General features: G+C 35.5%; 3 long non-coding RNA genes across 9 annotated transcripts; 2 read left to right on the forward strand and 1 right to left on the reverse strand.

The window, feature by feature from the left end:
• The first annotated feature begins 8,472 nt into the window (after positions 1–8,472).
• Positions 8,473–9,212, forward strand: LOC110934798. Its single transcript, XR_002588632.2, has 3 exons — positions 8,473–8,774; positions 8,859–8,930; positions 9,098–9,212. It is a non-coding gene; the product is annotated as an uncharacterized LOC110934798 (long non-coding RNA).
• Positions 9,213–22,690: 13,478 nt separating this feature from the next.
• Positions 22,691–23,484, forward strand: LOC118491354. Its single transcript, XR_004891425.1, has 2 exons — positions 22,691–22,843; positions 23,093–23,484. It is a non-coding gene; the product is annotated as an uncharacterized LOC118491354 (long non-coding RNA).
• A 2,150-nt stretch (positions 23,485–25,634) lies between these two features.
• Positions 25,635–28,909, reverse strand: LOC110936739. Of its 7 annotated transcripts, none has more exons than XR_002590238.2 (12): positions 28,751–28,909; positions 28,530–28,646; positions 28,344–28,425; positions 28,208–28,256; positions 27,977–28,076; positions 27,735–27,864; positions 27,610–27,648; positions 27,313–27,530; positions 26,924–27,211; positions 26,548–26,676; positions 26,140–26,432; positions 25,635–26,008 (listed from the first exon to the last, which is right to left on the reverse strand). It is a non-coding gene; the product is annotated as an uncharacterized LOC110936739 (long non-coding RNA). The 7 variants fall into 7 exon arrangements; XR_002590240.2 differs by having other exon boundaries at positions 26,140–26,282; positions 26,369–26,432; positions 27,610–27,864; XR_004891428.1 differs by adding an exon at positions 26,726–26,850 and having other exon boundaries at positions 26,548–26,642; positions 27,610–27,864.
• Positions 28,910–69,328: the final 40,419 nt, after the last annotated feature.

Consider the following 69,328-nt stretch of genomic DNA (forward strand, 5'->3'; position numbering starts at 1 on the left):
TTGGCGAGCATACAAGTTTGGTGCGTAGTATATCAGTATAAAAATGATAAGGAACAATCCACATGGCAAACCTAGTTATCAAGATTTACGTATTAAACTGGCATGCGATTTACAAGTCAATCCTCTGTTTACGCAAGTATGAATTAATAAACCTAACATGACCTCTCGTTCACGGGTGGTGCATTACTCCTATAGCGCTATACATGTTAAGTAGAGGCTTGTACGAAGCTAATGACAAATTCATAACATAAGAATCATCCAGAAAACACGAATCAAGCATAACAAATAGTAAGTATGTATTGGATTGTTTGTTTATGTATTTGCATAAGAGTATGTATACTAAGTTTGTTATGTATATAAAAACATGTCACACCTAAAAGTGTGAAAACGGTAAAATGGGTCAAGTATACTCACAAAATTGCTAAGTCTTCCGATTATCCAAGCGTTGACGAGTGTATGAGGTTGGGAGGATGAACGTATGAGGGTTAAAGTTCTAGGTATGCTTAGAGTCGAGATTCGGGATTTTAAAAGGAATATGGAAAGTACATATGCGAAAGTAATCATCTTTAACACATATGATGTTTTAGATGATGTAACCAATACTTTAACAAGTGAACATTAGTTCATCATCAAGGTTGATTACTTAGATAATATTTAGGCTATGTAATATGTTAATATATCAAATAGATCAAGCATGAGGTAGGAGGATGAATCCTCCATTTAGGAACCCCTTAAGTGTCATAAAATTCATGTAGGAGGTAGGAAGAAAAGTCTTCCATTTAGGCACCACTAGGTGTTCACCACTGCACTTGATGTTATGAACATTCAAGGAGGGTCAAGAACTTACAAGTAATAATAGAATATGACTAACTAATCTATGAGAAAACATTAAGCAATGTGTGGATTTACAAATAGGATAGCCCAAGCTAATACTAAATCACACAACCATCAAGTCTTGAACTTGAACATCACTTGTGGGTTAAACCCTTGAACAAAATAGAAAGTTTGTGAGATTTATACCTCTGATTTTGAATGTCTCAACTTTTTTTTAAGCCTAACCAACCATAGAAGTGGTTATAAGCACAAGGACATAGGTTTAAGATGAGTTTCCTCAAGTTTAATCAAGTTTATCAAAGTTTGAAACAAGAACAGAAAAATCAGTCAACTTTGGAGCCCTTTTGGTGACGTTCCAGGGCCTGGTTCTCTGTGGAAAATCAATGGAAACGAAGCTAAGGTTAATCCAAACATGTAGGAAAAAGAATCGAGTGAATCGGACAAGAAATGAGGAAGTTATGCTTGTTTTAGTGAAGCAAGGTAATTCTGCTCGAACTCTGATTTCGCAGCTGATTATGGACGATTTTGAGAGAGTTTAGGGAGTGCAAAGAAAGTGAAAAATGCTTGGATAGCACTTGAGTTTTATAGGGGAAGGTTGTGGTTGGGTTAGGTGAGCATTTATGATGTTTAGTTGGGAGTTAGCATTAAAAAAAAGACAACTAACCACAACTTAAAATTTTTTGGTCAGCTTTGTTACTTTTATTATTATTTCTTTTATTTCATTAGTTGGGTATTTTTTTGTTTATTAATGTGTTACATGTTGTTTAATATGTATCCAACATGTAACAAGGTCTAAAATGTATAGCATACATATTTTTAAGTAAGAAAAAGAAGGAAACATGTGACTATGTAGAAATCAAGTATGTATAATATATGTTTAGGTATCAAATAAGTGAAAAATATATATGTTGTTTGTCTTGTAATTGAATAATCAAGCGTTTGTATGTATGGTCGATTTGAAATTACTAATACACGATCGTTGTTTGTGAGTTAAAATTACGTTTATGCGAATCACGAATCATGTATTAAACGAATGTATATTTCATATAGAAGATCAATTTTGTTACGATCAAAGTCTCGGTTTTAAAATAATTCAAAATAGGATACGATTACAAGAGAAACAACTTTATGAAAATAGAAATACAAGACACACTTTCTAAATAAAGGAGGTTACAAAAAAGCAGGGCGTTACAGTCTCCCCTTCTTTAGGAAATTTCGTCCCGAAATTTATTCAAAAGGAAGACCTTTGAAAAAGCGTTTTGGTTAAAATGATGGACTAAATTCGAGATTTGAAGTTTGATGCGTGTTGGAAAGTATGAAGTTTCGAGGAACGAAAAGATAGGTTTGTAAAAAGGGTTCGTTTGTCTAAAATGATTCGAGGCATTGAGCATATGTAAAACGTGCATGTGTGTGTATAGACAATCGAGTTTAAACAAATTTGAATAACTCAATGATGAGGTATTTTAAAATGTGTTAGCTAAGAAGGAAGCTTTCGTATAAAATGGTATGTATTTTGATGAAAAGTGTGGTCGCACTGTTGGTTGTAAGAAAAATGTTTCGTTGGATTTAAAGAGCATTGACAATCTCAGTTTTGTAGAGAATTCTTTATCGGTGAAAAATGAGAAAGTTAGGTATTTTAAATAAAAAAATGGTTTTGGGAGGTAACGGCCAACTAAGTATGTTTGCGCATAAATAAAGAATGGAATTAGTTCTAACCAAGAAAGTATTTTAGGATTCGAACGTGCAAACAGACTTGATAGTAAATGAGGTTTGTATATAAGACAAAGAATAACGGAGAGTAATAGGAGTATAGAAGTGAATGACTGACTCTTAATGAACGCAAGTATAAGAATGGCATAAGTATTGGATAGACGAAAGTAGCGTGTTAAAAATGGAGTATCGTCGTGGATAATCGGTTATAATGCGTTTGTGAGTTGTCTAAAGTTTGTAAGAGTAGTACGAGTATAATACGTATAAGCATAAAACGTATAAGTATAAGTGTAGATGCGAATAAGGAAAATTACGTACATAGTGTATGTTGGAGCATAACGAATTTGGGCATATAAAACGTTTGAGAAATTCGTATACGTAAAACGAATGACATAAGCGATTTCATCGCGTTGTATCGATTAAAACGTGTATGGTGATATATATGTATAGTTGTTTAAGTGAAATGTTGAGTTTATTGAATCAAAATAGATCGAGTTTGAATTTGGAAGGTAGAATATAGTTTGTAGATGTAGGACAATTTAAAGTATTCATTGGTTATGCATAACGTGTTTTGTAACGAATGGAAATGCTATTTTTGTTTTAAAAGAATTTACGTATGTTGAAGGTTATCGGTCCCCATGAAGTCTTCTTGCCCACGTGTTTTGAAATTTGAATGACGAATTAAGCGGTGTAGAAAATTTTTCGAAAATAATAAGTTCGCGTCATTTGCACCAAAACAAGAAATTTTTGAAATTTTGGAGGTTCTTGTGAAAACGTCGATCCTTAAAAAAATTCTAACAAATGATTTGTTGATGTTGAAAAGAGTCCTTGGTAAAACGATCATATAACATCTATAAGATCTTATAAGTGTATGAGAAAGGTTGGTTTGATTTCCGATTGAGAATGAAAGTTTTTAATATGGTGATATAACGTGAGTGTGTCTTAGTGATTAAGTCGAGTATGAAGTTCATGGGCAAGAGATTCATTGGACCGATTAAATTGATAGGTAGCAATTCGTAAGGTTTTGAAATTTGGGTAGTAAAACGTTTTAAGACATGATTAAGAATCTCGTGCATATGAGTTAAGTGAAAATAGATTGTAGGATAAAAAGTACATTTGATAAAACAATGTATTTTGAAATTGATATAAGTAGGCATGTTGATAAATGATAAATTATCTAGGTATAAAACATGATCGGGTTTGCATAATAAAATATTTGAAGGAAAGTTTTGGTAACAATCACCTAGGTAAGGGAATCACCCCTAACTCGTTGCTGAGGTCGTTTTGAGAAAAGAAGGAGTGGAGTTAATCGTCAAGGTAAGGAAATCACTCCTATCTCGATGATACGTCTCCATTTTGGGGCTACAAGGAATGTAAATCAAAGCGAATGGCGTTTTTGAAATCATGCATGTGAATGAGGTATAGATGTAAGAAATATTTAGTATGATGTGTATATAAGAAAATAATCTCGAAAGAAATTTGAATTTGAAAAGGGAGAATTGTATCATATAAGATTGATAATAGTAAAATGTAGGTTCGATTAAAACTGGGGTTGTTCCAAAACGGAACTTTGACTAAACCAAAGTGGTCGAAAATTCTTTTGAATTTGAGAAACATGCTTTGGCCTAATAGGTGGAATACTCTCGCCGATATTTCGGTTAACGGTATTCACCCTTCCAGTTACTACATGTTCCAAATCAATCGAATATTCGAGACTTGGCGGGATTTTTTTTTGAAAATCAAGGAGTTGGACTAGTTGACAAGATGCGGGTTTCACCCCTAACTTGACGATTTCGTACCCTAAGTGTGGTTGGTACTCGTCGGGTCAAAAATTTAATTTTGACATTTTGACGAGGGTCCACTAGAATTCGAAATGGAAACTCTTCATCAAGGTGAGGATGTCACTCCTAACTTGATGGCGAATCTCGTGTAAAAAGAATAGGTGGGTTGAGAGTTGATCACCAAATTGTGGGTTTCACGCCTATTTTGGTGAAGTCGTCTCGTTTATGTAATACGAGTGGTTTCGATTTTTGTATAAATGAGTAAAATGACGTATGTTCAAAAAAATAATAATAAGTATAAGCACATAAAGCATTTCAAGAAAATAATACGTAAAAGACATTTCAAGAATAGCACATAAAGATGTTTCATAAAAATAGCATGTGAAGCAAGTATGGTCGAATTTGGTGCTTAACTATAGACTAGGTCAAAAGCATGGCAATTTTTCCTAATTCTCTATAGTTATGGCTCTGATACCAATCTGTCACACCTCAACCGATGGCGGAAACATCCGAGTGAGACGAAATAGATTGCAAGAGACTTCATAACACTATTTGTGACAAGTATCTAAGTAATAAATTTCATTCCATTTCTAAAGAGTCAATTACAAGGGTTTAAAACAAATACAACATGAATAATGAAATACAATACAATAAGAATACAAATTTAAAGTGTGTATCTAAGCATCCTACTAGATTCCATGCATCACCAATATCATCGCTAAACCTGCAACATGTTTTAAAAGTGTAGTTCAATACAAAAAGTATTGGCGAGCATACAAGTTTGGTGCGTAATATATAAGTATAAAAATGATAAGGAACAATCCACATGACAAACCTAGTTATCAAGATTTACGTATTAAACTGGCATGCGATTTACAAGTCAACCCTCTGTTTACGGAAGTATGAATGAATAAACCTAACATGACCTCTTGTTCACGGGTGGTGCATTACTCCTATAGCGCTATACATGTTAAGTGGAGCCTTGTACGAAGCAAATGACAAGTTCATCACATAAGAATCACCCAGAAAACATGAATCAAGCATAACAAAATAGTAAGCATGTATTGGATTGTTTGTTTATGTATTTGCATAAGAGTATGTATACTAAGTGTGTTTTGTATATAAAACATGTTACACCCAAAAGTGTGAAAACGGTAAAATGGGTCAAGTGTACTCACAAAATTGCTAAGTCTTCCGATTATCCAAGTGTTGACGAGTGTATAGGGTTGGGAGGATGAATGTATTAGGGTTAAAGTTCTAGGTATGTTTAAAGTCGAGATTCGGGATTTAAAAAGGAATATGGAAAGTACATATGCGAAAGTAATAATCTTTAACACATATGATGTTTTAGATGATGTAACCAATACTTTAACAAGTGAGCATTAGTTCATCATCAAGGTTGATTACTTAAATAATATTTAGGCTATGTAATATGTTAATATATCAAATAGATCAAGCATGAGGTAGGAGGATGAATCCTCCATTTAGGAACCTCTTAAGTGTCATAGCATTCATGTAGGAGGTAGGAAGAAAAGTCTTCCATTTAGGCACCTCTAAGTGTTCACCACTACACTTGATGTTATAAACATTCAAGGAGGGTCATGAACTTACAAGTAATAATAGAATATGACTAACTAATCTATGATAAAAAAAAAAAAAACATCAAGCAATGTGTGGATTTACAAATAGGATAGCCCAAGCTAATCCTAAATCACACAACCATCAAGTCTTGAACTTGAACATCACTTGTGGGTTAAACCTTTGAACAAAACAGAAAGTTTGTGAGATTTATACCTCTGATTTTGAATGTCTCAACCTTTTTATTAAGCCTAACTAACCATAGAAGTTTGTGAGATTTATACCTCTGATTTACAAGTGAGATTTATACCTCTGATTTTGAATGTCTCAACCTTTTTATTCAACCGTTAATATAATACTGGTTCACGGCTCCCGCTCCTAGGGTGGGGTCGAGGGCTGTGACAGAAGGTGGTATCAGAGCCACTGGTTTAAGCCATTTAGGTGTTTTTTAATACCTAAAACTTAAACATTATGTTAGGAAATTAATGTAACAATTTATGTGTTATTCTATGTAGATAAATTTTAATATTCATATTTTGATTTCTATGTTTTGAGCTCACAGTATGAGTGACCAATATGATTAAATGTACCTATATGATACCTAGGCAGATGTATTATATTATATATAACGAGTTGATACCAACCCGTGCATTGCATCGGGTAGTTGATTGTGTATGTCTTCAATAGGGGGTGTCCGGTTTCGACGATTTTTAGGTCAAACTATCAGCCTAACGGTTTCTACCATCGAAAACGGAACTAAACCGTTCAAAATTAAAACCAAAGCAAACAAAACTGTTACTAACGGTTCGACTTTGATTTGGTTACACGGTTATGCATCTCTCCGACAACACTTCTAGTTTTCACTTATAATAGTTTCATCATGTATACAAAAACATGAACACGGAAAGCATACAAAGTTTTAAACTATGACATAAAGTGCTAATAAAATCCCAAACATAAATATATCGTATGGATAAGAATATGCACCCATTAGATTATTACAAAAGGTGTGTTGCTTTTCTTCTCATATGGGTTATCCTAAACTAATATGTATATGGACAGAGAATTTTATCAAATTCAAAAGGGGTGGAGGCGTAACTTGTTGCCCGACTATATGCCATTACTTTGTAATTGCCTTTTTTATGTGGAATGATATTGATATACTTTAGCAATAAACAGATAAAAAATTTCGGTAATATAAATCATTCCTCATTATAATTAACAGATGCTGAAGAAACACGGAATCACCGCCGGGATGATTGGACCGCTTTCTACATGAGGGTGAAGAATCACACCTTGTTCTTCCTCTTGAACCTAGATCTGCAATGGAGAAGAGAAGAAAGTGGAGTTGTAGAGATTGCCGGTAGGAGAAGACTCTCCTGTTTCCAGCTACAAAAAGTGTGGCGGCTCCATTTCATCTACCCTAATAATGAGATGAACACCTCTTTATATAGGGGGATATGGGCCTCCCCTAACCTCAATGGGCCAGGCCCAGTTAGGGGTTATCTCTACAAGCTCCGGCCCAAAGTAGTGTAAACTACATCGCGTTGGGCCTCGCGGTTGGGTTAGTAGCAACAATAATAAATAGTTAATATAAAAGCAATAAGTAACGGGAAGCCCGACCGCTCGGGTCGGGTCTAGTACCGTACCCCATCAGATGCATAATTATATATTATAAAAATCCAATAAAAAAATCCATGATATATATTCATATTTATATTCTTTATTTACAAAACTAATTTTAATAATGACTAATACCCACGGTCATATATAGATACCATTTAAGTCATGCCATTTGTTGATGAATATGCGATATTATATATATAAAGTGAAAATTCGACATTTGTATAATATTGCATATAAATGCAAAAATTTGCTATACAACTAGTGCCTTTGGAAATTATAAATAATTAATTAATGTATTTAACATATGAATACATCTATATATATATTAAAACATATCTATTATCTATTATATATAATAAACAAGAAGATTTGGGCTGATGTGGCATTAGATTAGAGCTTCTTGGATGCCTTTTTGGCGGGAAAATACCATGGATATTTACATTGCTCGCGGATCCCATTTTGAGCTACGCGACCCGATCCATCTATGCAATCTGGATTCCATATATAAACCCTAAACAAGTTTTTTTGGAACAGAAAACCCTAATTTCCCACTCTTCTTCGCCGCTTCATCCAATTGGAACTTATAGAAAACCTAATCTCCTACTCTTCTTCGCCGTTTCATCTAAATAATCACAACGAATCCCTCCCAGGTATGATGTATCACCTCTGTTCTTCAATCGATTATACGATTTCTTGATTTTTTTCTTTTGTGCGCCGATCTATATTGCGGGTATACAATCAGATCTATTACATATGATTTGGGATAAAACGCTTCTTATATGAACCCTGGAATCCCTTCATCGATCTAAATTTGTGTGTTTTTTAGTTTTGTTCTTCATCTTTCTTATCAATTCAAGATTATGATTAACCATCCTTTTCTTTAGCGATTATTGTTCTATCAGTTCTGATCTGTTTTTTTGGTTTGTTAGATTACGATTAATAGATTATTACATCTGTAACTTTCTAAAGCTTGTATCTTTAATATAAATATTACATGTTTAACAAGTCTGACCAAAATATATGATTTTGTAACTAGAGGATTGAGGGGTAACAAATTGGAAGGAGAGCTCTCGCCCAACATCTGTCAGCTAACGAGCCTGTGGTATTTGTAAGTAGTGTTGTATATAGCTTTGACTTTTGTATATAGATCTTTTGGTTTTGGGCATATCTTAGATCTCTCCAAGGAAATCAATTCTCGGGTGAAATTCCGTCTGTGATTGGACTCGTGCAGGCACTTACGGTTTTGTAAGTGATTTCATCCTATTTTATTGTAGTTGAAACCCATTATTTAAATAATTTTTTCAAGTTGGTTGTTTCGCGGTATTGCAGGGACCTGAGTTGCAATAATTTGACCGGTCAAATTCCTCCGATCCTTGGAAACTTGACTTATACCGAAAAATTGTGAGAACGTTATTTTGTTATTTTTGTGTTGTGCTGATGTTGTAATAGTTAGTTTATAAGATGTTTGACTATTTAGCAATTTGATTATATAAACACTTAATGGTATTCTCCATAAGAAAATTTTATATATTAACTTCCTGAAACTGCGTTCTTCGGTTTTGTTGTAGGTATCTCCATAACACAAGTTGACAGGATCGATTCCTCCTGAGCTCGGGAATATGTCAAAGCTCCATTACCTGTATACGCGCTTACGTGCTTATTGTCAGTCTTAGAATATTATATATATGTTACGAATCTTTAACGCGTGCATTTCTGTTATATAGGGAACTGAATGATAATCAGCTTACGGGTCATATTCCACCGGATCTTGGAAAACTCACCGACCTGTTTGACCTGTAAATTCTGCAATTCCCAATTATTTAACCGGAAGTTAATTATGGTGTGTGATTGTAGTAATTGTCACGACCCCCGACCCCATCCTGGCCGGAATCGGTGTCGTGAGCAGTCCAGTGGTACCGGTGGTTATTTTTTAAAAATGTTGCAGCGGAATTTTCATCAGGACCGTGAGTTAGGAAAAATATCAGAGTTTATAAAACACCGGATTTGATTTAAATGGGATAAACCCCTGTTTAACGATGGTAGCTTTAATAAAGATAAATTTTATTTTATACAACAATATTTCTTAATTTGATTAAAATAAACCACTTCTTGATGCCTTTCAGTGCCGTATCTAGCCTTTATTCCAATCTATGGTAATTACCTGAAACATGTTTGAAAAAGGTTTTGTCAGTGGAAAATACTGAGTGAGATCATTCCATTTTTATAAAATATATTGTTATACCTTACAGTCTTAAGGTTTTTATATTTATTTGTATTTACCCCACTCAATCAGTATTTTGTCACATGATGGCAGTTCCAATATAACAGCAATAATATCACTCATTGGCTTACTTTCGTCCAATAGTGAATTTACCAAATAACTATACTTTACTATTATTCAATTTATCTGTCATTAGGCGATTCCTGTGACGGGGTCATATCACTGTTGATCATTCTTTCAACTAGTGACTCTGGTTATATCACTGTTGATCATTCTTTCAACTAGTGATTCTAATTATAACACTGTTGATCATTCTTTCAACTAGTGTCTTTGGTCATATCACTGTTGATCATTCTTTCAACTAGTGACGCTGGACATGATGATGTCCTATGACATTACTTTGTCAAATATATTATTTATGGCACAAAATCATGTAATCCAGAATAATGACATTTTATGTCAACTATTATAACTTATCCAATATGTCAATTCACTAATTGTAATATCATGATATAGTAACCTGACTACAAATAGAATACATTATACTTGACTTTATTATGGTATCCACCATTTAGATTTATTCTTAAACATACATTAAATTTATTAACAATTTAATGTTAAGATAATATTAGCTATAATTGTGGTCATGCTATTATTAGCTAACTTTCTGGCTAATCGTAAAGAGGATCAAATAATGTATAAAACTTCCCATACCAGCAGTTATTATAAAATATAATAATTTAATCACTGTAAGTATAACTGGTAACCATTTAGGATTTTTAGAAAGCATTTGTAATATAATTGTATCACAAAAAGGTGATAAAAATGTGATAAAAGAGTATGGACTCACAAACGGTGAGAAAAGAGAAATGAACTCACATTGCAGATTTCTACGGGCAAAGTTTAGTCTATAGGTAAGCCTTGATATATTGCAGATTTAATTTGAGCAGAGTCTGGCCTACTGAATTGCCTTGATTAACCTAATAACAATTCACACAAACGGGGTTGTAACTAATACAGCAGTTACGACAATTCACGAGATTAAACCTTCACAACGATTAACAAGTGCAATACTTAACAATTCAATCGGATTCGCAATGAATAACAGAGCATAGTCCGAATTCGAACAACACTCAAATATTCAAGTCGAAATCATGATGAATAACAAAGTATAAGCTCAATTTGAGCATCACCCGGACAATCGTTGGATAGTTACAATCGATCGGACGTTGAATCGTAATAGCGATCGAGTTATTACCCTGATTGCGGCAGCGTTTCGAGGTGTGTGTGTTTGGGTAGTAGAAAAAGTATAACTCGACGTCAATTTGGAATTTGAGCGTCGTTTTTGTGCCCAGAAGCAAGTCCCGAAGTCTGTTATTTATACACGAATTTTCTCCTGCTTACGGACCGTAAGCCTGAGCCCTTACGGTCCGTAAGGGACACCTATAATTCTTTGGCTTGCCCCCCACGGGACTAGCCCTGATGAGTCAGAAATTTGGTCCAATTAAATTTCAACAATGTTTTAAGTAGATAATCGTCAACTAGGTTTTACCCTCCTTGAGTTTTAGGGGCCCTGATTCTGATTTCAATTGCTCTGAAACTTTCAGGGTTTGTGCAGAATTACTTGGGTGTCTTAATTAGGTTTTCCTATTGAATAAAATAATATAATAAATAGTGGTTTTGACGAGGGTTGTTACATCCTCCCCACCTAAATAAAAAAATCTAGTCCTCGAGATTTGGGTTATGATATTTCTATTAGATTTATGTCATAATTTAGTCAATAGAACTAGATTCTTAAGGTAAATGACACAGAATCAAATTTTGTGAATACTAGTTGTATAAGTAGGGTTCAAAAAGTTCAACTGAAATAGTTCAAGAAATCGATGACAACCGAATGAGATGAAATGATATAGTTTCGAATGGGACTAGGTTCAAGCCAACAGATATATGATCAAATAGATATCTGTTTACAATTAGTGAATGTCTTTTTAGAATAAAATGCATGGTCAAAAGAAAACTTACTTTGATTGGCAACTGGGGAAGACTCAGAATCAATAAGCTCAGAATGGAATAATAGCACGAAGATGATTGTTAATTCTCGAATCATATCAAGAGAAAAATCAGTGTGTTGACATTATTGAATTTGCAAGGATACACCGAAATACAACAGAGTTTAGTGTATCATTGTCTTAATACACAATTGTATCAAGACTACTTTCAAATGATGAGTCAAACGAAAGATATACGTGGGTTTTGAATGATTCGTATGTTTATGATAAGCTACAAGTTTATAACGACTCCGCAAGGTGTCGTAATGATTGGAATAATTTCAATATTTACGGTGCTCGAACAATTTCACCGTATAATCAACTGAAAGTTTAAATGAAGAAAACTTGGATATTCATTTCAAATAGGAGTTTCAATTTATAATGAAAAGACCAAATGAAATATTATAGAATTTTCGATAAATGATGAAAGAAACGTTTAGGAAGTACACCGGAATATGATACGAATTTGTGTACTGTTATCTTAACACATAGTTGTATTAAGACTGGTTAAGAATATGAACCAAAAATTAAAATTCGTATATTAGGAGTGTTTTTGGAAATAGCTCAAGCTTCAAGGTAAAGAAAATGCCACCACAAGGTGTTGTAGTAATTGAAATAGTAGCGGTGAATGAGAATGAGTTTCACCATCAAATGAAGTAAATCCGAATGTTTCAAATAAATCTAGTAGGATTTTTTTGAATTGAAATGTAAATAATGAAATAATATTTTTCGATCAAAGATGATAAAGCAATAAAGATTACGAAACGCTCGATTGCTGATATAAAAATCATTAAGAGATACACTGAAATATGAAATGAATTTGTGTATCATTATCTTAGCACACGATTGTGTTAAGATTTCTTTTGATAAGATAAACTATCAAAGCGGATTTAATATAAATAATAATTAAACCCGTATGTAAGAGGTGCAACGAGATTAGCACAAGCTTCGAATTTGTGAAAACGTCACCATGAGGTGATCGTAACCAAATAAATGATTCAGTGGAAGTGAAAACCAAACAAGTTTGTTATGGATCTGAAATGGATGAAATATTTGACAGAATGTATTTATTTATGAACTTTTATTTGTACTAGGGTCAAATAATAACTTAACTTAGATATTATATATCAGTGACTATGTCTGGAATCATCTCTGCTTCTTGTGTAGTAAGTACGTATGCTCGCGCGTTCTTCTTAGCTCCGTCTGTTGTTCTAGCCTTGTTGTCAGATGCTTTGGTTAGTTTCGGGCAATATGGTTTGATGTGTCCGGTTTCTCCGCAATTGTAACAGACGTTAGTTTTCCTTCTACACTTTTCCTCTATATGCCCAGTCATCTTGCAGAAGTCACAGTAAGGTGTTTTCCTAAAACGACATCGTCCTGAATGCGTTTTGTTACAGTTTCTGCAGATAGGTTGCTCCAATGACGGTTCAGTTTCTTTCTTCTTGAATTCTTGGAAAATTTTCTGGGCTAACTCTTTTTTCTTGTTTTCTTCTCTTGTGCGGATTAGTCCACCTTTCAGCATGTTAGCTAGTTCAACTGCTTCCTCAATAGTCTGTGGTCTAACGGCTTTGACTATGTCTCGGATTTCGCTAACTAATCCCCAAATATAACGAGAAATTAGTACGGGTTCTGGCGAAGCCAGAGTTGGTACCATTCTTGCATATTCGAAGAATGTTGTCGTATATTCACGACAATTCACATCTATCATTTTATGATTTAAGAACTTGTTAGTTATTCTTTCCTTTTCATAAGGAGGACAAAATTTTCTTTCTACCATTTCCTTGAATTTTTCCCAGTTTATGGCATAAGCCATGGCCCTTCCTTTTGCCTGAAGAATTGTATTCCACCATTCTAAGGCTTCTTCCTTAAAGAGATTAGATGCATACATCACCTTATCTTCTTTGGCACACTTGCTGATTGTAAGAACAGCTTCTGTCTTTTCCAACCATCGTAGAGCAGCCGTGGCACTTTCACTGCCCGCGAACTCGGTTGGTTTACAGGCTAGAAATTCTTTGTAGGTACATCCGAGAGTCATGGCCTTCTTTCTCTTGGGGAATGGGGTTTTGGTAATATCATTATTACCACTATTGTCACTATGGTTAAAACTATCGTCACGGGTATCCTTGCTACTCGTAACTTTGGTGGGTTCTACGGGATTTTTAACAGCTTTAATTATTAAAGGTAAAGCATTAGTTATTCCTTGAGCTATTAGATTTTCTATAGCATTTTTATCCAAAGGATTTTCATTATTAGTATGAGCTTCTGGATTATGTGATACTTCATTCGACATCTGAATTGCAAATATTTTCACTTATTAATATCACAGAATAATTAAAACAAAATAATACCTCCAGGATATTATATGTGCATATTGACATATACATATTTATGTACAACACATAAGTTAATTTGTATTAGTTTCCTAACTTTATTGTTTAGGTATTAAAGAACACCTAAATAGCTTAAACAAGTGGCTTAACTTATACTAAGGCATCTTTTCTTATTCAACCTTTGAATGTTATCAGATGTGCTACCAGTTAATAGCAATCTCCTAACTCTTATATTTAAGTTTAAATATTATTATCACAACACTTATAGGCTCAAAGTAGTGGCTTAGCTCTGATACCACCTTTACTGTCACGACCCCCGACCCCATCCTGGCCGGAATCGGTGCCGTGAGCAGTCCAGTGGTACCGGTGGTTATTTTTGAAAAACGTTGCAGCGGAATTTTCATCAGGACCGTGAGTTAGGAAAAATATCAGAGTTTATAAAACACCGGATATGATTTAAATGGGATAAACCCCTGTTTTACGATGGTAGCTTTAATAAAGATAAATTTTATTTTATAAAACAATATTTCTTAATTTGATTAAAATAAACCACTTCTTGATGCCTTTCAGTGTCGTATCTAGCCTTTATTCCAATCTATGGTAATTACCTGAAACATCGAAAAAGGTTTTGTCAGTGAAAAATACTGAGTGAGATCATTCCATTTTTATAAAATATATTGTTATACCTTACAGTCTTAAGGTTTTTATATTTATTTGTAGTTACCCCACTCAATCAGTATTTTGTCACATGATGGCAGTTCCAATATAACAGCAATAATATCACTCATTGGTTTACTTTCGTCCAATAGTGAATTTACCAAATAACTATACTTTACTATTATTCAATTTATCTGTCATTAGGCGATTCCTGTGACGGGGTCATATCACTGTTGATCATTCTTTCAACTAGTGACTCTGGTTATATCACTGTTGATCATTCTTTCAACTAGTGATTCTAATTATAACACTGTTGATCATTCTTTCAACTAGTGTCTTTGGTCATATCACTGTTGATCATTCTTTCAACTAGTGACGCTGGACATGATGATGTCCTATGACATTACTTTGTCAAATATATTATTTATGGCACAAAATCATGTAATCCAGAATAATGACATTTTATGTCAACTATTATAACTTATCCAATATGTCAATTCACTAATTGTAATATCATGATATAGTAACCTGACTACAAATAGAATACATTATACTTGACTTTATTATGGTATCCACCATTTAGATTTATTCTTAAACATACATTAAATTTATTAAAAATTTAATGTTAAGATAATATTAGTTATAATGTGGTCATGCTATTATTAGCTAACTTTCTGGCTAATCGTAAAGAGGATCAAATAATGTATAAAACTTCCCATACCAGCAGTTATTATAAAATATAATAATTTAATCACTGTAAGTATAACTGGTAACCATTTAGGATTTTTAGAAAGCATTTGTAATATAATTGTATCACAAAAAGGTGATAAAAATGTGATAAAAGAGTATGGACTCACAAACGGTGAGAAAAGAGAAATGAACTCACATTGCAGATTTCTACGGGCAAAGTTTAGTCTATAGGTAAGCCTTGATATATTGCAGATTTAATTTGAGCAGAGTCTGGCCTACTGAATTGCCTTGATTAACCTAATAACAATTCACACAAACGGGGTTGTAACTAATACAGCAGTTACGACAATTCACGAGATTAAACCTTCACAACGATTAACAAGTGCAATACTTAACAATTCAATCGGATTCGCAACGAATAACAGAGCATAGTCCGAATTCGAACAACACTCAAATATTCAAGTCGAAATCATGATGAATAACAAAGTATAAGCTCAATTTGAGCATCACCCGGACAATCGTTGGATAGTTACAATCGGTCGGACGTTGAATCGTAATAGCGATCGAGTTATTACCCTGATTGCGGCAGCGTTTCGAGGTGTGTGTGTTTGGGTAGTAGAAAAAGTATAACTCGACGTCAATTTGGAATTTGAGCGTCGTTTTTGTGCCCAGAAGCAAGTCCCGAAGTCTGCTATTTATACACGAATTTGCTCCTGCTTACGGACCGTAAGCCTGAGCCCTTACGGTCCGTAAGGGACACCTATAATTCTTTGGCTTGCCCCCCACGGGACTAGCCCTGATGAGTCAGAAATTTGGTCCAATTAAATTTCAACAACATTTTAAGTAGATAATCGTCAACTAGGTTTTACCCCCCTTGAGTTTTAGGGGCCCTGATTCTGATTTCAATTGCTCTGAAACTTTCAGGGTTTGTGCAGAATTACTTGGGTGTCTTAATTAGGTTTTCCTATTGAATAAAATAATATAATAAATAGTGGTTTTGACGAGGGTTGTTACAGTAATGTTGCCGGGAACAAACTCAAGGGGCACATACCTCAGAATCTGAGCTCTTGCACTTATCTCAACAGCCTGTAAGTTTTTTACATTTTTAAACCTGTTTCTGTAAATTTTATACGGTCGATATTAATCGAGTTTTAACTTTTTAGCAACGTGCACGGAGGAGAAAAGCATTGTAAGGTGTGCATTGGTGGTTGTGTATGCTTGATATTGTATGATTGATCTTCAATTAATAAGCAGTGCATGCTCTACTTTTCATGTTGCTGATGATTCTAGGTGGAATTTTGTTGCCTAGACCTAAAGTTTGACGCACATAAAGATCCGATGATGTCAGAGCAACATGTATCGAAGGTATTGATGTAAATTATTGATGTAAATTTATTTGTTTTCGATGACAGCCGTCTGTTCTCCTGGTTTAAAAGTACTATACTAATCTGTTTTCGATTTTTTTGTATGTTTTTTGCATATCTACATTTGTAAATTGTAATCTATAGGTTGCCCCAAAGTCGAGCTTGCTTAGGAATTTGACCTTCAGTAGGAAAAAAAACTTTAACTTTACTAGACTTAAGGTTTTTATCAATTTAGATAAGTTTTTGTTGCAAAATAGATACGTGAAATTGTTTACGCTTTTGTTCAGTTTGTTAGGTTCTAGCGTACTAGAATTTAGGGCTGCATGGTACATGATATTGAATAATGTGGAGTGGGAAAACCATTACGTTCTAATAAGATTTTCAAATATTTGACTTTTAAGATTACAAAGTTCATTCCTGATGTAAGAGAGAATATCCAAGGTTAGTGCAGCTGACTAAGAAGCGAAGATACATGATAAGCGACTGGATGTGATTGTGCGGTTGGTTGAGACGTACTAAAACTAATAAACACTGGTCTCCTTTTAATTGACTCATACTATCTTTCTTTTATTTTATTTATTGTTTGATTTTATGTGTTGGGAACATTGTTGAGTAGGTTATAGTGAAATGGGTCAACTCGAGTGACTTGTAGAGTAATCATAATTGTCTTAATCATGCCTTTTATTAGTCGTTCTTTGAATCCGAGTGAATCTGGTGGTTGTATATATATTATACTCACTTTTTATATATTATACTCACTTTTGATTGTGCTCAGATGCTAAACGAAACACAAATACCAAACACTCCACCATTATGCCAAACTACATCAGGCATTGCACACCTGCATCACCACTCACAACGTTTTTTCAGATGATCGTTTGAGGCAACTCTTGATTCTTCAAACCGTCAAAAGGTGGGGGCTGAGGTAATGTTTCCTTTCTTGATTTGTCATTTGGCATGCTTATAGGTCTTCTATATTGATTGTAACTCAAGTGTGTGTTAGTTCTTTGAATTGGCAGTGGACATCATTCGTCGATGGTGATTTTCGTCACCTCGGTATTCCATTGTTAATTTCTATTTCTATGTTGGTTTATTTTGTTTTGAAAATTGTTGGAATTTGCATTAGTTTGACTTAAAAATTCAATTTTTATGTTAAGCCTCTGATTTGTGCATTTCGGGTTGATAATCTTCATTTCTTAGTAATATCCAAAGAGTTATATGCAGGGGTCAATTAAATAATATAGTATTTTGTCCGACGAGTTTATTTGGATGCAAATGGTCTCAAAATTTTGGTGGTTTTTTATATCTCTTTGTTTGCTTTTGGACTTTTTCTTTATTATTATTTTTAAGTTAAGCATGTTTTTGGCACCATGATTAAATTTTGATACATGTTTATGGGATTAAAAAAAAAGATGAATTCATGTTTTTTTTTTTTTTTTTGGAAATTTGAATTAGTTAATTATAATGTTAGCCAATGATAGATCAAGTGGTGGAAGGCTTGTATTTCTCTTAGGAGATACAGGTTCAACTCCCACTTGGTGCAGAGTGAAGCACTCATGAGTAATGATAGGAGACCCAGGGAAACCAGGGTTCGGTCCTTGAGCCAAACGGGTTTACCGGTAATTTCACCATCGTGCCTACGGGCGGGTGGGTTACCGGGTTTTCCCCGAAATTGGTGGTGGACTCGGGTTACTCTTTGAGTACCCCGTTTGGTCCAGTGGGTGCCCCGAGAGTGCTCGGGATTGATTATGTTGACCGTTCAAAAAAATAATTATAATATTGAAAAAAGAGTTTTGTTTACTTTAATGTTTCTGAAGTGGAAGTTGTTTAAATGTTATTTTAATTTATCATATGATCATGCTTTGTTTGGTTAATCATCTTCACGTAGTGTGGATTGTAACAAAATAGACAATCACTGTTAATTTGAAGTTTTTTTTTGTTTCTTACATGTTTTCTTTATTATAAACATAAAACACATATACCATTACTTTGTACACTATTTATAAATTTAGAATACGTGCATTTATCAACTTTATATATTTTATCACATGTGTAATTACCTTATTTAACTTTTTATTCCATGCCTAAAGAGCTTATTATAATGCATATAATGAATTTATGAGTTTACAATCGTTTTCCTCACTCGAAAGCAAAAATCCTTTGGGTTATATATGTCGATTAAGATGCTTGGGTTAAATTTTTGCCAAAATTTTAAATGTATTGGATGGCATGGGTATTAGTCTAGAATGACTACTGGCTCATCCACTGTTCATTGCGTGTTTACTTTCCAGCGATGTATCCCCAAAACAAGTAAAGAAGGCAATTGTTGCAGAACGGGTCAAAATGGTTAATGGGATTCTCACAACAGGTTTTAGATGGAACCCGACACAGACTGGTGCAAGTGAATTCAGCGAATTGGAGAAACTTTCAAGGAATCTAAACCGGGCAAAAACTTTATTTATTGCATGTGGTGTTTTATTTTACTTTGAAGTTTGCTTTATTTAAAAGCTTTATTTGTGGTAATTTGCTGTATTTTAGAAATTATGGTTCTAATTTGGGGTTTTTCATTACATGTAGTGTTTTCATAGTGCTCTGCAGTCAACTGTCTTCTATCAGGTACAAGATCTCTGTTTTAAAATTGCTGATGAAAATTGTTGATAATTTAAATTGCGTACAGTTTAGGTCTTGAAATTAGGTATTTAGGTAATTCAAAGATCCTTTCTATTTGCTGAAACTAATTGATGTCTCTTGCGTAGGTATATTGCATCTGATGTAAGACTGTTCACCACTTCGATTTCATCTTAAAGGTATCAACCATCAAATTCAAAACATTAAATATTATTAATCTTGTGTTTCTTGATTTTGACCATATTTTCCCTTTGAATCTAGCAATGGATGTAGAAGACAGTTGTGTTATTACTCATGTTCAAGATAAGCTCTTTCGTGTTCATGTGAGCAAGGAGAGAGGAAGACACAAAGGAGGTGTGAAACATAGTTCAGATGATACATGTTCAGGTGTCAAATCTGTATCATGTGAACCGTGTTTGACACATCCTTTGTGTCTTTCTCTCTTCTTGCTCACATGAACACGAAAAAGGTTATCTTGAACATGATGTTATCTATTAAAGGAGCTTAGATGAGGACATAGAATTGGCTACGTGTCAATCTCTCAGGTATGCTATGTAGTCCTCCCTGATGTGATAATTACGAAACGGTATCCTTTAGTGTTGTTTTCGCTCAAGTTTGAAATGGTATCGTTTAGTGTTACTCTACCTTCAAGGTAAGTCCAAGGAGCAGTTATCTATATATAAAAATTTTGCTTTCAAATTCTTTATAACAAAACAATAGAAACGTTGTTGATTAATTGATTTGTTTTTCATTTTTTGTAGCTATGACAAGGTTTAAAGCTATTGAATGGCTTGAAAGTGTAGGTAGGCCATTGGAGATACCAAAACAACCATCAAACTTTTTGATAGGTCAAAGCTTCATGTTTCCAACAACTAATGGTTGTTCTATCATAATGACTTCTGGTATGTATCTTAAGCATAAACTTTATATTGTCATTCATGGTGTTAAACAATGTGATTAGAGTAGAAGTTCAACATTGCTATGTTGTAACTTAGTTTCAGTTTGAATCTGTTTCTGTGTTTCCGAGGCCTTTTTTAAGCAAGCCGCATAGTATAAACTCTAACTTTTGGGTGTTGTAGACTGTTTTAGGTTGATTTCTAGGATTATCTAGGTTGAAGGTATTAGGGTTTTTATTGTCATCTTTTTGCTGTAAATTAGGACGAAAATCATGTTAAATGACTACACGGTTGTTTTTCTCATTTTACCTCAACATGGTTTCATAAAATTACTTTCTTGCCTGTTATACGTCTTTTTCTAATCTCGGTGCTATAAAATTATTTTCGTGTTCACCTTCGTTTGTTATCAAAATATGTTGTTAAATAAATGAACATATATTAAAAGATATAAACTTGGCTCTATAAGACTAGCATATTGAGTGCTGCTGTCACTGTTTGGCTTCGAGGATTATTAAAGACTTAAAGGAGAAAATTAAATAAAGATTAAACACTGTTAAATCGAAAAGTTTAAAAAGAAGTAAAAATAATACGATTATCCATATAAAGTATTTAAAAAGTAACAATTACATATAAAAACAAAACTAATCAGACACTTAAACTCTAATAGCAAGAATCAAGAAACTTTAACTTCAACTCCATGGAGCACTGAACTTCACGATGTATGTCATTGATCTTTCTCATGAACTCTAGGTCTCTATCTCCACACTCTATATTACTCGCAATACATAGGTCACGAACGGAAGTAGTTGGCATCGCCCTCAGGTTTCTCGAAACATCGTCTCTTGTCAGGAGACCAAGTTGTAGTCCGTTAAAACACCTCTTCAACTCTTGAAGAGTAGACCTATCAGCCAAAACTTGCTCTTCGATTTGTTTAATAAAGCGTTGCTTGAAATCGAAAGAATATGACTCCATTTTAATGTATTTATAAGAACTAAAGCAAACAATAACACTTGATCTTTGGCTTTCAGTGAATGAATCTGTGTATGATGAAACAACATTCGAATTGTCAATGGTATTATATAGAATCTGTAACAGCCCAAAGGTCAGATTTAAATGCAACCATTAAATAAAAATTTATATTTAAAAACCATGTACATTTAATGATTTAATGGGAAAACGTGTATAAATTTATATTTAAAAAACATGTACATTTAATGATTTAATGGGAAAGCAAGTAAAATTAAATATCTAGAAAACCAAAGAACAAAATTTAAACCTTCAAAAAGGTTATCATAATTAGGTAATGTCTGTTCATTTACCACATCAAACATTTTACACACTATAAAGGTTCATGATTAGTTTACTTGAAAACATCAACACTTCATTTTTAAAAACCCTTCACCCTAAAACAAACTGTCCAAAAAACACTAACACTCTTTCTAAATGGCCAGCAAAAGCTTCTACCACTGGTCTGAAACTGCCGATCTTAAAATTGAATTTTCAAGATGGTCACTTGAAGAACAGAGAAAAGATGAAGAAATCAACAAAAAAGTTGCTATGTTGAGTGATAAATATTATAAGCAAACCTGGAATAGCATTGCACTGCTGGATTGAGTCGTCTGTTCTCCTTCATCAGAGTTTAAAGAAAAAGCAGAAGAGTTTATCACACTTCTGCTGAAACAAGATCAAAAGACCTGTGATATGCTTGCTGATCTGCAAATTAAAACAAACAATGAAATTGTATGGAAGAAGGCGAGAGAACGAGGTATCTTATTAAGTGTTAATTGTAATGTATAATTTTTAATTTTTACATTTTTTTCAAAATTAGAATTTTGTAATACTATATAATATCGAATGAGTTGTATCGTTTTTCTTTGTATTTGTTTTATTTATACATTTAAGTATGTATTAATCATAATTCATAAATAGTTTTTAATATATGGAACATGTAGTTATGTATGCGTATATTATAATTCTGATCCATCTAATATGTAATTTTTTAGTAAATAGATGCGTTAATTTCGACTGAGTTACTTGTCAATAGGCAGGTCAGGTTGATTTGGGTTTCTAGACTACAATTTGATTTGGCATTATTAATTGGATTTGGAAGTGGATCCGAAATCCTACCAGTCAACAGGAGAAAGGTGGGGTGGACCGACTAGGGATATATTTGGAATATGTCAAATCTGGCTGGTGTCTACAAGTCTGGTCCGCAAGGAGATACCAGTGGCTAAAGATTTGAAGGTAAAAGTTATAGCTTATATTAGAACATAGCTAGGAAATATGGGTCATTTATACAAGTTTTACATATTGATATTTTTCGTTCAGGAAGGTGAAGATGGCTTCTGGTGGTCAAGATTTGATATGGCCTCTTTCTATGTTTCCACTCTCAAAACCCTAGAGCCGCACCATATTCTTCAAAAATGAGGGTGGGATGCGACATAGATGATGAGAATCCGAGTCTAGATTCGACTTGCTAGGTTTGTATTCATCTTTTAATCATTATATATGTTTATAAGGTTCTTACGTGTGCTTTTAATTCAGCGAGTTTATTCATATTAGAAGAAATAATGAAGAAATTGTTCTTGATTGATTTTTGGGAGCCGAAATTCAGTGTCAATTTAGGGTTTGTTCTTGTGTAGAATCAACTTTGTTAATCGATCAATCATTTTGTTTTGAAATTAGTTGAAATAAGGGATTGTTTATGTGATAAACCAATGTGTGTGTAGAATATTTTGTGCAGTTGCGTGTTTCAAAAACGAAGATGAAGGAGCAGAGGTGAAAGAGAACACAAACAAGATTGAGCCGTCTTTTTTGTTGAATTTGGTATCACAAGTGATGCAGCATTGAAGGTTGGTACGTTCGAGTTGGGTCGCATCGGGTCATTTGTTTATTAAATGTATACCGTGTGGGAATTGAATTTGGTTAGGATGATAAGTAGTGGAGTTCTGTTTTTCTTTAATTTCTTGATCACTCAAATGAAGCTGGGTAAATTTTTCGCATTTTTATGTCATTGAATGACACTATTTACTTAAGTTGTTATTGTTAACATCTATGAAGACATTTTTTAATTTATTATTGTATTAACAATTAATCAATGTTGTGTAAAAGTTTAATGAAATAATATGTTACATTTTAACAAAAAAAAAAACATGTTTATTAACTAATAAAAATAAATAACCCGGGAAGCATTCCCGGGTAATAACCTAGTAAGGTGATAAACGTATTAGTTATACAAATATGTAAATTTTATAGTATATACTTAAATATATAAATGTAAGTTTATATATACAGTCTTTTATATATGTTACGTATATAATATTTATATTAAATTATATACACTTTTATTATATAACTATAACATATATATTAAATAACGTTTTTATATATTCTTATATAATTTAATATAGTTATAATTTTATACAAATATAAAATGAAAAAAAAAGACCCATATATGTAACCGTCATTTTTGAAAAAAAAAAGAAAGAGAAAAGATTGGTATGATGATTTGTACAATCGATATATATAAAAGAGAGTAAATAATTAATTTTTAGAAGTAAAAGATATTACAAAATGAAAACCTCTTTTCTTACCCGACTTAAATCAATAAGTTAGTATTTATTTATTTATTTTTCCTGGCACGTTATAATTATTGTTTCATTTTCAAACTAAAACTACAATGGATGCCCCACATAAAAATAATTGACTCAAATGTGTGTTTAACTAGGTTATAACCCGTGAATACTCACGGGTTGTTAATCTGTCCTTCTAAACAAATAAATATATACATATATATTAACTAGTCGTTTACCCGCGCGATGCGGCGGGAAACATATCACTTAGGTTGGTGAGTTTAGGGCTATGTACGGGGCGGTTCGGTTTTGAGCCATAACCAAAAACAAATTCGTGAAGCAACAGAAAACACAAAAACTGCACCTTAAGGACTCCATATTCACATTTCTTCTATACTTTCCATCATAGCTTTTGGATACATTCGACTCATACATGAAAGGCCTTATTTCCAATTTAGCTTAACTTTTGATCTATCTATGCCTTGGATGTTTTTGGAATTTTTGAAGTGAGTACGAAGAAAATTTAAGGTTGTTAGATACGTTTATTCAATCTAATTTAAAAGAACATAAGGAATGATAAGGAACAAACATCAAACAACATACTAAATAAGAAAGATTTTAGTTTCCAGGTTTGCTACATTAAAAGATTTTATTAAACTAAAAGCTTTAATAGATTAAAAAAAATTGTGCCTCAGAAATCATGCTCAATAAAATTACAATTCTTGACATGCAAATTTAATTTCACCATGCATGATCAAATCACTCATGTTAATAAACATCTAATATAGTATCTAATATAAGGATTCATTTAAGTATACAGTCGAATTATATCAAAGAGAGTGATTAACACAGACATTGGAAAAATGAATCTACATGTATTTTTAAAGGTCTCCTAATTTGATACTCACTTCCTTTCAAATGAAAACGCTTTGTTTTATAAATAATACTAACAATGTTATTAGCTGTTAAATTCCTCCACTAATCCCCACTAAACTACCTCTAATCCTACTTCAACTCCAACACTTATACAAGCTATTAAACCTATCTTTCTCTGCACTCACCGAAATGGAAAGTGTCGAGCTAGCTAGTATAGCCTTCAACAGTACTGGAACCATGGCTCAGGAGTTTGGTGTCGCACCAGAGACTTCCTCATCAATGGATAGCGATGGAACGGTGTTGCGGGTACCTGCTTTACTTGCAGCCGTTGTGTCTTTCGTTGCTTACCTCTTCTAAAGCTGGATCAGCAGCCTTTTCGATCTATTAACTTTTGACACAATCTGAAACAAGACTTAAAACAATACAAACAAATAATTTAAATTTTGGGTTATTGTGTCTAATCCATTTAATAAACCAGTCATGTTCGAATTCGTCTATTTAACAAGTTTAATTAATTATACAGTGTTCTATTATGACATTTTAACTCATTTCATTTCACAAATCAACTCATCATCAATCCATTTACAATTAAAATCGTATATAATATATATAATAAGTTCAACCTGCTAACCAGTTTGGCTTTCGGGTTAATTAGAAGCACTTTATACAACCCTCCCCCCCCCCTCCCCAAACTTGGTTAATATGAATGGGTTACACGCATCGTGTTTAAGCTACGTAATTAATAAAGATATTTTTTGACACAAATAAATACCTGTGTTCGTTTTCTTCAGTTCAACAATTGTAACCCCTACCTCAAAACAAGTATATATGCACCTCAAATCTGCTTTAAGTTCAACTCCCATTCCACATCTTCAACAAATGTGGAACCATTATAAGTGCTATTACAAAGTATTATATGAACACACTATCTGACTATCATCAACATGATGCCAACAATAACCAGCAACTAAAACACTCAAACTCCCAACATTCTGATCAGTGATTTACATGATCATCATAAGCACGAAAAAGATCCCAAACATTATAAGAATCGTGTTCAGAAGGTTATTCTCTTGATGTCATCGCCTCGAATGGAAATACTCATGAAATGGGTCAAAAATCGGATCAATAGCCACTGTGGCTGTAAGAACCACAGACAAATTAACACCATGTAGTTCACTTGAGACTTCATAACCACTACTGGCCCCACCAAATGGTCCACCAACATGCAAAACCGGCATAGTTAGATGTAAAGTTAGAAAGCAAGCCAACTAATCACATCATTAATTCGATTAAGTCCAATAACTAAACATGCACAGAAAAAGCACCTTATGACTGTCAAGGCTTTGGTGTTCTGCAGATGATCAAGAAGTCTACCAGGGGAAGCCACCAACAAATTCACTCCCTTAACAAGTCGCTCCGCTTCGCCTCTTCGAGCCGCACCACCAACGTGGTAGATATTTTCAGCCATCTGCCATATTTGAAGTATATTATCTTCAGCAACGCTAGCAATGACCCAGTCATCACATGGATTCCATGAGAAATCCGAAATTTTACTTGTATGCCCGCCATGGACAAAAGAGCAATTCGGGTGGCCCATCTACAGCATCATCGTTTGTTGCTGGCCCATAAAAAAGATGAAAGTAAACACCATTATCTAGAAGCAATTTAATTAATTTACTCTTAAAATTAACATAAAATACAACTGCTATATAATGAACATTTCAAATGCGTACATGTTAAGATACCACACCAGGAGTCTCCTACTAGCACAACAAGAAGATAAAATCGACTCATTCTGTGGATTCCATCCAACTTGACACACCTCCTCCTTATGGTAACACAATATAACAATTCAGCTGACGCTGTAGGATAAAAAAAAGACGCTTCAAATAAAATGTATTAAAGAACTACTTGTGAAAACCAAAACTATGGAGATGCGTCTGGAACTTTCGCAAGTCAAACAACTTCACGGTCTTGTCTGTTGACCCGGTTGCTACAACCCATTCATTAAAAGGGTTGAAAGCTAAGCAGTTAACCTACCTAAAATAATTCAAAAAAAAGATAAATTGATATTGCATAATCACTTTCATAATGATGAGTTGTGCCTACCTCACTTTGGTGGGCTTCTACACTTTGGACAGGTTTCGTAACTGACGGAGACCGGAGATCCAATATGTGCAAGTATCGGTCATGCATTCACATACACAAAATCATGCATTAGTGGTCAACTAACACGACCTGTTTCAAACAGCTCATTTCATCAACGCGGACACATTAGTGGCATAGAGTCTCTCCATTGGTTATCCAGCGTAGAAAACTATCTGAATATCCCTCTTGAATATCAAATTCTAGGTCATCATCCGTTGCAGTAGTAAGTTTGTTGCCGCTCCCGCTCCCCTAATATACAAAAACCACATTACAGCTCATAAAGAAGGAAAAAAACGTGATTAACAATATTAACATGGAGTTGTCAAGTTAAATGATTATCCTAAACTGACCTTGATACTGGATTCGCTGGTGGATGAAGTCGTCTCTTCTACAATCATATTAAGACTTCATATAATCGGATTTCAACTACCCAGATCAGATGACTCATTTGTAAATAACCCAAATCGAATTACTCTGTCTCCGGTTTCCCTTGTAAGATGGCATCCATCCGCAACCACCTGCTACAGTGGATCCAAAGTGCGTTGTATAACTTTAGGAAATGTACCATCTGATCCAACAAAATAGAATCGATTACTTTTGCAGTTTTGAAATAGTAAGTTAATCAGTAGATTCAGTTTAGTTAGTACCTTGGGCAGCTACATGTTGCACAAATATGTAAACCCCACCTGGTTTAATAACATATTGATGGAGATTAGAAAGAATCATATACCAGGGGTCACCCAGATTCATTCATAACACGGTAACGACTCACTTATAAGACATCAAGATTATGTGGAGCCTGAAGGGTCAGCAGTAAGTCAGCAGGACTTACTGCTAGCCACACTGAGCCATTATATCCAGTTTGTGGGAAGGATTTCCAGCCAACCATCTAAACGCATCCCCTAATAAAACAACACTTGCATCACTTGTAATTATAAATCAAATATTGGCGTCTAGAAACCAAAGTAAACTGTTTAAATAAAGGTCAAAAACCGCATCTCAAACATAATCTACCTTATCTGGTGCAAACTTCAACTTGCTTTAAGTCCTGTCAAAGAAGTCATCTTCACTTCTACCCTCAAAATATGGAGGTCGAGTAAACATGGATTTGATTCTTCCAAAAAAAAACATAAATAAATCAACTAAAATTCGTAATATATTAACATTAATCATCAAATAATCAAAATATAAATCAACTAAAACGCAAAGTACTTAGGGTGAGGGTCAATAGATATCTGAAATTACCAAGGCTTGTGTCATCGTCTTCCACCCACAACCACTATCTTTGAGGAACCTAACACATATTTGAAAGTATTACACACAAACAAAAAAGGTAGATCGACTCAAATAACAAAAAAAAATAGGTAGACATGATTGTTACCCTTTTTGACAGATATGGCAGTCCAGCACGCCGGAACCGTAATCGTCTTACCGGAAGTCATTTAAAGAGGATCTTTGTGTTTCTACAAAACAAAATTAAAGTAAAAAACATTAAAAAATAACCAAAACTGAAGAAACAAAATACATACAATCTCAACAATGGGGTCAAATTTATGCAAAAGATTACCGCTGGTACACGCAGCAGAGTTCATCAAACCTTCATAAACCCTAGAGCATCCATTATCTCGGCTCGGATTCCGACTGGAATCTCTGAAGAAACGTGACACATTCCTTAAACCATGACCTACAAAAAAAAAAACGATCCATGTCACAACACAAACAAATGTAAGTGAAATCCATTGAATGAATGAGAAATAGTGTTCAAAATCAAAACACAGCGTCACTTACCCTTGACGAAGGTAGCAATAACACCAAAAATACCCTAAATCAGAACTGAGAGGTCAGAATCTTCATAGATCTGGTGAAATTTTCATGGAGGAAAACCCTAGATCCAGATCCAGATCTGGAATCGCCAGAGAGAGAGAGAGAGAGGAGCAGGGAAGCGGGCGATTTTGAAATGTTTTGAAATGGTGAAACCCTAATGTATATCTCGTGTTTTTTATTAGAAGGGTATAAGTGGAAAGTGAAGTTTTCTGGTGCTTAAAAGACTTGTACATTATGCTTTAGGGGTGTTTTAAGGAAATTTCAATGACTTTAAAAAGTCCTTTGGATATGTATATTTTATATAGTATAGATAAACGAAAAATTCTATGATGAATAAGGTGTATGAATAAATGATAAAACGGTATGTGGCTGATTAACCTACAAACACATGTAACGTAGACAAAACAATTAAGAATATATATATTATAAATTATCAAATTAATTTTTAATTTCAGTCATAATATATGCTGATTACTTGAAAAACATATATGAAATAAAATCAATTGTAATAATATATGCTTATCAACCATGTGCAGGGGCGGATCTTAGTGGAGCCGTGGGAGGGCCACGGCCCTGGCAAGTTTTTCGGCCGTAGTGCTAATTTTCCGCATTTCGATCGAAATTTTGTATATATACTATGTTCGGCCCTGGCAAGTTTTTTGGCCGTAGTGCTAATTTTAGTGTCCGTGTCTTTCGGCCCTGGCAGGTTCAACGGGCAAGATCCGCTACTGACCATGTGATAATATATGATTACTTTAAAAACATAAATGAAAACACATACCGAAAACTTATCAACCATGTGATAATATATGATTATTAGTTTAAAAACATGTTACATAATCCATGCTGATTAGTTACATAAACAACAATGTGATGGAGAATATATATATAGATTGGTGACATATAGTAAAATAGAACAAATAAATGTTATTACAAATCTTTTAAAAATTTATATAATAATTAACGATATATATTTCAAAATATGTATTGACAGAAATCAATTTTAATTGTTTCCTTATAATTTGTTACAATTATGTGGAACATTCCAAAAATATCATATCAATACGAAAATAAAACGTCATAATAAAAGTCAAATGTTAAGGAATTTGAAAAAAAAAACATATTTCTTCATAATCAACAATATATTTAGGTTTTATTTATTTATTTTCTATTATATAGGTTATATGGTAACAAAAAATGAATTTCACACTAACCACATCATAAGCATATCAACAACAAATACATATGACCAATAGCCTTGTCTAACAAACCATCAATACTATCCCCAAGTATCAAAACAAACCAACCATAAAACGACAGTTAATATTCATGCTTAACCATCTAACATAAACATAATAACCAACATTCACGAACGGCGTCTTTTCTTTGTGATCTTGGGTACGACTTTGGTCAACATCAAACGCTGAGAAGACTTCACGTACGTAAAGAAAAGAGTAGAGCCGAAGTCGATGTAATTCAATTTCAAGAAAGCTGACCACTTTTTAAAACCATACCTGAAACCCTTCCCAGACTTCTCGCCTCTTGTGCCCAACTTAAGGAGTTCACATTTTTGGTTCTAAACTGTAACATGGTGCAAGTTGTCAAGAGAAAGACACAGATGGCTTGAAACATCAGTCGGTAAACGCTGAGAAAAAAATAAAAGGATTAATTACCCTTATTGATTAATAAGTTATGTGTCTTGTATTATGTGCTATTAGAAGGAAAAAAATATTATAAAGTATACCAGTCTTCTTTCGGCTTTCTTGGTGAATTTAATTACATCGGTTTTTTTTAACTTTTTTGATGTAGAGCATTTAAGGCCAACTTGAAGGGCGGTTGATGTCGTGGATCTGAATGACTTAGACTTTGGTTTAGCCTACATAATTGAATAAGACACAATAAGTGTAAAAATCATATACATAAAATTGAACAACAATAAGATACACGGTCCTTTACATAATAAAAGTAACCATTCATGGTTATGGTACCTTACTTGAGAGACAACGTGAGAAGACAGATTTTGCTCAGAAACAAAATCAGTTGATTTTCCTTTTCGTTCAACCTAAAGAAAATAAAACAATTAACATACTAATATAGAATGAAATAATTAAATGAATTATATACTAATTAAGCATGTTTTTATACATGTAATGTGTTGTTTGGTATGAAAAAAGTATTCAAAACAACATCAAACTGGGTTTTCACATTAACAAAAATGAATCTTCAAAATATTAATTATTTTTATAGAAAAAAAACATCAAACTATATTATCGAATCATAAACAACCTTTGTCGAAAGCCCTTTATCTCCAACATAAAACTTTGATTTGACCTTAGGATGAACCTACAAAACCATAAAAGATTTAACATATTACAATTAAAAAAAATTATTCATTAAAAGGATTACATAATGGAAAAGAAAAAACCGAATAGAATAAAAAGTTTATTATATGTATTGAAAATAAGTATTAAATTAAATTAGTGTATAATAAACAACCTTTGGAGATACAGTCTCGTGACCAAATACAATCTTTGACTTTCCTTTTGGGTCATTCTACATAATAATGAATGATAAACATATAAGTATAGAAGAAAGTAATTAGAAGCATTGTATAATATATATAAGGCACATTGTGAAACACTTACATGATACTGATAGGCATCAAAGGAAGATGAAAGGCGGGTAGATTTACCAACTATATAACCACCCAGATCTTCATCAACATCACTTTCGTTGGTAATCACCTTCTCTTTGTGTTCCGACTAAAAAAACATAATATTCAAAAACACCGACAATGTTAACTTCAAGATTAACTAATTAGCTCGTATTATGAAAAAAATATATTATAAGGATAATAACACTAACCGCAAGCAGTAAATCAAATCCATCATCTCCGTAAATAGGATCATCCAACACAACAACGTCAACCTTCTTGAAATACATTTGAGTACCAGTTTCATGATTAAAAACGGACAACTCAAATGTCTCATATCCAGCCATTGTAAAAATAAAAGTAGTCCGGGAATCTAATGCAAGATCCCTAATCAAATTAGACCATCCATCAGTGAAAGCACATTTGTCGGACAACGCCTCCATCTTCACATTCCAAAACCTATCACCGACATAAAGACTTGCTGATCCACCTTTATAACTGCTGCCGTAAAACTGTCCCCAGAATTTGTCCGCCATGAGCTGTAAATTTGTTAACAATTATGTTAAACAAAATATGCACACAAAAAAAATTTGACATAAAAAAGTAATTATTTTATAAATAGTACTTACCATGAAATCATCATCAACTCTAATGAAAGTGATAAAAGAGTTATCCAAAACACATGACTTAAAGACATCAAGATACCATGTAGATGGTCCAAGACTGTTGAACAACAGATAATCATTTTTTTGTAAACCACTGTCCGTAACGACTTTACCAAACCCATCACCTAAAACAGGACCAAACCCATATTTTTCAGTTTCAACAATCCATAAGTTGTCAGCAGCAAAAATTTTAATACGATCACCATATGGGAATTGTTCTCCCCACAGTAATGTGACAAAATCATACGGTATTTCCTATAATTTGAAACAATAGACATATAAGTATCAACATAATTTTGAGTAAACATAATAAAAAAAATACATACCACTTTTGTAGGATGATGAACATCGACTAACTTCAAGAAAGAACAACTACTTCTTTTTGGATCCATATCTATAAAATTATTATCAACATTTTTTAGAGCAAAAAATAAATTGATAACATTACAAAATAAACACATTCAAAACAAAGAAAATATTTTATTCTTCCAATTAACAATGACTAAAGTTGGAAAATTATTACTGATAAAAAAAGAAAGTATACATATAAATAAAAAGTACAAACAACAACCAAATTTCACTAACTTATTATCTGTGAACATAAATTTTAATCACATTGTTATCCAATAATTACGGTTTAACATGAAAAAGGAAATTAAAAAACATAAATAAGTGGGAAAATCTTGTAAAGATAACATCAAAATCGGAATCGGATTGTTATTAAAGAAAAATGTGTATAACAGTTGATTGAACATAAGAACATTGGATATTCATTTGTATTGCAAAACAATAAGAAGAAAACTTCTCAATATCCGGATTCAAGATCAACAACATACCTTCTTCGGTTGATTGTAGTGTAGAAGATGAGAATAATGAAGATTGAAACCCTATAACAATGGCGGTGAGGAAGCGAGAACCGAGAGAAGAGGTGAAAGATTTCTTGATGGGTAATGTGACACCTGTGTCACTTCAATCATCAAACAAATACCAAATCAATGAAACATTGTGTTTCATACTTGAGATTTGTAAAAATATGTGTATCGTTTGCACATATCAATTCTTGTCCAATTTCAAGCTCTAAATCGCTTTCTGGAAGGTTATACACGCACTGATGCGTACATATAACCAGTTCAATGCAACAAATACTCCAGAATAGTGAAATAGGCTTAACATACCTTAAATAACCTTTACATAACTTAGAAACAAGTTTTGGAGGGTTTGGTATGTTGAAATCAGGTTTGTTCGATCGCAGGGACTAATTGTGTCAAACTGCGAAACTATACCGATTTGTATAGTAACGAACCTTCCGGAACTTGATCATAAGTTAAATATGCCCTAAATATCCCTTACATAGCTTAGAAATAGGCTTTAAGGTGTTTGGTGCGCAAAAATAAACTTTTGGTCATTCAGGGACTAAAAGCGTCAAAAAGTGCACAAGTTTGCATTTTCGCTCATATCTTACGTTCTGAATACATCCGGACATCCAAAAATTTATGTAATCTTTAAAATACTTTATTTTAGTGATTGGCATGATAAAATTCCATTCGTCGCTTAATTTGGATCGTTTTTGCGTTCGTTACGACTTCCCTCGTAAATTACCGAACAACGCAACCGTACGACCAAACGAGCCGACATCCGGGATATTTTTGAGCACATTTCAAGTTCCCTATACTTTAACTTCATTTTAGAGCCTTGAAATGAGGTTAACGGGGCTTAAACGTGTCAGAAATGAGCCGAAATGCAAGATTCTGAAGTTCAGGGACCAAAATTGACATTCTGCCATAGTTATCTTAGGAAGGGACCAAAATGAAAAATCTAAATACCAGCTTTTTCCAGATGTTCCCCTCATTTGCACATGGTTTTAATGAAACTATGGGCTCCCATGGTTTCACAAAACCATGGGCACATGTGTACGGATGAGATCGAAGCTCGTTTTACGATGAACGATCCTAACGGTTCTAGATTTCCTATAAATAACCACCATGTTTTCATTCATTCCTCACATTTGAATCTGATTCAAGCTCTCTAAGTGGAAGTATATGCTTCCTACCTGAGAGAGAATCGGGTTCAAATCTTGCGGGGACCTTCTGTAAGTATTCTTTCGTGTTTTTCATTCGTCTTAGTCAAACTGCGTTTGACTTTCTGCATTGACCAGTTTATGGTCAATGCGAAGTTCGTTTGAACTTCATAACGTGAGCGTAATCACGATGGTTATAGTCCCTAGTGACTATACCTACTGATTACCACGTTATCTAGGCTCAGTGACGAGTCGTAGTTTCGGCCAAAATGCGTTTTCTCGCGTATTTTGTAACCAAACTACTCTAGGGTATTAAAACCATTTGTTTTAATACCAAACTTGTTTTCTAACTTAACTAAACATTTTCTAGCATGTTTAGCTCGTCACTTTTTAGATTAGTGCTTATGTAGGGTCGTAAGGTAAGCGATCTAAACAATCGCTTATACTTTCGAACTCGACCCGTTTGGTCGATCATTAGGATCCGACCAAACATGTTTAGTGACCATAGTTGTATAGGGAATAACCTTCCGAGGTTATACCTTATGGTCACTTCGTTTAAGTAGTTGTATGATAAGTAGTTTATATGCCTTAGGTAAATTACCAAAATGCCCTTTTCATACATAATTGGTAATTAAGCATATGTAACCTAAATTTTTGTCTCATAACTGATTATGTAACATATTTAAACATGTTTTAGCATATAATGCTTGTTATAGGGCTAGTTAGACGTCTCGAACGCGTTTTACGCAAACGACGCGTTAAAGTAGCGCAAGCTACCTAAACGGGTCGTGATGGGTCGTAAGCACTTAGGATAGGTTTCATTTTAGTATGTAGGCCTTGTTAAACCATATCATATGAGTTCCCACACTCATTCGGTTTACGAGACCTCATACTATCCGATCTCCCGATTTAGGTCCGGTTTATTTACGTAGTTATCTATACTAGGTGCCGTTTGATTCCGGGACTCCTCTAGCTTGCTTGGTAGTTGCTCAAGACTTCTAAGCACTCTCAAGTGAGTACATAGTCCCCTCTTTTACTGTTTTCAACTGTTTTGGGGTGAAGCATGTGTACCTATCTGTTATTTTCATGATTTCAAAGTATAATTGATTATACATGTTAGTACTTATCTTTTGGCAAACTAAATGACTATCTATGGTTTAAACACTGATTTTTCAAAGATTATGAAATTAATTGTTGGAATAGTACTTATTTTTGTTCACCAGACCGGTTGGTAGTATGATATAGCGCTATAGGATTTGACGCCCCATTCCTGTTGTCATGGAATGTCTGAAACCAATTTGTTGCTCCATCCAAATAGGGATTGCCTTTGTGGTATTTCTATAGTCTCAAAGGTGTATTTTGATACACTAGGTCTGAATGAATTCTTAAATCACATTATTTTTGTATATTAAGTTATACTCCCAAAAGTATAGTTTGATATGCTCTCATATGTGATATTGTACAAAAACCAACATATATTTTGTTAATCATTAAAACATAGTTTGATATGTTATCTTCATAATCCAAAACATAGTTTTAATATCTTATTTTCAAACCAAAACATAGTTTAATATGTTATTTATAAATCCAAAGTATACTTTTGATATACTACTGAAAACTTATTTATGTTACCAACTAAAGTATGGTTAATATACTATTTACTTAATGACTGGTTTTTGGTTAGTGTTTAGATAACGGGACGGGTGTAATGTGATGAAAACATGGTAGATACGCCGGTGGTACTTCTTATATATAAGTGTTTTCATCGCATTACATACCGTGGCGTTATTTAGTACACTTGGGTTAATGGTTTTGGAACTAAAATATATTTTAATATATAACTTATTCAACTTTCTTAAAACCGAAGTATATTTTTATATATACTATAAATCTTTTTATCAAGATGTTGTTTATCAAACAATATATTTTATGCAAACTCATTTTACTTAATTATTTAATTACCTATGTATTATTATTTTGTATCATCTAATTTCTTATAAATTTTGGTATGATTTTTAAAAGAAAACCTTTTTCAAGGATCATGACTACTTTTATTAAAACCTTTTCTTTAAACTTATAAATCATGAATCCTACATCAATAAAACCTATGTATCTCACAGGCATTTTTATGCTGACGTACCTATTTTTACACATGTTTCAGGTACTGCTATGTGATGATTGATGATATATGCTAGATGGACTCGTGCCTTAGCGACTTTAAAACTTGAAAGATAATAGTTGTATTATTTGATTGTATTAAAACAATGAGTTCATTTATTCAATAACACAACATTTCAATTTTCCATGTGTTATGAAACGATGATTCTGTTACAACACTCCCCGACGTTTCCGCCACGTTTTGTTGTTTTACGTGGTCGGGGTGTGACAGGTAATGATGTTGCAGGTGATATGATGGTTTTGTTTTGAGTTGCATCAATTTTGAAGTAAATAGAATACAATTACATATTCACCCCTTATAGATTTTTAACTGTTATAAAAGTTTATAAATACTTACACTAACAACTTAATATAAAATAATAGTTTATCAAAAGTTTATAAATTGTAATATTTATATTTCAAAAATATTTTACAAATTCTTTAAACGAATAAAAAATATGGTAGGTATACTTAAATAATTTAATTTAAAAGTAAATTACAATTATAATAAATCAAGATGTAAAATCAAATCAACACTTTATATATAAAAATAAACTTCAAAACTTACAATTTGAAAATAAACTTTAAATTTTCAACTATAATTTTCCAAATATTTCTTTGTAAACAACATTTGTAGTTGTATTCGTTGGCCTTCCATCTTTGTCAAATATTAAAAGCTTCACGCCATCTCTGGTCTTTAGTCTCGACAACGCAACATAAAGCTGACCATGTGAGAAAACGGGGTCTCTTAGGTACACCGTCAACAAAACATGAAAGTTCAAACACATCATGTCGAATAGGTTTGAAAAGCAACAGTGAATCCTTTGACAATTGAAGGCCTTTAACAACTGCTGCCCAACCATCAGCCAAAGTCGGTCTAGACTCTAATGTTTTCATCGTTATGGTCCAAGACTTACCACATTCATGACGGATCTGGAGATCAATACGTGGCCATGGTCGACCCCAATGGTTATAAACAAAAGTGAGAGGTAACTCCTGAATACAAAGATAGTACTATTAAGTATATAATGAAGTTAAATAAATATTATATGAATTAGGCTATTAAACATCAGATTATTCAGTCAAACATAAATAAAATCGTACCAGCTTTAAAGATTTTGGGTCTTCTAGAATCTTCACAAACGATAAATTCATGATTTCACCTAAATTAATAACATAGATATATTAGATCTTACATTAAATAACATACCCAATTGAACTGAAAGGTTAAGAATCAAAAAAATTATAGATTCTTGAATTATCATTCATATATCAAACAAATAACACATCTACAAATCAAAAAATAATTTCAGCTTCATGGTGGAAAATAATATTAAATATATTTATAAACTATAATGGATATCAAAATCGGCCAAAAACACCAACGAAATTCCATGTGGAAGTACACAAACTCTTATTGAACATAGAAACTACACAAACTCTTCAAAGAAAGAAACATGGAATTATACAACATTCATACTTGTGTAAGTAAAATTAAAGATAAATATGGTTCATTTACTTTGTCTATCTACTACAGCTTACAGTTAGTATATATACATATTGATTTATAAATGTAATATGGCAATAAGGATAGAATTATTAATTATTATCAAATTTGGGTAAAAATATATATCATAAATAACATAAGATGATGGGTAATAAAAGTGATAGTAAATAAAAATGTTACATATTAAATCACAATAAATTTGATACGAAAAACATATTAATGCTAAACTGTAGGTGACACAACGGTCTCTTCAAAAGATGCTACGTTATATAGTCCTTGAAAGGTCTCCGCATCTTGTAAGTATTGAAAATCTTTGGTGCCAATTTTTATTTCAATCATACTACCCCAGTCGGACATAAAAGACCAAGTTTCTCCTCCTTTCTCAACTAACTTCGTAAGCCATAACCCAAATGAAATTGATTTTAGCTTTGTAAAAGAAGACACTTCTGACCATCCTTGATCTTGAAATTTAAATAGCTTCACATTTATAGCATGGGTCTTTACGACAACAAACATATGAAGTGTGTTGCGGATTTTGAAAAACCTGCTTTGGCGAGCAACAACATGAGTACATTGTGGTATTGAAACCTTTGAGAAAGTTTCATAAACCACATCAAAAGCAATCATATAACTTTTAGCAGGCGCCCAATAGTGTGGAGATGCAAAATATAAAACATTTTTGCATAAAGTGCCGGGACACCACAAATATAACCTTGAAGCGTAATCTGGTCCTTTGAAAAAAGTTAAAGTTTTCCATTGATGTGTGTTCCGAGAATACACACGAGGTACCACATCATCCATACGACGTTGGAGATGTAATATTTTAACATCCTTAAATGAGTCTAGATAAATCCCAACTGCATCTGCCTTGATATCGAAATAACTTTTAGGTTTATTATGACACAAATTCAAAAATTTATTGGTGGTTGGATTCCACAGAATCAATTGGTCTGAAGGACCTTGGATGCACATCAGTAAAAGACCATATTGAGAAGCAAGAATCGTTAGATTGGAAATAGGGGTATCAACGAGGAAGGAAATAAACTTCCTTTCAGAAATGTCTACCTTTCCTCCAATCAAGTTGTCAATATAAATCGATGACATACTCAACGTGATTAGCTTACGATGTTCACAATTAGACATACGGCGAGAATGAATAATAAAAAACATAGGTGAAGACAATTCATAACGCCATTGCTTGCAAACTGATTTAAATCGTCCAACACATTTACTTGGTAGCCTTGATAGAATTTCATGAGCAAACATTTCAAACTCAATAGGTTCCATCCTAAAAAAATCATATGAAACAATTAATGATATGATTTATGTATATGAAGTTGTGAAGCAAGCAACCAAGAAACATTAATGATCTACAAACATATAACAGAGAAATAATGAATCGTATAAAAATGAATGACAATTTAAACAAAAATACCACAATAATAGATACAAAAGCAAACCGAAATTCCGAGTTGGAGATAATAACCTCTTGTGTAAACACATCTAATCTGACCCACTAACAAATGCTTTATTTATAATTCCATTTGAAGGTAAATATTTATAATTAATGAAGATATTTTATTTTAAGCATGAGATGTCAAGGATTATATAAAATTTAATTAAAATGTTGACTCCATAATTAGATAAAGCGGCCATACATCTATTTCATTTTATAATAATTTATAAGTAATTAGGATACTCTATTTTTAGCATGGGATGTAAAAGATTATATAATTTTTTTATAAAAATAGTGACACGAAATTTGAATTTTGAAATATTTATAATTAATGAGAATATTTTATTTTAAGCATCATATGTAACTGATTATATAAATTTGAATGACAATATTCAATCCATAATTAGATAAACTGAACATAAATTTATTTCAATTTGATATTATTGATAATTGATAATATTGATAATAATAAATATAAATAATAAATAATAAAGAATAATGAATAAAAACGGTCAACAGTGTGCTTGATTAAAGGAAACAAATAAGAAGGTTGATAATTGATTTATTATTCGTAAACTTAAAAAACAGTCAATCATAGCAAAATACAAAATAGATGAAGAAAATGAACGCCCATGCAGGTTCTCAAATGTCAAACGGATCTGGAAACATGCTTTGTTCCAATAGTTCATCCTGTAACAGATATGAGAAAGAATTTGACAATTAATATGAATGCTGTATAAAGAAATATTAATTTTTTAATCATTAAAATTATCTAATGACATTAACATCTTACCACTGTATTACTAACGCGATTCGTATGCCTCTGTAAAAATTCAAAACTTGAAAGATCTTCATACCATTTTTTACATACACTACTAAACCGACATAGTGATTTGTGAGGGAGCCTAACAAAAATTTCCATGATTACAACATCAAACGGAATTTGATCCATTATACGAAACACCTAGTAAAATGGAAACGTATAATAAAACATAAATGACATTAGTTTGTATTGATACATGAAAAAGAGATTGTGTATTACTTAAGAATTTTGCATAGTACCTGGTTGAAGGAACCAAAGAATAGGTTGAAGTTGATATGTAATGGAGATGTATGGTGTAATTTATATAAAATGATATTATAAATGGAATGTTCTTTTATGAAGGGAAATTTAAATTAATTTTAGTAAACCGGTTGGGATTCACATATGATAAGCACATTCTTGTATAAATGTAAAGAATTGTTAAAAATTAATACATATAATACTATCTGTAAGTATACACTCACTGGTGATTTAATTATTTATTTAAAAAAACCCAAAAAAAAAGTTGACTAAAATAATTTATATACTAAGAATGTTATTATAATGTTAGGTTTATAATGTTATATTTGGATTGTACATTGTTAATAGTTATCTATAATAATATGTATATATTCTATGAATAAATAAATAACACAATTAAAAACATTTGTACATAAAATTTAAAATATGCAAAGAATAATTAATAATAAGTCTTTATTTATATTCAATATCAAGAAGTACAATAACTATAAACATAATTACATACAAGAAATGCAAAGCCTGATCAATACTATCATCTTCTATGGATATTAGATCACAAACCACAATAAAGTGATTAACAATAATTTCATGCTATTGATATAACAATGCAAAACCACAATAAAAATAAAACAACATTGATGTTGGGTAACAAACTAACATGACGTCAACGCATTAAAGTATTGAATTTCAATGTAATAAAAATAAAAGTTTTTAATGCTAATGTAATTAAAAAACGACGTATAATAAATATAACTTGACGTACAAAAAAAATACAAATGCTAATTAATAATAGCATCTCTCATTGATATAACGATAATAAACGAAAATCAAGATAAATCACAACAAACATTGAGTAAAAAGCAACATCAAGTACTGACACAAATGTTCTGAATACGGTTGAACGAAAAAAACATTGAAAAGTTGTTTGAAGACACTGAGATGACTATTAGATTCTGAGACTACTTTTCCAGCTTTGGATTCAAAAGACCCACCTTCACATTCAAACCTTCATTGTTCTCAAAATCACCCTTACGCGGTTAATTGAAGACTGAGATGAACATAAATCCGCATCATAACCGGCATCCAAATTAAGCTTAAGTTCATTCTCCAACATCTTCGAAAAACAACAATTATCCGCTCTGGAGAGTGTAGTAAACATGCTATTATTCAAATTGGACATCGGCGTGTCGTCATCACCGGTACGGGAAACAGAATTCTGTAAAATAAAATTAAAAAGGTAAAAAAACAGTTTAAAAATAAGGTGAATGACAAAATATTGAAGCATTAGAGGACTAAAGAATTTGTTTCACAGACCCGGATTTGGATGTTAACAGTTGGATTTGAATCAAAAGGAACAACATTTAAAGGTTCATCATGAGCAGGCTGTATTTATTTCATATGTTTCAATAAATATTGTAAAGTACTCTAAGTTTTTTATAATAAAAAGTAAAGCTAATGTATAGAATAATTTTCGAACCTGGAAAGCATCAAAAATATGTCTTTTATAAAAAGTAATGAATCTTCTAATACCAAACCATGTCAATAGTTAGGTAAGATAATTGATTAACAACTGAACCGATGAACTTGTAACCCAAATCTGCAACAAACAACGAATAAAGGGAACAATTGCCAAATGTTAACTTACTTCGACAAAAAAACACACAAAGAATGAGAATATCATATTACCGATGAAAGAAAATCAATGATTCAGAGCATACCTTAGAAACCCTAACAACACAGGCAACCACAACCAGAACCATTGCTAATATGATATTCTCATTCTTTCACACAAACCCAATTCCATCAATCCATTCAAAACTATGCAACATCACATAACAATAATGAAACTCGAAAACCCAAATGTGCAGAAATAAACAAAAAATAGAGCAAAGATTATAACTGAAAATACAAAAGAATGTATGAAACAGTATATAAATAAAATAATAAGTAAACTGGTCAGTAGAAAGAGACCTGATTTGCATAATAATCCTTTAGAAGAGATCCTAACTGGAGTTTTGTATAATAAAACCTACACTGATAATCAAAATTCTTTTTTATTCATTGGATGTTCACACAAAACTTGAATGAATAAAAATACAAAATATCAAAATCAAAAACTAAATTTAAACTCCAATAGAACCTACAGAACATTTGAACAATAACAAAGCTTACCTTAATGCATCGCATTAAATACCATATTCAGCTTCATACACCGTTGATAAAAGCCATATTATGAAACACAAAAAAAAAACACAAAAAAAGGCAAAAGGGGTACACATTTCTATAAAAAAAACAAACGGAAACCAAAATAAAAAATCAATTAGGAATAATGAAATGAGGAGATATAGCATAAAACCATTAATAAGCATCGTGTTATTTTGTTAGGTAGCCTAATTAGGAAATAGGGTTACCAAAGCTCTAAGGTAATAAATTTGTCCAGTCATTCAGTCTCTTCTTTGTTTTTGATACCTTCATCAAATCCAGTAAGCAATAAGTGAAGATAAACAAAATGCCAAATATACCTCTTTGGTCCTCTCGTGACTTACAACATGACCTCTAGGACGTCTACATGATCAAACAAAGCAACATATAGTTCAAATAAACAAAAAGATCTATCAACAAAGAATATTTTCAGATCCAATTTAATGCTAATGTGAGAACGAATAGAGGAAGTTCATGAAATAGACTTATATCAAGAAAATAATCGACAGTGTCTCCGATACTATGTACTAAAACTTGAAAAGACAAAAGTCAAAAAAAAACATATTGACTCATGAGGCTTTAATCCATATCAAGAGAAAGTAGTGCGGACCACTGGACCACACTAATTCAAGCAACAAACACTGACAATTATCTCAAAAAATCATGATTTGATACTTTAAAGAACCTAAAAACGTATTAGCTCTTTAGTTAGAAGAATGAACTTTAACCCTTACTTTATCTCAAGTCAAGCACATATCTAACATAATCGAACACTTTTACGACTATTCATTTAACATAATCAAATAGTCTTAGAAAAAAGCGTAAGCTTAACCATTGCATAATGATCAGTTACCGGGATCTGCAGAATTGATCAGTAGAAGAACGAAAATTGAGGAGCAGCGTGTAATATGTCACAAATTCGAATAGCTTGGAGAATCTTTAAACTTCTATTGCAATCTGTAAAAATATGTGCCATTACTAATAGTAAAATGATATAAAGTATTGTATTTCTATACTGTGATAACCCGGGATTTCAAGGCCTCTCATTTATAAATTATTGATCTACGGTCCTGTTTCTATAATTGGTTTTGTGTTCTTCTGTATGGTTATGCATTAATTAACTCACAACTTACTAGTTTATATTTATCATACTAAGGCTAAACTCTCAAACTCGACAAACATTGATCAACACTCGACGAATAATGATCATCACTCGACGAAACTTGTTGATAAAAAAATATATATAGACTTTCGTCAGCCTAGGCCTTTCGCCGGCCCATGTTCTCTTGAAGCCCAAACCGAGTCCCAAGCCCATGAACCTCTTTTTGTTTACGTAAACACATATAGTGGCTGCAAACCCTAGATCCTTCCCACATTGGATGACGACCCCAACCTTCTCTCTTGGCGTCAATGGCAGTGCTTGTCTCGAAGCTCTCTCTCTCCCTCTCGGCCCTCGACACCCCCACTCACATCATCTGAAATCGGTAAGTTATTATCACAATTTGATTCTTGATTCGCATGACTGCGATTACTAGTGAGACATTGTGTGAATTGCATGATAGAATTAGGGTTCCATGATCTTGAGAATGGAGTTAAAACATGTATGCTTGAGTAAATCAATTTAACTAAATATTGATTATGTGTAGCATGATATTAATACTTTGTCGATTAATTCTGTGATAATTATTGATACAATGATCAGTGAAAACTGAAACATATTAGAGTTAGGAATTGTGAATTGAAACTGCACGATTAGGATCCGTAGAAAACCACCATTCGTTGTGTATGTGCAGCGACGAAAACCCAGTCCCTCGTTGGCTGACATTGACGAAGCATAGGATTAGTAATATAGCTATTGGACCTCTTCTATATATTCAGATGATGCACATGGGATATCAGATATCACATGTGATGACAACAATTGATTTTAATTGAATCAAGAATAGGAATGGCCGACAACTTTTCCAATTCACTGCACATGCAAATCTTGCTATTGGAAAAGATACAATTAATGCATTCAATGTTAACTAAAGATCACTTAAACACATCTGATTTGGCTGCACTACATCGAACAGTGTAAACAATTCAATATTTGACTTAATTTTGAATGGGCCGCTGTTTTTTATGCACTTTATTTGGGCCGTAACCTTTTTATGTATATTGCTTGGTCGTTGAGTTTATGTGATGGACTGTTCGAATTTAGAAGGAAACTTGGGGTCCGGCTTTGATTCAGTTATGGGTCCGAGTTACTTGAGTTTAAGGTTTGACTCCGAGTTTATCTACAAGGATCCTAGTTTATTAGTTTCCTTTTCATATGGTCAGAATTTAGATGGTTATTTATCATCAGAACTTAATAGGTTAAGTTGGTCCAAACATAAATTGTCAACCTATGGGGTCAGAACTTAGTTGCTTCTTTCGTACTGATCAGAACTTGGGATGTTTGAGAACTTAAAATCCATGTTGCATGTTGGCCGCACATGTGGAATTGTTGTCGTTTAGAACATTAAATCCAAAAGTTTTGTGTAACTTTTTAAGAAAGTTAATAATTTATGTATTTATTAATTCATGGTGGATGAATTATGATTGGTAGTTGGGAAATAAGGTGGTACGAACATGCATATGTTTTTTTTTTGGAACATGCAAATCCTAATTCACATTGAAACTTGCTGAAGTGAAGTGGGCCGCCAAGGACATGTGGGCTGAGATAATGTTTTGGATGAAACGACTTTTTTATGTAAATGAGAGCTGACATTTCTGATAGGTTAGAATGATATATACTAACTATCATAAATATATATATTTAATTGATGATAACTTGACTAATTGTTTGATGTAATGTGTGATTTAATGTGGGCCTAGTATCTTGAAACATGAAATAAGAGAAATTCACTGTGTGTTGTGTGATACTGTGTGTTAACCTGCTAACTTGAGCACATGAAAGTCGAGTTGTTTGGACACTACGATATTGTAAAACTCTACTCGTATACTCATTTATATGACATTATACCTTAGGTTGCGTGTAATGGGCCTAACAGTTAACGAACACTAGAAGTACATTACCAAACCGAGCAAACAAAGGTGAGTTCACTGCTCTTTTCCAAGCATGCATCCCGGGGAGGGATATCGGGTAACGTTCCGGGGAGGAACGTCAGGTTAATGGGATGTTGGTTATTACGCTCATTTTCTATCATATAAGACCCCTTACATCTACCGACAGTTGCCGGGGAGGCAACGAGGTTATTAGTTGATAGCGCTATTAGGTTTGGCACCCTCACACCGTACCGGGGAGGACGGGCGTGAACTAATTACCTTAAAGCATGACCAATGTTTTGATAGAGACATTGGGGTTGGGCAAACACATCTTGTAGCCATCTACGGTAATCGAGTTAATAACAACATCAAATCAAATCGTTGAACTGTTTTATACACATATTCGGTAACTAAACGCGTTAAAAAAACTTTGAATTCATCAGCGTTGTCTGACACGCTTGTTTGCATGCTTGTAGGATGTTAGATGTCTTGCATTGGAACTTGCTGTCTGGAGTAGCAGGAGTGGTCATGGGTCGACTGGAAGGATTCATGTGATTGATTACTGACAATGTACATTGGTTTTGAACAATTTAACTTTGGTTTACTATTTGCTTCCGCTGAACATGTTGGTTTTCATTTAAACTGGTTGATGTTATTTTTATTAATTGAGAACTTTATTTTGAAACTTGTATGGGTTCAATGTAATTAGTGGCTCGTTGTTGGTACGTCACACGCCTAGCAGGGACACTCTCTAGGTGGTATTTTGGGGGTGTGACAGTTTGGTATCAGAGCCACTGGTTATAGTGAACTTGGTTTTAAAACGTTTTCATAAAACCAGACTATGACCGAACAAGTTCTGAATACGACCATGACACTCAGCTCCAGACTGCAAGGTTCGTCTCTTGTATGCTCATTGCACTGCACAACCAGTGAACACTTACATATGATGTTACACGTGATTGCACGTCTAGCACAACAGTATGAAATCATGTATTACTTGCATGTGTTATGTGACTGATAGGGTGGTATCTCCCTAAACGTTGATGACTAACTTTTTGTGATGCTCTTTGTTTGCTTCTCGAGTTTGAGGAACCATTTGACATGAGTTAGGAGGAGCTGAGATGAGCATGCAAATCAAAATATTATTGTGGGTGCACACATAATAATAACGTGGGGTGCATACGAGTCCCAGCGAGGCTTAACAAATGAAAAAACGGGTTCCGTTCCGTTGTTTCACCCATGCGAAACACAATAGTCTATAGGAGTCATAGCAATGATTGTCTCATACTCGAACACGATCTTTTCACTCCTTTCTGAATCCCTGCGAATCTCGATGCTATCGAGTATTACCTTAGTACACATCTGAACACCTAGCAAACTGTGTAGAATGTTAGGTGCTTGTACGAACGTCCCTGACTTGGATGTTGCAACATCAATGATTGGTTTATACCTCTCACACTCCTCTTTGTTTGCTGGAACCCAGTGTACTAACGACTTAGACCCCGATGTGCGACCACTTCTGCAACGCTCTGGAACATACCGTGTATTACTCAGTCAACACGCAAGAACGATGGACAAGAGGATGAGCGTGGTGCTTTACCAACCTCAGTACTAGAACAACCCTGATTACCGGCATCGAACACCAGCAAAACGACTTATGGGAGTCAACTCTTACGAATTAATCGGGACACAATCGATGACAATTGATTAAAGTGAGGAATGTGTAACTGCCAGCACATTGAGGGCGCGACTCGGAATGTGAAAAGAAGGACCCTGATAGTGAAAGGTTGTAGGACTCCGATTTAAGAAACGACTGTAAAGGCAACAGCCATGACAACATCAAGGAACTCGAAATCGTAGCTTGCAGTATGGAAACAAAGGTGATCTCGACAAGGATTGACTGTGTTAAGTCAAAAGTGTCAACAACCAAGGAAGCAAAGACAGTACTAGGGATTCTCGTAACAAAAACAACAACACTGGAAATGATGCTCAAGGAAGGGTATTTAGGATTGGCGTAGGCGACGCCATGCATAATAGCAGCATCATAGCTTGTATAAGCAGTCTTGTTTTGGTTAACCCTGACGCTTCTTGAAACCGAACCCGTTGTGGAAGCAACAGATGACTAGTTAAAAGAACCCTCATATGTCCGTGGAATGTAAACTCGACCTTGTGGGACAAGTGTTCGACGTCAATCTTCCTTCCACTATCCTTGATGGTTTTGATGCAGTAGTTAGTGTGGATTGGTTGTCCAGATATCGCACAGATATACTCAGTGAGGAGAAAATTTTACGTATCTCTCTCCCTAGTGGAGGCTCGACATCTGTTCCAAAGTATCAGAGATGTGTAAAGGTGAGCAACAATTCTACAATAAAGGTCCAGAAGAGACCACGGAGGGATTACCCCGCCATTGTTAGCAACCGTCGCTGATGTAAGGCTAAGGAAGAGAGGATCGAGGATCCACCAGTTGTTTGTGATTTCTTTCGACAAGCTACTTGAAGAACTTCCAGGATTACTTCCACAAACTGTTAGGCAGAATCTCAGTTTGATCTCACGCTAGATGCAGCTCCGAATACTCGTACTCTTACCATCTGGCACCAGGAGGGTTGCAAGAGCTGTCTATTCAACTGCAGAAATTGTTGAACAGGAGTCTTGGCAGACCTAGCTTTCCGCTTTGGGGAGCCCCAGTCGTACCCGTGAAGATAAGCCTTTGTGTATGTGTACTAAATTTTCGAGAACCCAACAGAGTGGCAGTCAAGGACCGTGTGGCTTGACCATGTATTGACAACCTGTCGACTAGTTGCGAGGGGCAAGCTCCCATTCGAGGATCGACTAACGAGCGAGCAATCACCAGATGGAAGTCCAAGGGGAGAATGTTTCTAAAACGGCATATCGAACGCAATGCTGCCGTTGCAACCTTGTATTCCGTTACCTTTGGGCTAATCAACACACCCACAGCTTTATGGATCATATGAACCGACCGAGTTTATTGTTGTTGTTTTGAATAATTTCCAGGAGAAAGGAACATCATGGACGACATTTGCATCTTATTCTGGAGCTCCTGAGAGAGGAGCCACTCCACGCGAAGCCTTGTTAAAAGTAACTTCTGGATTCGAGAGGTACAATTTTCCGTCATAAAAACAATGAAGTAGGAATACACGTGGATCTCGCTAAGACTCATGTTGGTAGGAACTGATTGAAAATTCCCGCGGGGATACAACAATTCCTTGGTTTCGCTAGATACTATCGCATATTTATCGCGGGATTTTCGAAGATTGCGCAGTTTTAACCTCTTTAGCACAGCAGGGTCCTGTGTACTTGTGAGTGACAGAACAGACGGGCATCTTATCAACTTTTGGGAAACCCGACTCAACAATGCGCTGAGCGTCATCTCTACCTGAGGGTACGGGTGATTTAGTGATATATTATGATGGTTCGAGTCAGAGTCCCAGTTACACACTGATGCAACACGAAAAGGCGATAGCTTACGTAGTAGACTTACAAGAAAATTTTCACGAGTCACAACCAGCGGTGGAAGCCATAGTCTTTAGGTTTAAACTGGAGGCATTACTTGGACGATACCAAATGCACTACCTAGATCGATCACAAGAGCCTCCCGTGTACCTTTGTTTCGGAAGAGCTAAAACGTGTAATGACATCACTGGATGGAACTTTTGAAGGATTTCGATTGTGAAACCTGAGCGTGCACGAGCTTGACAACTCACTATCGACTCTAACCTACCTGATCAGACTCGCTCTGTTCAAACTGGAGAACTGGAAGGAGAGTAGTTTCAAGTGAACCCATGCGGGGCATTGAGAAGCAACCTTTGGCAGGTCAGACGATATGTGCTACCTCCTGGAACGGATGTGGATTTTATTATACGGCAACTGTAGGGAACTCATGTCGAACAAGCACACCAACCTCGATATTCTAGTCGTTTGGGTTTTGACAAGAGATATTAGGATCTATAGGATCTTGCATTGGTGATCGGGCATGAAGGCCCGCCTAGCTATGTATGTGAATAATGTTGGACTTGTGGGAAAGTCAAAGGGAAGAATCAGCAACCAGAAACACACATATGGAAATGAAGATAGGCCGCCATGGATTCTGTCACTAGTCTATTTACAACTCGAGATGGAAACAATATCACCTGGGTGATCGCTGATTGTCCTACGCTACCAGCACACTTCCTGGCAATCAAGGAAACTGACGAGTCTTCACAGCTATGAATGTTCCTTTGAGAGAGGCGACCTTTAGGCACGAGGTGCCAACTTTTGTTACCTCTGATTTTGATCCATGCTAGATTTATGACAGACATTACGCAACACTCTTGGCTCACGTCTAGACATGAGCGTTTCTTATCATCATAGGACGAACGGTTAGAGTAAACGCACCATCCTTACACTTGAAGACATACTGCGAGCATGTTTGGATTGACTTAGCAAATTTGGAAGACACCTACCTTTGTTTGAGTTTACTACAACAGTTACCATTCTAGCATTCGAAGAACTATGCTTGAGGCATTGCATGGACAGTAACGCTAATCTCTTGTTGAATTAGGGTGGGTGACAACGTAATCGCAGGTCCAGGACTTGTACTTGAAACTCTGGGGAAGATTGTTTAGATCGGAAATTGTTTGGCGGCAACGCGAGACCGTTGGGAAAGTTGATAAGTTTAGGAAACATTGGGAGTTTGCTGTAGGCGAACATGTTATAATCGAAAGTCTCAACCTGGGAGGGTGCGGTACACCATGGGAAAACGTGGCAAGCCTAGTTTATGATACGTTGGAACATTTGGATTTCTGGAACGAATCGGTGACAGGGCTCACAAACTCGAGTTACCTGATGAATTAGGTAGCGTTCACGACATACTTTATGTCACGAACCTAAAAGAAGCATTTGTTCGATGAAACACTTGTGACACCCTCGTTGAGGAACCCATTGTTAACACAGTTGAATTTCAATCGTGAGAGTTCGTTGGAACTCAAGACATGGACCGAAGTTCACGCAGGAGTGCAAAGATTTGACCAAGCGCTAGTATCCCCAATTGTTCTGATGGTTGAACCAACTTTTGCTGTCATCGGTGAATTCCGGGACGAAATTCCCTTTCAAGTTGGGGATGATGTGGTACCCGCAAAAGATCCACAGTCACCATGAGTTAACATCTGGATATTTTGGATCACTCGTTAAATTTCTGGACGAAATTTCCTTCAAGTTGGGGATGATGTGATAACCCGGGATTTCAAGGCCTCTCATTTATAAATTACTGATCTACGGTCCTGTTTCTATAATTGGTTTTATGTTCTTCTGTATGGTTATGCATTAATTAACTCACAACTTACTAGTTTATATTTATCATGCTAAGGCTAAACTCTCAAACTCGACAAACATTGAACAACACTCGACGAATAATGATCATCACTCGACGAAACTTGTTGATAAAAAAATATATATAGACTTTCGTCAGCCTAGGCCTTTCGCCGGCCCATGTTCTCTTGAAGCCCAAACCGAGTCCCAAGCCCATGAACCTCCTTTTGTTTACGTAAACACATATAGTGGCTGCAAACCCTAGATCCTTCCCACATTGGATGACGACCCCAACCTTCTCTCTTGGCGTCAATGGCAGTGCTTGTCTCGAAGCTCTCTCTCTCCCTCTCGGCCCTCGACACCCCCACTCACATCATCTGAAATCGGTAAGTTATTATCACAATTTGATTCTTGATTCGCATGACTGCGATTACTAGTGAGACATTGTGTGAATTGCATGATAGAATTAGGGTTCCATGATCATGAGAATGGAGTTAAAACATGTATGCTTGAGTAAATCGATTTAACTGAATATTGATTATGTGTAGCATGATATTAATACTTTGTCGATTAATTCTGTGATAATTATTGATAAAATGATCAGCGAAAACTGAAACATATTAGATTTAGGAATTGTGAATTGAAACTTCACGATTAGGATCCGTAGAGAACCACCATTCGTTGTGTATGTGCAGCGACGAAAACCCAGTCCCTCGTTGGCTGACATTGACGAAACATAGGATCAGTAATATAGCTATTGGACCTCTTCTATATGTTCAGATGATGCACATGGGATATTGTAACACCTCGTAAAATCACGTCCAATGATGTATTGACACGTGTAATAAACCCTGATGAAGTCAAACAGCGAAGTTGAGGGACTAATTTTTCGAAAAATCGAAAACTTTGATTTTGAAAGGACTGGAAGTGTTAGCATACCAAAAATAAGTTATAAATAACCTCTCACGATGGTGATGTTCACAAATGTGCCACTTGATGATAAAGTGTAGCCGTTTGCGTAATTAATTGAAAGTTTGCGCAATGAAGGGTTAAAAGCGTCAACATGTTAATTCTTACCTCTGAGTGACCTTTTAACAAACCGGGAGCTTCATGATATTGAATTATACTCTCGGTAATGCCAAGTAATGGCCAACTAAGATTTTTATGCCTATAAGTAAAGTTACGCGCAACTTTGCAAGTTAGAGGGACTAAAAGCGTCAATATGTTTAATTATACCTCTGAATGGCCTTTTAGCGAACCCGAAGCATCGTGATGTTTAATAATACTATCAAGGATGCCTAATATGGTTTAGATGAGGCTTCAATGCTAATAAATGATGAAATGCGCAAGTTTGCGCAATAGAGGGGCCTAAAGCGTCAACTTTTGAATCTACGCCATTCGGTGACCATTTAAGCAAGCGGGAGCGTAGTAATATTTAAATATATGCTGGAGAATGATTATTATGGGCTATGGAAGGCTTAGATATCATTAATCGGCATTTCACGCTACTTTGCGCAATTAAGGGACTAATTGCGTCAAACTGCAAAAGGAGGTCGAATCGTATGGTAACGGACCTTCCGGAATATGTTAATAAGTTAATCATACCATATTTATCCTTTATATAGCTTAGATATAGGCCTAGAGGTGTTTCGTGCGCAAAAATAAACTTTTATGTCATGCAGGGACTAAAAGTGTCAAAAAGTGCACAAGTTTGCACTTTTGCGCATATCTCGAATTCTGAATATCCCCGGACACCCAAAAATTTATGTAAGCACTAAAATATTTTATTTTAGTGTGTGGGATGATAAAATTCCACTCGTCGCGTAATTTGGACCGTTTTTAGCGTCCGTCCGTGTTTCGTCGTAATTCGACGCACAACGTGACCGTACGGCCAAACGAACCGACATCCGGCATGTTTTTGAGCATGTTTCATGTTCCCTATGTTTAGGCATCTTAGTGGAGCCTTGAAATGAGATTAACGGGCCTCATCCGCATCAGAAAAGCCTTGTTACATGTTCAGGGACTAAAACTGCCACATCTGAAAGTCTTTCTGCTGAACTGGGCTGCTAGGCGGGCCGCGAAGCCTCCTTGGGCTTCCTACGCAGGCCGCGAGGCCTGAACAGTTGCAGAAACTTTGTTTTTGCTGCTGTTTTGTTTAAAACCAGGTTCTACACTCTCAAACACAATACTAGGGGTGCCCATTGGATTGCAAGACCACTTAACACTTGTCATGATCTGAGTATAGCTCCCCAACACTTGTTGCGATCCTACGAGGCCCCGAAAAGTATAAATAGAGGTGGGTTTCTCACTTGTTCACTCACACCTTCATTCAAATCTGCTATTCTCTGAACTTGGAGGATCTTGAACCCTTTTAAGAACCTCCCTCAGTCCCTTGGACCATTCGTAAGTGTTCCTTCGTGCTTAGTTTGATTATTTAAACCGAAAAGTCAAGCGTTTTCGATAAACGCTTTGACTTTTAAACGGCTGAGCCATGGTTCGTAACGAACCTGGCTACGTGACCGTAATTAGGTAGGTAATTAACCCTTAAAAGGGCGCCTCCTAATTACCACGTTTACTTAGTTTAATTGTCGGGTCAACTTAAAGTCAAGCGGGTTAGTTTTAAATAAAATGCATAACTATTAAATTAGAAGTTATAAAATCAGTTTTGCCACATTAATAACTTGGTAAATATTAGTTGAACATGTCTAAGCATGATTCAACCCGACAATTCTAAGTATAGGCCCGGTTCGGAGCCGAAAGTCGTGAAAGTTGACTTTTGCTTTGACTTTCAGTTCTGACCCGAATTAGACTTATTTAGATATGCCTTAGGATTCCTTTAGGATCATGTTATAGGTTAGTATAACCCTCTGAGGTTATACGACCTGAATCCTTAGTTATCCTATTCATTTGCAAGTTTCCGTTATATGCCGAATTGTTGACCGTTATGCCCTTTTGACCTTAAAACGACATTTTTGAAAATGTGAAAGGATAGAAACCTTCACTACTGAATTATAAACTTGTCCCTAAAATTTGACATCAGTTTGAGGTCTAGATTAGGAGTTATGCTCAATAGCGTAATTAGAAGCTTCTTTAGTAATTAAATAGCGTAAATTGCATATAGCCTATCTAAACCCAAATTTTTATACAAAACTTTGTACCTACTGTATTAAAATAATATTTTGGGATTTTTAGAAATTTTTATTTAATTTTAGGCTGAGCATAACTTAGTGTTCTAAGCTTAAGTCGGCTAATGCCGGTTTTGCCCTTTTGGGCTATAAAATGAGTTTTATAAATCCGATTGACCCCAAACTTTTTTCTACTGATCTAATATGTTAAATAAATTATTTTGAGCCTTCTAGAATATTAAAAATATCAGCTTTCTAAATAAAACCCGGAAATGGCTCCAAATCGCCTTTTTAAGCGTTTTTAACGCATAAGTATGTACTAGAACCTAATTAAGCATATGAGGTTGAAACCTACTGATGTATTCAGTAAAATTTTATATTTTAATCAGTAGAAGAATATCTTAAGATCAGAATTCCAGTTTTGACCTTTTAAGCATATGTGAAATTACCAAAACGCCCCTACGGAGTCTGGAATGGTTAAGATTGATAAATTTCACATAGGACTTATACCCTACTGTTATAACTTAATAAAATGAGTAGGTTTACTAATTTATTCAGACCTGTAACTCAGAATATCATTTAAACACTTTTACACCCTTTAAAATGACCAAAATGCCCTTATGAGGCATAGTTTGGGTTTAAAAACCATTTGGGGCATAATGGAAGGTATCATTCTGATATCACAACATGTTTAAGGCATATTAACTTAGGAAACCTGTATATGACTCTTATGGTTACTCGTTACGCACTTTATGCGTTCGGATCGGCGTAGTACCCATTTTAGTCGAAACGGGTCAAACCATATCATTTCAATCTCAAAATCCAGAATGTGATTAAGTTACCCATATTAAACAAGTATGCAAGCTTGTTGGGTCAAAACCACATTCTAAAACGGTCTTCGCCTTATCGTGCGTTTAAACCGTAATCTTTATTTAAGAACTAACCGGTCTAGGCTTAGGCCAAATTAAAGACCCGTTAGAAATCTAATAGGTTATTAAAAACCTTCGTTCCAGATTTAGGAGCCCAGTAAAAGCTATCTGTACTTGCTTGGTGGTATACGGCTGGGATTAAATTTATATTTAGCTCAGGCAAATACGTTTAACTTATTTTCCCTATACGGGCTTGGGGTACGGTATATAAAATACCGCTTGGTCGGGGAATTGACCTTAACCGGTCTTGGTTATGTGCAGTCAAATTAACCCGTTTGAAAATGCTGTTTTTTTGTTAAACGCCTTTGGGGGCTTAATGACCATGTCCCAGATATCCTTGGCATCATTCAAAGAATGGCCACGACCTTAGCACTCGTGTGTAGGCGTACACCCGTAGTGCTGTACAACATGTATAATCGTCGGTACGAGAGAAGTCTTGCGGCGGAATTATATTAAGTGGTGTGTCTATTAATCTTTAACCCGGCACGATCCGGGCTACTGAACGCAGAACGAACATGTAATTCTTTTACAAGATTATTAAGCAAAATAATTGATGTGCGTGTAGTGTAATATAATTTTAGATATATATTTAAGCCCTTTTTACACTTTTAGCCAAGTTTTAAATTTATAAAACACGATATTTACTAACACTAAACACACATATGGGCAAGTGCACCCATCGTGGACGTAGTATAGTGTTGGTAAGATACCGAGGTCGTCCAAGGACACAAGAGCTTTTAATACCGGTTTATCCTCAACGTCTAATCAAATCAAAAAGTTAGAAAAATGTTTTAAACTAAGAAAAATAAAAACTAACTAAATGCTGAAAAATAAAATAAAATAAAAACAGATAGACAAGATGAATCACTTGGATCCGACACGTGTATTAGTATAACCTTTGATTATTTTCGCACTTTTGCACTTGTTTAAGAGATTATCTTAGTTATTGTAGTAGGCCCCTTTTTCGGAGGTGACGTTACCCTCAACCCAGTAGTTTGAGTCAGCAAGGATACAATCCTAAAGGGTTGGATTATTGAAAGATAATGAATTAAGTTATTAATGCAAATTATGGTAGGCCCCGCTTTTGGCGGTGACGTTACCCTCGGCTAAGTAGTCTGAGTCAGCAGGGATACAGTCCTAAATAGCCGGGTTATAGTATTAATAGTAGTTAGCTTATGAGGGGGTCAAAGAGTTTGGATCCCCGCCATCCAATACCTATGGGCATTGAAGGAGATCCTACTAAATTTGACCCAGGTCCCAAGCAGGACCTCTAAACGCTGAACAAGGGCAAGACCTTTACCAAACCGTTCCCTTAACCCCCGACCAGGTAGCCAACATACCTCCATATAGACCGTGGAGATATGAATGGTGAAAATCTTTTATTTTATATAGACAGTAAAATAATGCCAAGACACCACGGACAAACGATAAGGAAAGATCACCTTCAACATAAGTAACTAGTTATTAAAGTCATTAATACAAAACCAAATAAAAAGTGCAAAAGATTAAAAATAAAAAGTATTATACTAAACACTTGTCTTCACCAAGTGATGTAAGAGACTTAGGCAAACATGGCCTTGATTGTCAAGAACTCTTACGATCAATCTTGGATCCCGAGACGACTCACACACTCTATGATGGACAATGGATGATGGTGGTGGATGATGGTGTTATGGTGGTGGTGGGTGGTGGATGAAGTGTGAGAGAGGTGGTGTGCCAAGGGATGAGTTGAAATGAAGCCAAGCACTCCTATTTATAGGCTGAACAGAAGCCTGGACACGGCCCCGTGCCCGTCTGACACTCTCTCTCTTCATTAATTGTAATTCGCAATTACAATAAATGCACCTGCAGCACTCTGACCACGCCCCCGTGTCCGCTGGGCACGGCCCCGTGGTGGGCAATAGAAGCTTCTATCACTTTGTCTTTTCTGCCAGGGCTGACCATCCTGGACACTGCCCCGTGTTCGCTGAGCACGGCCCCGTGTTGAGCTGGACACGCCCCGTGTCCGCTGGACACAGCCCCGTGTTCAGCTGGGCACAGCCCCATGCTCAGCTGGACACAGCCCCATGCTCAGCTTTCTTCTTGTTTTTGCTTTGGGAGATGTTGTCGAGGAGTCGGGCATGCCACGTTTCTTCCTTTTCTTTGTATTTATGTTGTATTTAGCTGCATTTTTGCTTCTTTTGTTCATTTAAGCTCTTTTAACCCTGAAAATACAAAAGGAAGACAAAAGCACACTTTTTCCAACATTAGTACTTAAAAAGGGTTAGTTTTATGCCTCATTTGATGTAATTTATATGTTGCATTTTACTCACATCAAATACCCCCACACTTGAATCTTTGCTTGTCCTCAAGCAAAACTCTTTAATATGTGGCTTACACTCCCAAATGGAATGGGTAGAAGAGAAAGTTTAGGGCTTGTCTTGAGTGTCGGGAATCCAAGATCTTTATTGGGTTTTATTTTTATACTATTTACAATCCTATTCGTTATGATTTATTTAGAACGTTTCATAAGAGAAATTACTTATTTGGGCATAACATGCCTTTTTTAAAATTTCATTTATATACAAGTTCACATATCTCACGGGGGGTCACTCAACACTCGGCCGAAGGTGTATTTTTAGTGAATCACTCGAGAGCGGCATGGAACTTACTCCTACCATAAGCTTGCCAAGCAATCAATCCTCCTCCTTTTTAACTTTTTACCTTTGTAAATATCAAGAGGACTTTTTGGGTGAAGGGTTAGGCTTGGGCTAAAGGTGGGTGGTTGGGTTAGTGGTTAGTAAAAGGGCGAAAAGCGTAAAAAGCGTCGGTTTTCGTAAAACACTTTGTTTTTTTTTTTCTTCTTTTTTTTTCTAATGAAGCATTTTTCAAACAAGGTTTCTTTTGATGAGCTTGTTTGTTTATTGCTAACTTCATTTTTTTTTCTTCTTCTCTTTTTTTTTCTTTTTTTTTTCTTTTTTCTTTTTTTTTTTTTTTGTCATAGGAAAACCGAGCTTTGTTACTAAAATAAAGGGTTTAAAATGAAAAAGGTTTTGGTGGGTAAAGGGTGTTTGTTTTGGGGAAAGAAACGAAAAGGTTTAGGCTCAAAGGGGTTAGCTAGGGGGATTTTGGGTAGGTGGTAAAAAAAAAGAAAAATAATGGTGTTGAAAGAAAAATGGTTAGTCCTAATGCCTCCATCACTTACTTACTCGGGTTTAAGTTGGTAAGGACCGGGAATGTATCGTCGTGGCAAGTTCTAGAGTTGTAAGAAACCAAGCGGCTATTCACACAAGAAACGAAAAATGAGCATTTAATCTAAAGATGTGTATTTGTATGCTCAATAAAGGCTCAAAACTCACTTTTGTGGGAATGGTTTTTTTTATGTGATCCAGTATATATAATCAAATTTTAACTAAGCTTGTCATGCCGTTTCATAATCTTCTTATTTGGTTCTTTTTATCACGACGCTATCGGTTGTAAATTTATAAAAATATAACCTTTTTAGAACTTGTTATTCCCAAATTAAACCAAGACAACTAAAAAAAAAATGAAAAGTTTTTGAAAAAATTTGGGGTGATTAGCGGTTCCAATAGAGTTTTGTGTAAGGCTTGTTATTAGGACTTGCAAAATTCAAGGTTTTAGCATCCCCCACACTTAAATTACACATTGTCCTCAATGTGTCCCAAAAATAAGTTTTTCGGTTGATTAAAATGTGTAAAAGTGGGTTAAAAACAAGATTTTATGGTACTGGGTAGCTGAACACGGGGTGGTGTTGGCTGAACACGGCCCCATGTCCAAACTGCCAGTACCAAAAGTAAACAGAAGGCTGGGCACGGGGGCGTGTTCAGTGAGCACGGCCCCGTGTCCAGGTACCTGAACTGGGCATTTCTGCTGATTTTTGGGCACGGGGGCGTGTTGGGTGAGCACGGCCCCGTGCTGAACTTGCAGTAATGAAGAAAAATTGTCGAGAGGCTCTGTTTTTGCGCATGGGGTGTTGGTTCAAGCTTCCCTTGGTATCCTTCACCATCCCGAGTGTGTTTTATTCCTGCAAATTAAAACTAAACTAGAAAGCGTAAAAGTTAAACTAATCTAAAACTAAGGATAGTTCCGCGGAATGCCTCCGTGGTGCGCCACGTTTATAAGGGTCCTTGGCTAGACCCTCCTTATCAGGTGGTTCTGGCTCATCTTCAATTAGGGGGTCATTATTGCCAAAAGGATATTTCATTGAGCGCTCAAGATCTATGCTCCTTTTGAATGCCCCTAATTGAAGAGGTAGATTGTTGAATTTCCGGTTTTTCAAAGCTCTATGAGTTTGTACAAAAGGTTTTCCCAAGACTAAGGGGGCGTCATCTAGGATGACGAAGTCGGTTGGGATTACCATTTGATTTGTTTGAACCAAAACATCTTCAACTACACCGATTGATTTTATTACTTTCCGATTGGATAGAAAAATGGGTATTTGAAGTGGAGTAAAATCACTATCACTTAATTTTTCAAAAATGTAGTTAGGCATTATGTTAACACAAAGATCTTTATCAATGGTGATATTACTAATAAATGAATTTTGAAAGAAACATGGAACCGGTGTAATGTTAATTTCAAAAGGATCTTCTTTTATTAGCGAGGTTTGATCATTAGTTAACTTAACACTTACTAAGTCTTTGATTTTAGCACTAGTGTTTAACTCTTTTAAAAACTTGGCATGAGGGGTTATTAAACAATGATTTTCGAAAGTAGGTGACAAGAGGTTAATTTCTTCAAAATTAGACTCTTCTTGAATTTTAGCGTTATCGGACTCACCATTTTCGTTGTTTAACTCATGTGTCGGTTTTTCACTTTCTTGTTCTTCCATTTTTACAATTTCAACTATCTCTACGTCATTATCATTTTTTAGCTCTTCTCTTGCGCGGGATTCCTCTTCCCTTGCGCGAGATTCCTTTATGCAACGTTCGATAGTTTTAATGTGTTCTAATATCCTATTGGTCACTTCGGTGAGATTGAAAGAATTTGGATCCTCAAAGCTTGAATCCGGTTGTTTGATCCTTGGTTCCTCATAGTACTCATATGAAGTAGATGGTTCACACCATTGTTCTTCATTGTAAGCATATGATGGATAAGGGTCGAAAATTTGTTCTTCATAGTACTCATATGAGGTGGGTTGTTCACGCCATGGTTCCTCATAATAAGTGTATGAAGGTGGTGGCTCATATGTTGAATCTTCAAAATATGAGTATGAAGGCTCATACCTTGGTTCATCAAAATATGAGTATGAGGGAGTAGGTTCATACCTTTGGTCTTCATAGGATGTGTATGAAGTTGATGGCTCGTACCTGGGCTCCTCATAATGGTTGTATGAATTGGATGGTTGATATGAAGTATTATATTGAACCGAGTGTGCATTACGACAATTAGTGCAATAATTACCCCTATAATCATCCTCATCATAGGTGTAGTTGTAATCTCTTGAGTATTGATCCATAGGAATCACTCAACAGACTACAACTGAGTCTCGGGACCAGAAAACAAAAATAAGACGGAAACAGAAGCTGGACACGGCCCCGTGTTGGGTGAACACGGCCCCGTGTTCAGGGACTGTATCTGGGCGTTTTAATTAAATTAACTGGTCACTTTGAGCACGGGGGCGTGTTGAGTGAACACGGCCCCGTGGTCAGACTCTGTATCTGGGTATCTACTCTAAAATATGCAGCACGGGGGCGTGTTCAGCGAGCATGGCCCCGTGTTCAAGCTACTGTAAATGCAAAAACTAAACTAAAATGCAGAAAAATGCGCGCGTTTTGAAAAACTGATTAGGCCGTCGATTTTAAGCTTTCTTAAAATCCTTGTGTCCCCGGCAACGGCGCCAAAAACTTGATGTGCGTGTAGTGTAATATAATTTTAGATATATATTTAAGCCCTTTTTACACTTTTAGCCAAGTTTTAAATTTATAAAACACGATATTTACTAACACTAAACACACATATGGGCAAGTGCACCCATCGTGGACGTAGTATAGTGTTGGTAAGATACCGAGGTCGTCCAAGGACACAAGAGCTTTTAATACCGGTTTATCCTCAACGTCTAATCAAATCAAAAAGTTAGAAAAATGTTTTAAACTAAGAAAAATAAAAACTAACTAAATGCTGAAAAATAAAATAAAATAAAAACAGATAGACAAGATGAATCACTTGGATCCGACACGTGTATTAGTATAACCTTTGATTATTTTCGCACTTTTGCACTTGTTTAAGAGATTATCTTAGTTATTGTAGTAGGCCCCTTTTTCGGAGGTGACGTTACCCTCAACCCAGTAGTTTGAGTCAGCAAGGATACAATCCTAAAGGGTTGGATTATTGAAAGATAATGAATTAAGTTATTAATGCAAATTATGGTAGGCCCCGCTTTTGGCGGTGACGTTACCCTCGGCTAAGTAGTCTGAGTCAGCAGGGATACAGTCCTAAATAGCCGGGTTATAGTATTAATAGTAGTTAGCTTATGAGGGGGTCAAAGAGTTTGGATCCCCGCCATCCAATACCTATGGGCATTGAAGGAGATCCTACTAAATTTGACCCAGGTCCCAAGCAGGACCTCTAAACGCTGAACAAGGGCAAGACCTTTACCAAACCGTTCCCTTAACCCCCGACCAGGTAGCCAACATACCTCCATATAGACCGTGGAGATATGAATGGTGAAAATCTTTTATTTTATATAGACAGTAAAATAATGCCAAGACACCACGGACAAACGATAAGGAAAGATCACCTTCAACATAAGTAACTAGTTATTAAAGTCATTAATACAAAACCAAATAAAAAGTGCAAAAGATTAAAAATAAAAAGTATTATACTAAACACTTGTCTTCACCAAGTGATGTAAGAGACTTAGGCAAACATGGCCTTGATTGTCAAGAACTCTTACGATCAATCTTGGATCCCGAGACGACTCACACACTCTATGATGGACAATGGATGATGGTGGTGGATGATGGTGTTATGGTGGTGGTGGGTGGTGGATGAAGTGTGAGAGAGGTGGTGTGCCAAGGGATGAGTTGAAATGAAGCCAAGCACTCCTATTTATAGGCTGAACAGAAGCCTGGGCACGGCCCCGTGTCCGCTGGACACGGCCCCGTGCCCGTCTGACACTCTCTCTCTTCATTAATTGTAATTCGCAATTACAATAAATGCACCTGCAGCACTCTGACCACGCCCCCGTGTCCGCTGGGCACGGCCCCGTGGTGGGCAATAGAAGCTTCTATCACTTTGTCTTTTCTGCCAGGGCTGACCATCCTGGACACTGCCCCGTGTTCGCTGAGCACGGCCCCGTGTTGAGCTGGACACGCCCCGTGTCCGCTGGACACAGCCCCGTGTTCAGCTGGGCACAGCCCCATGCTCAGCTGGACACAGCCCCATGCTCAGCTTTCTTCTTGTTTTTGCTTTGGGAGATGTTGTCGAGGAGTCGGGCATGCCACGTTTCTTCCTTTTCTTTGTATTTATGTTGTATTTAGCTGCATTTTTGCTTCTTTTGTTCATTTAAGCTCTTTTAACCCTGAAAATACAAAAGGAAGACAAAAGCACACTTTTTCCAACATTAGTACTTAAAAAGGGTTAGTTTTATGCCTCATTTGATGTAATTTATATGTTGCATTTTACTCACATCAATAATTATCCCAAGTTATAAAAAGTTTTATGCCACGGGCATTTAAATCAATTTTTAAACGTTTTCAAAATGAGTCAGTTAAATTGTATTTACCAGTGAAAACTGACGTATTTTCCCAAAAAGGCTAAGTGCAGGTACTACGCGTAATAGGCTGGTTTCTCCTAGCATCAAATAGAAGTCTCGCAAGCTTAGATGTTAAAGTCTGTTGAACAAGTTTCCTCTTTGTTTTAATCCGCCTGTGGATCTATTACTTTCCGTTTGTAATACTTGGATATTACTTCATTTCGGATTGTAATATATTTATCTTTTGCTTCCGCTGTGCATTTAAATTTGTGTTGTTTGACTATGATGATATCAACTACGTCACGGTACTCCCCACCGGGCCCACCGGTGACACGTGGAAAAATAGGGGTGTGACAGATATCAGATATCACATGTGATGACAACAATAGATTTTAATTGAATCAAGAAGAGGAATGGCCGACAACTTTTCCAATTCACTGCACATGCAAATCTTGCTATTGGAAAAGATAGAATTAATGCATTCAATGTTAACTAAAGATCACTTAAACACATCTGATTTGGCTGCACTACATCGAACAGTGTAAACAATTCAATATTTGACTTAATTTTGAATGGGCCGCTGTTTTTGATGCACTTTATTTGGGCCGTAACCTTTTTATGTATATTGCTTGGTCGTTGAGTTTATGTGATAAACTGTTCGAATTTAGAAGGAAACTTGGGGTCCGACTTTGATTCAGTTATGGGTCCGAGTTACTTGAGTTTAAGGTTTGAGTCCGAGTTTATCTACAAGGATCCTATTTTATTAGTTTCCTTTTCATATGGTCAGAATTTAGATGGTTATTTATCATCAGAACTTAATAGGTTAAGTTGGTCCAAACATAAATTGTCAACCTATGGGGTCAGAACTTAGTTGCTTCTTTCGTACTGATCAGAACTTGGGATGTTTGAGAACTTAAAATCCATGTTGCATGTTGGCCGCACATGTGGAATTGTTGTCGTTTAGAACATTAAATCCAAAAGTTTTGTGTAACTTTTTAAGAAAGTTAATAATTTATGTATTTATTAATTCATGGTGGATGAATTATGATTGGTAGTTTGGAAATAAGGTGGTACGAACATGCATATGTTTTTTTTTGGAACATGCAAATCCTAATTCACATTGAAACTTGCTGAAGTGAAGTGGGCCGCCAAGGACATGTGGGCTGAGATAATGTTTTGGATGAAATGACTTTGTTATGTAAATGAGAGTTGACATTTCTGATAGGTTAGAATGATATATACTAACTATCATAAATATATATATTTAATTGATGATAACTTGACTAATTGTTTGATGTAATGTGTGATTTAATGTGGGCCTAGTATCTTGAAACATGAAATAAGAGAAATTCACTGTGTGTTGTGTGATACTGTGTGTTAACCTGCTAACTTGAGCACATGAAAGTCGAGTTGTTGGACACTAGGATATTGTAAAACTCTACTCGTATACTCATTTATATGACATTATACCTTAGGTTACGTGTAATGGGCCTAACAGTTAACGAACACTAGAAGTACATTACCAAACCGAGCAAACAAAGGTGAGTTCACTGCTCTTTTCCAAGCATGCATCCCGGGGAGGGATATCGGGTAACGTTCCGGGGAGGAACATCAGGTTAATGGGATGTTGGTTATTACGCTCATTTTCTATCATATAAGACCCCTTACATCTACCGACAGTTGCCGGGGAGGCAACGAGGTTATTAGTTGATAGCGCTATTAGGTTTGGCACCCTCACACCGTACCGGGGAGAACGGGCGTGAACTAATTACCTTAAAGCATGACCAATGTTTTGATAGAGACATTGGGGTTGGGCAAACACATCTTGTAGCCATCTGCGGTAATCGAGTTAATAACAACATCAAATCAAATCGTTGAACTGTTTTATACACATATTCGGTAACTAAACACGTCAACAGAACTTTGAATTCATCAGCGTTGTCTGACACACTTGTTTGCATGCTTGTAGGTTGTTAGATGTCTTGCATTGGAACTTGTTGTCTGGAGTAGCAGGAGTGGTCATGGGTCGACTGGAAGGATTCATGTGATTGATTACTGACAATATACATTGGTTTTGAACAATTTAACTTTGGTTTACTATTTGCTTCCGCCGAACATGTTGGTTTTCACTTAAACTGGTTGATGGTATTTTTATTAATTGAGAACTTTATTTTGAAACTTGTATGGGTTCAATGTAATTAGTGGCTCGTTGTTGGTACGTCACACGCCTAGCATGGACACTCCCTAGGTGGTATTTTGGGGGTGTGACAGTTTAGTATCAGAGCCACTGGTTATAGTGAACTTGGTTTTAAAACGTTTTCATAAAACCAGACTATAACCGAACAAGTTCTGAATACGACCATGACACTCAGCTCCAGACTGCAAGGTTCGTCTCTCGTATGCTCATTGCACTGCACAACCAGTGAACACTTACATATGATGTTACACGTGATTGCACGTCTAGCACAATAGTATGAAATCATGTATTACTTGCATGTGTTATGTGACTGATAGGGTGGTATCTCCCTAAACGTTGATGACTTACTTTTTGTGATGCTCTTTGTTTGCTTCTCGAGTTTGAGGAACCATTTGACATGAGTTAGGAGGAGCTGAGATGAGCATGCAAATCACAATATTATTATGGGTGCACACATAATAATAATGTGGGGTGCATACGAGTCCCAGCGAGGCTTAACAAATGAAAAAGGGGTTCCGTTCCGTTGTTTGACCCATGCGAAACACAACAGTCTATAGGAGTCACAGCAGTGATTGTCTCATACTCGAACACGATCTTTTCACTCCTTTCTGAATCCCTGCGAATCTCGATGCTATCGAGTATTACCTTAGTACACATCTGAACACCTAGCAAACTGTGTAGAATGTTAGGTGCTTGTACGAACGTCCCTGACTTGGATGTTGCAACATCAATGATTGGTTTATACCTCTCACACTCCTCTTTGTTTGCTGGAACCCAGTGTACTAACGACTTAGACCCCGATGTGCGACCACTTCTGCAACGCTCTGGAACATACCGTGTATTACTCAGTCAACACGCAAGAACGATGGACAAGAGGATGAGCGTGGTGCTTTACCAACCTCAGTACTAGAACAACCCTGATTACCGGCATCGAACACCAGCAAAACGACTTATGGGAGTCAACTCTTACGAATTAATCGGGACACAATCGATGACAATTGATTAAAGTGAGGAATGTGTAACTGCCAGCACATTGAGGGCGCGACTCGGAATGTGAAAAGAAGGACCCTGATAGTGAAAGGTTGTAGGACTCCGATTTAAGCAATGAAAGTAAAGGCAACAACCATGACAGCATCAAGTAACTCAAAATCGTAGCTTGCAGTATGGAAACAAAGGTGATATCGACAAGGATTGACTGTGTTAAGTCAAAAGTGTCAACAACCAAGGAAGCAAAGACAGTACTAAGGATTCTCGTAAGGAAAACAACAACACTGGAAATGATGCTCAAGGAAGGGCATTTAGGATTGGCGTAGGCGACGCCATGCATAATAGCAGCATCATAGCTTGTATAAGCAGTCTTGTTTTGGTTAACCCTGACGCTTCTTGAAACCGAACCCGTTGTGGAAGCAACAGATGACTAGTTAAAAGAACCCTCATATGTCCGTGGAATGTAAACTCGACCTTGTGGGACAAGTGTTCGACGTCAATCTTCCATCCACTATCCTTGATGGTTTTGATGCAGTAGTTAGTGTGGATTGGTTGTCCAGATATCGCATAGATATACTCGGTGAGGAGAAAATTTTGCATATCTCTCTCCCTAGTGGAGGCTCGACATCTGTTCCAAAGTATCAGAGATGTGTAAAGGTGAGCAACAATTCTACAATAAAGGTCCAGAAGTGACCACGGAGGGATTACCCCGCCATTGTTAGCAACCGTCACTGATGTAAGGCTAACGAAGAGAGGATCGAGGATCCACCAGTTGTTTGTGATTTCTTTCGACGAGCTACTTGAAGAACTTCCAGGATTACTTCCACAAACTGTTAGGCAGAATCTCAGTTTGATCTCACGCTAGATGCAGCTCCGAATACTCGTACTCTTACCAGCTGGCACCAGGAGGGTTGCAAGAGCTGTCTAGTCAACTGCAGAAATTGTTGAACAAGAGTCTTGGCAGACCTAGCTTTCCGCTTTGGGGAGCCCCAGTCGTACCCGTGAAGATAAGCCTTTGTGTATGTGTACTAAATTTTCGAGAACCCAACAGAGTGGCAGTCAAGGACCGTGTGCCTTGACCATGTATTGACAACCTGTCGACTAGTTGTGAGGGGCAAGCTCCCATTCGAGGATCGACTAACGAGCGAGCAATCACCAGATGGAAGTCCAAGGGGAGAATGTTTCTAAAACGGCATATCGAACGCAATGCTGCCGTGGCAACCTTGTATTCCGTTACCTTTGGGCTAATCAACACACCCACAGCTTTATGGATCATATGAACCGACCGAGTTTATTGTTGTTGTTTTGAATAATTTCCAGGAGAAAGGAACATCATGGACGACATTTGCATCTTATTCTGGAGCTCCTGAGAGAGGAGCCACTCCACGCGAAGCCTTGTTAAAAGTAACTTCTGGATTCGAGAGGTACAATTTTCCGTCATAAAAACAATGAAGTAGGAATACACGTGGATCTCGCTAAGACTCATGTTGGTAGGAACTGATTGACATCAAAGATTCCCGCGGGGATACAACAATTCCTTGGTTTCGCTAGATACTATCGCATATTTATCGCGGGATTTTCGAAGATTGCACAGTTTTAACCTCTTTAGCACAGCAGGGTGCTGTGTACTTGTGAGTGACAGAACAGATGGGCATCTTATCAACTTTTGGGAAACCCGACTCAACAATGCGCCGAGCGTCGTCTCTACCTGAGGGTACGGGTGATTTAGTGATATATTATGATGGTTCGAGTCAGAGTCCCAGTTACACACTGATGCAACACGAAAAGGCGATAGCTTACGTAGTAGACTTACAAGAAAAATTTCACGAGTCACAACCGGCGGTGGAAGCCATAGTCTTTGGGTTTAAACTGGAGGCATTACTTGGACGATACCAAATGCACTACTTAGATCGATCACAAGAGCCTCCCGTGTACCTTTGTTTCGGAAGAGCTAAAACGTGTAATGACATCACTGGATGGAACTTTTGAAGGATTTCGATTGTGAAACCTGAGCGTGCACGAGCTTGACAACTCACTATCGACTCTAACCTACCTGATCAGACTCGCTCTGTTCAAACTGGAGAACTGGAGGGAGAGTAGTTTCAAGTGAACCCATGCGGGGCATTGAGAAGCAACCTTTGGCAGGTCAGACGATATGTGCTACCTCCTGGAACGGATGTGGATTTTATTATACGGCAACTGTAGGGAACTCGTGTCGAACAAGCACACCGACCTCGATATTCTAGTCGTTTGGGTTTTGACAAGAGATATTAGGATCTATAGGATCTTGCATTGGTGATCGGGCATGAAGGCCCGCCTAGCTATGTATGTGAATAATGTTGGACTTGTGGGAAAGTCAAAGGGAAGAATCAACAACCAGAAACACACATATGGAAATGAAGATAGGCCGCCATGGATTCTGTCACTAGTCTATTTACAACTCGAGATGGAAACAATATCACCTGGGTGATCGCTGATTGTCCTACGCTACCAGCACACTTCTTGGCAATCAAGGAAACTGACGAGTCTTCACAGCTATGAATGTTCCTTTGAGAGAGGCGACCTTTAGGCACGATGTGCCAACTTTTGTTACCTCTGATTTTGATCCATGCTAGATTTATGACAGACATTACGCAACACTCTTGGCCCACGTCTAGACATGAGCATTTCTTATCATCATAGGATGAACGGTTAGAGTAAACACACCATCCTTACACTTGAAAACATACTGCGAGAATGTTTGGATTGACTTAGCAAATTTGGAAGACACCTACCTTTGTTTGAGTTTACTACAACAGTTACCATTCTAGCATTCGAACAACTATCAATTAGGAATAATGAAATGAGGAGATATAGCATAAAACAATTAATAAGCATCGTGTTATTTTGTTAGGTAGCCTAATTAGGAAATAGGGTTACCAAAGCTCTAAGGTAATAAATTTGTCCAGTCATTCAGTCTCTTCTTTGTTTTTGATACCTTCATCAAATCCAGTAAGCAATAAGTGAAGATAAACAAAATACCAAATATACCTCTTTGGTCCTCTCGTGACTTACAACATGACCTCTAGGACGTCTACATGATCAAACAAAGCAACATACAGTTCAAATTAACAAAAAGATCTATCAACAAAGAATATTTTCAGATCCAATTTAATGCTAATGTGAAAACGAATAGAGGAAGTTCATGAAATAGACTTATATCAAGAAAATAATCGACAGTGTCTCCGATACTATGTACTAAAACTTGAAAAGACAAAAGTAAAAAAACACATATTGACTCATGAGGCTTTAATCCATATCAAGAGAAAGTAGTGCGGACCACTGGACCACACTAATTCAAGCAACAAACACTGACAATTATCTCAAAAAATCATGATTTGATACTTTAAAGAACCTAAAAACGTATTAGCTCTTTAGTTAGAAGAATGAACTTTAACCCTTACTTTATCTCAAGTCAAGCACATATCTAACATAATCGAACACTTTTACGACTATTCATTTAACATAATCAAATAGTCTTAGAAAAAAGCGTAAGCTTAACCATTGCATAATGA

This window comes from Helianthus annuus, chromosome 4 (genome assembly GCF_002127325.2).
Source record: "Helianthus annuus cultivar XRQ/B chromosome 4, HanXRQr2.0-SUNRISE, whole genome shotgun sequence".
NCBI lineage: Eukaryota > Viridiplantae > Streptophyta > Magnoliopsida > Asterales > Asteraceae > Helianthus > Helianthus annuus.